Source organism: Callospermophilus lateralis, chromosome 9, assembly GCF_048772815.1.
Source record: "Callospermophilus lateralis isolate mCalLat2 chromosome 9, mCalLat2.hap1, whole genome shotgun sequence".
NCBI lineage: Eukaryota > Metazoa > Chordata > Mammalia > Rodentia > Sciuridae > Callospermophilus > Callospermophilus lateralis.
The window spans coordinates 93,368,295-93,440,383 of NC_135313.1; positions in this window are offsets into that span (position 1 = coordinate 93,368,295).

The window sequence follows — 72,089 nt, forward strand, 5'->3', positions numbered from 1 at the left end:
GTCACTACTAACAGAATGTTCCCTATAGGTCCAGGACCATAGAAGCATACTTTCAATAAATTATCCTATCTAATTCAATCTTCACAACACAACAATCTATGCATATGGGATTGTTATTCCATTTTTATGATTGATGGAGGAGAATGGGAGGGACTGAGACTCACAGGGGGCAGGTTATAAGTTTATTAGTTGAAACAGACTTGAACCTCAAACCTGGTCTCACTTGGGCTGGGATTGTGGCTCAGCGGTAGAGTACTTGCCTAGCACGGGCGGGACCCAGGTTCGATCCTCAGCACCACATAAAAATAAAAGGGCTTTGTGTTGTGTCCATCGACACCTAAAAAATAAATAAATATTTTTTTTTTAAAAAGTCAGAATATGGTATAAAAAAAATTGGTCTCACCAATTGAACTCAGTCTTCTCTGTTTTTGCTGCAGAATTTTCTCAATTACATTATACTTCCTGGTGGGGATCTGACAGGCATCTATGTGTTCATAATTCAGCCTTCACGTAATTAAGAATTCTTTACCTTAATTAGGTTAAATGAATCTTCTTTACATCACAGCCAGCCTCCAGACTACATTATCTGTTCCTTGAATACCTCCTGTAACCTCAGCAAGGAGGTTGGTGTGGGAAATGGAAGGTCACGATCATTGGTCTGGAAGGGAAGAATCACTGGGGCCTCTTGTAACCCACTCAGCCACTCAGAGGCTGATGATGATAGTGGTCTTCCCATTTCACAGGGTTCTGGGAGGATTTTAGACCAAGGACTCTTCAGAGGAAGAGGCAACTATATAGTACATGATCAATTAATACCCATTAAGTATGGTGCAGTAGTGCACACCTGAAATCCCAGTGACTTGGGAGTTGATGCAGGAGGATTGCAAGTTCAAGGCCAGCCTCAGCATCTTAGTGAGATCTGCAGCAACTTAGTCTGAAACTTAGTCCCTGTCTCAAAATAAAATATAAAAAGGTCTGGAGATGTATCTCCATGGTAAAGGGCCCCTGGGTTTAATCCTCAGTACCAAAATTTAAATAAAATAAGGTTATTTTAAAACAATGTGCAGTAAAGTAGATTTCATGGGTGTGTCGTTTAAATTTGACATGTGTACTTATTCATATAAACACCATGATCAGAATATGGAACAGATCCGCCCCATCTCCTTGACATCACATTCTCTTTCCTAAATACTTGTCCTAAACACTGATATATGCTCTTTCACTGTCGCCTTATCTTTCTGAAAATGTCACGTAAATGGAATAATACAACATGCCACTTTCTGAGACAGGTTGATTTCCCCCAGTATGATGTCTCTGAAAGCAACTCCAGATATTTTGCTCATCAGTGATTTATTTCTTAGTATTGCTGTGTAGTATTCCATTGTATGAATGTGCTGCCATTCACCCAGTCACCGGTTGGAGAGCAGGTGAATTGTTTTCAACGACTAAAGTTATGAGTAGAGTTGTCGTAACATTCCTATGTTGTTTTCTGTATGAACATCAGTTAGTTCGCTTGAGTAAATACCTTAGAGTGTGATTGTTTGTGCCATATGACAAGTAGAGTTGTTCTTCAGTATCCATGTGGAATTAGTTCCAGGACCCCTAAGGATACCAAATGCATCCATGTTCAAGACCCTTATGTAAAATTACATAGTATTTGCATATAACTTGCACATCCTCCTATATACTTTAAACTATCTCTGGATTACTTATAATAATGAATACAATGTAAATTCGATGCAAATAGATGTTATACTGTATGGTTTAGGGAATCGTGACAAGGAAAAAAGTCTGTGTGTGTCCAGAAAAGATTAAAATTTTGTAAATATTTTCAACCCACATTTGGTTAAATCCATGAATGTGGAAGCCATGTGGGATATAGAGGGCCACCTCTTTATATATTCTGAATATAACCCCTGGTCCACGTAATTCACAAGTATTTTTCCCAGTCTATAGTCTATCTTTTAATTCCACTGTTTCTTCCGCCAAAAAGCAGCTATTTTTTTTTGTTTTGATTAATTCCAATTTATTTATTTATTGTTTTAATAGATCCTACTTTTGGGATCATGTACAAAAATTCACTGCCAGTCAAGAAGTTTTATTACTATGTGTCTTCTAAAAGTTTATAATTTTGTTACATATTTAAATTATAATCTATTTTGAGTGACATTTGTATAATATTAAGATTCAGATCAAAGTTCCTTTTTGATTCAATCTTTTTTTTTCTTTTTGGCATATCAGTGTTCAATTGCTCAAAAAACATTTGTTGAGAAAATTGTCCTTTTCCTGTTCTCTTTGTGCATTTTTTGTTAAACAGCAATTGGATGGGTCTATGTAGATTCTGGGTTGTTCTTTTGATCCATCTGTTTATTCACTTGGAAATAACACTCTGACTCTAGTATAGTAAGCCTTAAAATTAGGAGGTGTGATTCTTCCAAATTTGTTTTTCTGTTTCAAAATTACCTTGATTATTCTTGTTTCTTTACTTCTCCTTTTATATTTTATAATTTGATGGCCTAGGACTATTTTTAAAAATCTTGTCATGGATTTTTAATCTATAAATTACATTTAATCTATAAACCAATTCAGGGAAAACTGGTATCTTTATAGTGTTGAGTCTTCTCATTCATGAATACAATATCTCTTGTTTAGAAATCAAAGATTTTTTTTTACCAACATTTGGCAGTTACCCACATTTATATTTCATTCATATTTGGTTAGATGTATATTTGCGTTTCTCATTTATCAGAGGCATTATAATGATATTATTGTTTAAATTTGAATTGCTGTGACTCATTTAAGTGTTTGATGGACATCTTTAGTAAAATTATATGAACCTGAAAATTACAGATATTGGAATGTTTTCAACTAACATCTTTCAAAGTTTAGCACCATTTGAGCTGCCTGTTTAGTCTCAGGTGACTTTTGGTAGTTTCTGTATTTTAAGTATTTTTCTCTTTCATCTAAGTTATAAAATTTATGTGCCTAATTGTTAATAGTATCTCTTTTTATCTTACTAATGTCTGTGGATTTTATAGTGATATTGTCTCATTCTTGATTGTTATAATTTATATTTTCTCCTTCTTTATCAGTTTTCAAGGTACATCTACTTTATAAGAAAGAACATTTGTATTTGTTAATTATTTTCAATTTTCAGTTTCGTTGACTTCTGCTCTCAAGTTTCTTACTTTCTCTCTTATGCTTGCTTTGAATTTGTTTCACTTGTTTTTTCTAGTTCATTAATCTATAACTTTAGATGCTTAGATTCTTGAATATTTTGTGTCATTTCAAATATAAACTCTAATTGTATAAATATTCATAAATATTCACCTAAGCACTGTTTCCTACCTCTTTCAAATATTGATGCTTTATTTACATTTTTGCCATTTCAAAATGTCCCTTGAGACTTCCTTCCTGATAAATGGATTATTTATAAGATCATTGTTTAATTTTCAAGTGGTAAAAGATGTTGCTCTTAATGTTATGTTATTGATCTTAAAGCCTAATTTCCCTTTGGTCAGTATGCCTTCAGATTTATTTTATTTTATTTTATTTTATGACCTAAGATGTGTTTTGTGTTGACAAATATCATGTATACTTTAAAAGAATGTGTACTCCACTATAGATTCTGGATTCTGTCAATGTAGTTTAATATGTTGATAATAATATGTTGTTGTAAAATCCATTATATACTTTTGATTTTCCTTTCTTTTCTTTTAAAACATTTTTATACTGGAATTTAACCCAGGAGATTTATTTATTTTCCCATCCCTTTACCTTTATAAAATTGTGGCAAATGGACGTACGGTAAAATATATCATCTTAACCATTTTTAACTGTACACTTCACTGATATAAAATATGTTTGCATTAGTGTTTAACTATCACAATCATCCATGTTCAGAATTTCTTTATTTTCTTTTACAGAAACATTATATACAATGGGTAAAATCTCTCCATTTCCTACTTTTCCAGTCTTTAGCAACTATAATTCTATTTTTTAAAAAGTCATATATTTTATTTTATTTTTTATCTTTTTAAAAACTGTATTTATTTATTTTAATTAGGTATATATGACAGCAGAATGCATTCTGATTCATTGTACACAATTGCAGCACAATTTTTCATTTCTCTGATTGTACACCATGTAGCATTGCACCATATGTGCAGTCATACATGTACCTGGAGTAATGATGTCTATCTCATTCCACCATCATTCCTGCCCCCATGCTCCCTTCTCTTCCAAGTATGCTGAGTTTAAGTCTTTTGGGTATACAATGAGGAGTGGGATAGTGATTCCATTCCAAGTTTTCCAAGGATTCTCCATACTGCTTTCCAGATTGGCTGCACCAATTTGCAGTCTCACCAGCAATGAATGAGTGTGCCTTTTCCCCCACATCCTTGCCAACACTTACTGTTGTTTGTATTCTTGATAGCTGCCATTCTGACTGACATGAGATGAAATCTTGGAGTAGTTTTGATTTGCATTTCTCTAATTACTAGAGATGTTGAATATATGAATTTTTTTCATATATTTGTTGATCGGTTATATATCTTCTTCTGAGAAGTGTCTGTTTAGCTCCTTAGCCCATTTATTGACTGGGTTGTTTGTTGTTTTGGTGTTAAGTTTTTTGAGTTCTTTATATATCCTGGAGATTAGTGCTCTGACATGCATGCAGCAAAACTTTGTTCTCAAAATGTAGTCTCTCTCTTCACTTCATTGATTATTTCTTTTGCTGAGAAGAAGATGTTTAGGTTGACTCCATCCCATTTATTAATTCCTGATTTTATTTCTTGTGCTTTGGAAGTCTTGTTAAGGAAATTGGAGCCTAATCCTACGTGATAAAGACTTGGGCCTACTTTTTCCTCTATTAGGCACAGGATCTATGGTCTAATTCCTAGGTCCTTGATCCACTTTGAGTTGAATTTTATGCATGGCGAGAGATAGGGGTTTAGTTTTATTTTGCTGCATGTGGATTTCCAGTTCTTCTAGCACCATTTGTTGTTGAAGATGCTATTTTTTTTTCCAATGTATGGTTTGGTGGGGTGATCCTAAGGCCTTGGCCTGGGCTCCAGTGTGGGTCTGCCAGTCGGTGAAGTGGTCCTGGGCCAGGGCCTGGGCTCTGGCATGGATCTGCTGGTCTGGGAGGTGATCCTGGGCCTGACCTTGTCCTTGGCTCCCACGTGGGTTGTCAAGGCTGTCCTAGCTCTACCTTTTGTCTCTATAATTTTGACTACTCTAGGAATAGGACTGTAATCACATTATTTCTGCTTTTGTGTCTCTCTCATTTCACTTTGTATAATTTCTTCAAGAATCATACATGTTATAGTGTGTCTAAAATTTCTTAATGCTGCATTGACTATATATGTCATATTTTGTTTACACATCCCTAATCCGTGGGCATTTGGATTGTCTCCATCTTTTGGCTATTGTAAATAGTGATGCTATGAACATTGTTATGCACATGACTATTCAAGTCTCAGCTTTTAGTTCTTTTGGATACAAGTAAAATTGCTATATCATATGGTAATTTTACATTTAGTTTGTTAGGGAACCCCAAAACCGTTTTCTACAGTGACTTTACCATTTTACATTTCTACCAGCAAAGCACAAGAATTCTATTTTTTTCCTATCATTGCCAACAACTGTTAATTTTCTTTTTGTAATAAAATAGGGTATGGAGTTATATCTCATTGTGGTTTTGTTTTGCATTTCCTTAATGATTAGTGATTTTAATGATTTTTCAAATGTTTGTTGTCAATCTGAACATCTTTGGAGGAAAATCTATTCCTTTTTGTTGTTGTTGTTGTTGCCCATTTATTAGAATTGTTGAATTGTAGGTTGATTTTGTTTGTTGTAATTTTACCTTTCAATTCTAAAACTTCACTTGCTTCCAGTTTTACATTTCTTGAGTTCAGGTGTGAATTAACACCCAGTAGCTTTTACCTCCTATTCTAAGAGGAAGTCTGGGCTTGTTTTCCACAACTTGATGAAAACCAGCTCATTCTTAGTTACAACAAAGGTTTGTTGAGCATTCCCATCCACATTTAACTAATTATGGAATAGACAGGCACACCATTCTTACAAAGATTGTGGTGCCTTGCCTTTCTGTCTTCTCAACTTAGTTTCCTGCAAAAACAGGAATAACCATTTAATCAAGTGTTTCTGATGCACCAAAGGCTATGTGTGTATATGTAGAGAGAGAGGTTATACTCCCATTTACTGACACTAAAACTGATTCAGAGTTTGATGGCTGAAAGTCTTAATGCTCCTAAGCAGTAGACCTGGGAACCCAACTTGTCTGACAGGTATCAACCATTTTGCAATACAGACTGCAGGATCTATACACAAAGTACTGTTTCCAACATACTCAAGATGAAATCCACCACCTTCAATGCCCAAGACTCCTGAGACTTCTGTGCCCTTGATCCCACAGAGCCTGTTTTTATTCCCTTCCCTGAAAAATTATCTTAAACAACAAGATTATCCTGAACAGTGGGTTTTTCTTCCTGGAGTAAACAATGAATGAAGAAATGAAAGTAATAGCTGGCTGGATTGGAGGATTGATTAAATATATAAGTGGAAGATTAAATTACTTAGGATTATGCTACTTTGGAGCATAGAATTCCAGGGCCCACTTAATGTCCAGGCTGGCTCTTTAGCAAGTCTGATATCATCCTCTGATATTGGTAGAGGGAATTGTACAAGATGGCTCAGGATGCATGTGTCAGGACTACCTGTGATCATAACATGGGTGTGTTGGTGCTTTATAGCGTCATGTAGGATGTGTGATGAGGAGGAACAACACAGAATAGCACAAAGGTCAGCCTGGATGTCATCACAGTCTCACACACTGACCAAATCTACCAACGCCTACCTTGGGTATGGCTTCATCTCCAGCTTCCCACAAGTAGGTTTCTTAAAGAATGGACTGTATTTCTGCCTGGTCCTATTGCTACCACTACATGCTCACTGCCAGCACTTGTTTGTATGCAGATAAAACTGAAATAGCAATTCTCAAAAAAATTGTCATACTACACATCAATTTTGAAGAGGTGGTGTGGAAGAGGGCCAGGAACCTGGCCTACTTTATGCTTTCATAAATCTCTCATTCAGTTAGGTAAAAAACTGGGTTATGCCTATTAAGAATCCTGGAGCTGTAAGAAACCCTTAAGATTTATTGTTACCCATATCTGCAAACCTGCCTTGACAGAGGAATAAAACTTAATTGAGTCAGGCCAGCCTCTTTTGTTCTGATGTGTTTGAGGGTTACACACATGCATGCATTTTTTTTTTAAAAGCTAGGAAACTGCATTGACTCAAACCCACTAAGGCCCCACTTTGAGCTTTTGCTTCCTTGTCTGCCAGTTCTAAATATTTTCTGCAGAAATGTTTCTTCTCTCACCTCCCATATCCTCATATAAAGTGCAGGGTGAGCTGACCCAGGGAGGAGCCATTCTCCCAGCTTCCCAGGACCTCAACAAGGCAAACCATTAAGAGAATAGCACCTCAGGCATTTGAATTGCACTATAAATACTTTTAGAACTATCCACCACTCGCCTTTCTTTCAGCACACGCAGAGTTTAGAAGAAAAGAATATAGGGCTTAGAAGTTCTTGTTCTGTCTCTGTATTAGTGACCATGATTCTACCTAAAATAATAAAACGACTATCATTCCTTGAATCCGGCATGAATAGGAAGCCCTGTCTTTCCAGTCAGGCTGATTTCTGTTTGGTTCTTGCAGCGGAGACAACCCCTGAACTCAAAGTTAGGCCCCTCCCTAGCTACTCTGCAGCCTAAACCAGAGGCTGTATCCCCTAGGACTGTGTGTCTTCATCTGTGAAATCAGAAGAATACTGCCTGCCTCCAGAGGTTGCTGAGGATGTGATGGTGGGGGTGTGCTGACTGGCACAGATGGGGCTTAGTGAGCAGTAAATCCCCAAGGATGCAGGTACTGCATATATTCCCAGAACAGTATAACAGTCTAGGTAACCTGAAAACCAGAATAGAAATTCTTGAGTTTATGGCCAGTCCATTCTAGACTGGACTTGTCAGGGTATCTTCTCTGACCCATGAGGCCAGGAAAAGCAAGGGCAATTCATTTTTATTATGAGATTAAAAAAAAAAAAAAAAAAAAAAGGTGTCCAAATACAAATTCTAGCTTAGCAGGAAAACATGCTGTTTGATTAGTGATGTTTTTCACCAGACAAATGAGGGAAGGAATGGGAGCCTTATTATAGTTTACTTGTCCTCAAGTGGCATGGTGATCTCCTTAAAAGCTAGCACAGGCTTTAGCAATCCTGAAATCTCCAGTTCCCAACAGAAGGACTGGCATGGCAGACATATCAGACACATTGACAGGTGGATGGAACCATCTTCAGGTTGCAGAATCCGGTTATGAGATTCCAGCAGGTGTCTGGCTTGACAGTCCAGACCTGCCAGCATGGGGTATATGATCAGTACCAAGCTGGAAGTTATGAAGGGATTCCCTGGTGAGAGGTAAAAAATGATAGCAGGCATGGGGTAAAATCCCTTAGGAGCAACAGCTAACAACATCAAATTAAGGTGGGAAACAAAAAAAAATTAAATCAAGGTCCAGACTGAAGGCTAGATATCTGAGGACATCTACTCTATGGAAACAGATGCAGGTACAAACCTGAAAATGAGGACAGGGGTGTATAAGATCTACTTACCAAATCAGGCATTGCCAAGAATCCTTCAGTCCAGGACATGGATAGGGTCAGGTGCCCCTGTGATGCAATGATAGTCTTCTTGCATCCCTCTGCCTCAGAGCCCATGGGAGTGCTCTGGGACCTCTAGGTTATGCATCATCCTCCCCATCAGGACTGTAAGCTCCTGGGGGACAATGTCTCCTTTCTTTTCCTCTCTGTGTTCAAAGGACCAGCAGAGGGTACCAAGTGTGGGTGCTCAAGGAATGGTGGATGGATGGATGGATGGATGGATGGATGGATGGTTGGATGGATGGTTGGATGGATGGATGGATGGTTGGATGGATGGATGGTTGGATGGATGCTGTAGACATAGAAGAATTATAGTTTCCCCAGTTTTCTGGAAACAGAGAATGGCCTTTCTATGGACATTAGCAGTTCGGACAGACCGGCTAAAGTCTGCTCTACAGATAAGCAAACAATAAATAAGACATAAGAGATGGAAGGGTGAGGGGAACTTGTTTCAAAGAACTTGTCTTCACCTCTCACATTTAACCCTCCAACAACCCAGAGAGATGGGAATTATCATTCCTGATTTTCAGATGGGATAACTAAGACTTGGAGATAAGTTCATTTTCCTCAAATGATGCATGTGTTGAGATGCGAACCAAATTTCCTCACTCCAGCTCTCTGACCCTTGCCATCATATTGCAATGCTTCTGGTTCAAGTTAACACCAATCTCTCCTATTTCTTAGACCAAGCATTAGCTGATATGAGGGGGTTATATCTATTTTGTTATGAGTGAATCTGGTCTTGTGACTACTTTGGGAAGAAGGGAAAGGAGACGTTCTCTTTATGTCCAGGCTGAGCAGGTAATTATGGAATATTGGTACTCGGGATCTCTTCCTCTGGCTTCTGGATGGGCTCAATCAATGGGAGGTACCTTAAGGGGATCAGAAAGGGTTGATAGAGGTGGCATGGTCACCTGCCAGATATGATCTCTTGTCTTCCTTCCCTCAACCACAGTCCTCATTAGTGAAGCAGAATTAGACAGGCAGTCAGTGTAGATAGGTAAATCAAGTCAAGTCGGATCAAGGAGGCCAATTTTGAGTGAGTCTGGGAAGTTGGAGACTGTCTCCTGAGGGATTCAAATGTTAATTCCTTCAGAGCCCTTCCTCCACCCTTATCCAGAACCCCCCACTGCTCCCACCTGTTGCCAAGGTAACCTGTCCCAGGAATTACCCCTCCTTACAGGGAGCTATAAGGTTGTTAATGTGTCCTTGGCTGCAGCATCCTGCCCTTCTCCCGTCAGCCCACCTGTTTCCCACCTTTTGGCCAACCCACTGAGCATTCCTGGGCCTAGTCATGTAGGCTGGAAGGAGAAAGATAAGGGGAAGAGGGCAGGAGAACAAAGGAAGCCTAGGACACATAAAAAGGTAGAACATCTCGCTTCTTGAGATACCAGGATGCCAGCTATGGCCCCCTTCTCCCTCCCAGGAGAAGTCTATGTTACCCTTTTTTATATAACCCTGATTTATATGCTTCTCTAATGTTCAGACTTCAACATGTGAGGAAGCAGAACTCGTCACAGATAACCAGGGGTATCATTAGGACTGTCAATCTCATTCCAGTCCTCACCTGTTCTAGGGTTGGGGTTGGCTGTTGCTGGCTCCCAAATCTCCTTCAGCCCTGGTTGAGTTCCATAATCCTCCCTATAACCATGAAGAGCCCCTTTAATAGACTCTCAACCAAACCCTTTGAGGATGATGTTTTAGCCAGCTTTTTTTTCAGTACTGTGAAAAGAAGACCTGACAAGAACAATTTGAGAGGAGAAAAAGTTTATTTGGCACTCAGAGTTTCAGAGGTCTTAGGCCAAAGACAGCGGACACTATTGCTGTGGCACCAAGGTCAGTCAAAACTAGATGATGAAAGAGTATGGGGGATGAAAACAGCTTAGAATACTCAAGAAGCAGAGAGAGAGAGACAGAAAGCTCCACTCACCAGGAACAAAACATTAACCCTACCTGCCTATAGTTACTATCCAGTTAATTCATTAAAGTGGATCAATAAACTAGGGTAAGATTCTCATAACCCAGTCATTTCACCTTTAAACTTTTCTTGTATTGTTTCATGCATGAGCCTCTGGGGGGTACCTCATATCTACACCATAATAGGTGGCCTTTACTTCTTGCCAGAACTCTTTTTCTAGAATAAGTAGAATAATGGGGTGGGGGAGGAGAGGTGGCATTAGTGGTGTTGGTTATAAATGGAAAAAAAATTCACCACATCTTGACTTGTTGAAGTAAGATTATGAGAAGTCTTAAGATCCTCTTTGCTTTTGAATTCATATGAAAAATTTCATAATAAAATTCCACTATTTTTTTCCACAATAAAATTTTAAACCAAAGATTTTCCTCAGAATGAATGATGGCTCATGACTAGGCCCTTGTTACAGCTTCAATGTCCTCTGTTAAGCAGCCATAGGTGCCATACAGCAGAGAGAGCATCTTATATAATAATTTAAGGTTTTGTTAGAAGGCACTAGCAGGTAATTTAGCAACAGCAAACATACCACCAGCAACATATGCTGCTTATAAACAAAATACTTCACTCCTGGAAGGATCTAATATTTTCTTTGAAATCAAAACACAGTTTTTAGAAATCTGAAGGTTAATTTTTTAAAGAAGATTGTTGGGAATAATAATCAGGTTCTTTCCTTGTTGGGAAATGGTAAGGAGAAGAGCTGAGATCTTTATTTTTTTTTTTATCATGATCTCCAATGACTGCAAATTAATCTGATCAGCAGAGAAATCTACCTGACAACATACTTCTTTCTTATTTTGCTTTGAAGCAAATTTAATAACTGTGTGGGCCTAGTTCACACAAAGAAAGTAAATCGAGGCTCTGATTCTTGGTGATGGGCACCCAAGGCCACCAGGGAAGTTGTGACCAGGTGACAAGACTACAACATCTTGACATTGCCACTTGTGTGTTAATGTATCCTCTTACTCAGACCCTTTGGAGGAAACTCTAAAGGTTTAACGCGGTTGAATTGATTGGCAAATTATTTTTTTAAAAAGCGAACAGGAGGATTGAAGGTAGAAATTTTCCAAGGGCCATGGATTCTTTAGTTTTGAGATTGGGGCCTCAGCCATGCCTAGATTCCCCACCCCCACCCCCTACTGGTATGAAGTGTTGGATTGCTCTAGCTGTAAGTGGCTGTGACGCCAAAGCAGAGCTTGGGAAGACTAACATAAAATACCGTTAGGGAGAGGAGCTGATCAGTTGCCCATTCACTACAATGCTGGCGGATTCCACAGCCACACAGGAGCAGAGGGGGGTCCCTGCCCCCCCTGCCCTCCCACTGCTCCTGCAAGTACCTCCCAGGGCTCTCATGATTTCCTCTTTCATTCCTTTTTGTTTTCCCCTTTTTGTTTTATTTCCCTTATTCGTTTTTCTTCTTTCACTTTCTTTACCCCACTTATTGTTTTTTAAATGACAGATAGTGATTGTACATACTTGTGGGTTAAAATGGAGATTTTAGAACATTTATGCATTGTTTCTTGATTGACTCAGGATACTTCTGTTATCCATCATCTCAGTTTTTTGTTTTTTTTTTTTTTTTTTTTCATTTACTTGTGATGAGAACATTCAAAATTCTCTCTTCTGGCTATTTTAGATTATAGGATATAATACAGTTAACTATACTAAAATTCTGTATAATACAGTACCAGAACTTGATTGTTAAATTTAAAAATGATACACATGCTTATTTCTTCATTAAAAAAAAAAAAAAAAAAAAAGTCAAGGGTTGAGGGTTTAGCTTACTGCTATAGCACTTGCTAGCATTCATGTGGCTCTGAGTTGGAGCCCCAGCATGGAAAAAAAAAATAGCCAAGCAAAACAAACATAGCATACATAGGCAAGGGTAGCCTTTCACCCCCTCCCTGGTACCCTTTTCCAGGAGTGAGGAACCCCACTAGGTGCTGTTTTCCAGGAGTGAGGATCACCACAAGCAAGAATACATCCACTAGCATTCACGTACATACATCCTTCTGTGTCAATGATGCACAAGAAGAAATTTAACTTGATAAAAACAATTACTTTATTTGAGGAATAAAGTTTGCATGACTCATTTAAGTAATATATAACACTTTTCATAGATGATCAACAATTTCATGTGAACTTAGGTATATTAATTTCAGATAAGTTTTAGATTTTGTACGAGCAGTCCTAAGATTACATTTCCTGTGTTGATGAACCTCAGTAAAAAAATGGCTACCCACTGGTTTGAGCCAGGGTCCTTGGATGGACTATCTCTGTTCCACTTGAGAATTTGGTGGGTGGAGCATGAAGTTGGACATGACAGCAAAAAGCATCCATCTTCTTAGAGGACAGTGTCTCTTCTCTCAGTCAGCCCCATCAGAAAAAGAAATTTTGCAGCCAGGGTCAGAAATAGATTCTGAGGCTGAGCTCCACAGTCTAGGCACCTCTGACAGAGACAGAGCCCAGGGTCAAAGGTTGAGTCGTGAGTAGTGAATCCTGTCTGTCAACTTCATCTGGTAAACAAAGGCAACTTGCTAAAAAAAGTTTGTCAGTAGTTTGTATTTTTATTTTATGTAATCTTGATTTTAAGATAGACACTATGGTCATTCCCATCAATATCAATTGGATATTATAATCCATAGGTGAATTAGAATTTCAGAATGTTGGCATTTAGCTCCCTGTCTTTCCCCAAATCATCTTGTAAAATTAAGTAAATATAAATAGAAGGGCTTCAAAATGAAAAAACAAAAAAGCATCAGAGGAGCTAGAGTGGGTTCACTTTGAAGGCCCCCTTATAATCTTTTCAGTCCTCCAAACTCAGGGCTCCAGAATGAGTCAAGAAACCTCATTTTTAGGGAGATAGGTTTGACATCTAGAATATTTCCCAGCTGCATTAGGGCCACTTGTCCACATTCCATTTGGAAACTTGGTGAAAGGAAGACCCATTGCCTTCTCAAAATGGGAGTGTACCACAGAGGCGAGGTACCCAGGAGCCTGGTAGATTTGGTAAGCCCAACATTCACAGAGGCTGTCACCGTCAAAGACAGGGCCAGAGAGTCAGAGTGAGATGATAACAGGGTCAAGAGTCCCTGGAGCAAGTTGGAGGTGTGGCTCAGGGGATGGCCCCTGCACTGACTTTAGGAGTCATCTAGCAACTGGTCCAGAAGACAGGACACTGCTGGAGCACAGGAGAGGGGGGTGTTTCCATTCAATAGTGTTCAAGGAGGATAAGAGAAACCAGCATTAGACAGAAATGGTGGGCAGGAGTGCTCCACAGGGTTCAGTTTCCCTGGCCTCCTTTATCCATCAGAAAAGCACTGAACAGTGCCAAAATCAAGTGGCAGTGGGACTGAGGGCTACATAAGGTCACACACCTCACGGACCTCTGGTCTCCCTGCTGCTCTGGAAGAGAGCCTAGAAGGCTCAGGCTGTCTGCTGTCTGGCTCATTCTGGGCAGTCACCACAGTGGGGGTCACAAACATGAGCTGTTGCAAACAAGGAACTCAGAGATTCAGACTATGAACGTTTGTTTCTCACTTAAATAGAGCTGGTAAGGGTGGTGGGCAGGGACGGGAGGCTCCACTTTCCCCAGGGTCTTGGGTAGGCTGACAGGCTCTGCTCTCTTTTCTCTTAGCTGTGGCTTTCAAGGTCACCCTGTGTGTTACCTGTCTGGGTACAGGCTAAAGGGGAGAGAATGGAGGATGATACAAGAAGTTTCTACAGACCAATGCTTCAAGTAACATGACTTCTGCCTCCTATTCTAAGGCCTGTGGTCACACCCAATGGCTAAGGAACCTGGGAAGGGTGGTTAGCTGAATGTATGCCCAGGAGGCAGGATGGACATGGATTTGGAGGTTGTCACCTGTTCCTACCACATTCATTGTCTGCAGCCTTCAATTCTAACTCAAGCACAGAGCCACCTTCGAGCTTCGAGGGGTCATTAATCTAATCAATTTATTTCAGCTTTTCTCATCCACTGTCTACATCCATACCGGAGGGGACAAAGCCTGCTGTCCTGCAGGCCATATCTGATCTGCACAGTGATTTTCCTTAGCTATACAGAGCAAAACATATATTTGTACAACATGAAAGCAACTTTGCTTTTGTTATACAATTGAGAAGTCAGAGGTTTCAAAGGGATTGTGAATTTCGTACATGGTAAGTCCCTAAAGAATGTAGCCCATAGGTTGTACCTCCCATACTGCAGCATTCTACCACATAGTGGACAGGCTACCTCCTGCTAGCTCTCTGTTCCTTTGCCACAGTCCCTACAGCTCCCTATTGTCCCCAGAAAGAGCATACTCACACAGACCACCTGTGGCCACGTGATGATGCCCTTCAGCCCAGTGTACTGCACTCCAGGTACTTAGGGTAGGAGGGCTCCGCCCAGGGCTTTATAAGACATCCTGAGCTTACTGATATTGGTGTTGTGTTTTGAAGCCCATTGTGTATAGAATAGTGGTGGTCAGGGTGGGGGGGGGGTCTGTTAATAAATGCCAAAACACAGGGGAGATCCAAATTTCAGATCTGCACTGTAGAAATCTCATTGTTTTTAATGTTGACCGAGGGACGTTCAGGGTTCAAAATGGAAAAGTGTCATGGGAAATTCCTAATATAAAACAAGGAGCACTTTTTTCTCAGCCTTCTGAATGGAGTATGAAAGGAGATCCCATTTGATCAGGATCAGGAAGCCCAGGTCACCAGGTCTATGTCGTGCAGTGCTTATCTCTTCCAGGATCGAAAGAGCAAATGGCATCTTCTTGTTGTCTGGAAGTTTCTATCTGATCTGGAGCCCGGGGGACAGACTTAGAAGCCATCATCACCAAATGAGCTCCTGAGTGGAGTTTAATGTTTTCCAATGGATCGCACACACTGGAGCAGTAATTAATGATTTGATTCATTGTGCTTCGGGGAGCCACTGTCCAACAAAATAATCCAAGTAATTTAAATCTGCAATAAAGTAGGAGTGCGACAACATTTCATGGCTGCACACAGCAATGATTTGCTGGAGAGGGGAAAAAAAAGCAAGCGTTTTTATTAGAGCCACATCCAAATAATCCATAGGCAAGCAATATTGAGTTCACGAGTGATTTGATTACATTCTTCCACAATAGTCCTCGAAGGCAGAGTCAAGTCCAAATGCATTTCGGTGAACGTGCATAATACCAAAGGTTCAGTAAACCAACACATTTCATCAAAATTACTCTGTGCGTGTCTGAGATAGAAAATGTTTTCAGAATGTTAACCGCCTTTTTATTCAGAATAAATTTCCTACACTATTAGCATCTGGCATCTGCAACTGATACCAGCTCCAATGCATTCCCCTGTGGAGTTAGGCTCTTTCTCTATGAGCCCCTCTCTCTCAGGGTCCCCGTCTAATGACATTTGTGTACAAGCCTTCCTGTCCTTCATATGCCCAAGGAGGAACTGAGCACTCCTCCGCCAAGAACATCCCTGAGCTTCAGGAGCGTCCAGGCAACAGAAGAAGCAGATACACAGTGAAATGAGCAAATTCAGTGGAGAGAGGGAGGGCGCCACGGGGTGCAGTGCTACCAGGAGGAAGAAAGGCCTGAGAGATTAGCTAGGAACAGGGTAGGGAGGGAAGGAAAAATACTTCAGGTGGCACCCAGTGGGGCCATATTGATGCAAAGTACACACATTTCTTTAATAGATCACTGACCTCTGATGGACTGAAATGAAATCCCTAAATCAACAATGCATTAGAGATTCAATGAGCCTTCAAGGCAGGGGATACCTAGTGTGGACTGGAGGCCTGCCTGCTTTATTTACTCTACGAATTTCTGTTTATCGAATGGCTTCTTTGTTACAGGCCCTGTTCTAGGTGGTAGGATAGAGGTGAGAACAGTAGACAGGAGGAATGGGTGCTGGTGTTCTGTTGTACACAACGGCGAGGACAGTTAACGAGAAGGTATTGTGGATTCCAAAGTAGTTAGAAGAGAGAATCCCTATTGAATGCTTTCACTACAAAGAAATGATCAACATTGGAAGTGACAGACATGGTGATTATGTTGTGGGGCAGGTCGCTCAGAAAACACACCAAGTCCCAGTTTTGTTCAAAGTGAAGAGTCTTTATTTAGCTGGCCAGCCGGCGACTGTTCCCCACAGGATCCATAACTGTCTCTGCAAGAAACAGCCCTGAGCCAGGGCATTTTAGGCTATTTAAAGGCAAAACCCACAAAAACCACATCTGGGTTGACATAGCTACAAGCAAGTAGGTGCAGAAGCTGAATTGGGCAGTTAGTGAGATAATGCAATGGGGACATAGGTATTTCCTGTGGGACTTTCCGGGTTGACATAGCAGCAGGCAAGCAGAAGGGAAGGGGGTCAAAATGACCCTAGTTCAGCACAAGTTAGAGAATGGTTACTAGGGTCTAGACAACCAGTCTCTGACAAGGTATATTGTCCAAGAAAAATGGAAACCAAAGAGAACAATTTTACATCATATTGAGAATTGCTAATTTGTTGGGGCTGGGGTTGTGGCTCAGCAGCAGAGCACTTGCCTCACACATGTGAGGCCCTGGGTTGGATCCTCAGTACCACATAAAAATAAATAAATAAAGATATTGTGTCCATCTTTAAAGTTTTTTTTTTTTTTTAAAAAAAAAGAATTGCTAATTTGTGTTGCCAAGTATGTTCTGCTAGGTAACTATTAATGGGTACAGAGGCGGGGCTTTCCCATGGGAGAAGCATTTCTTACACCATATGGAGTCTCAGGGTAAAATGGAGTCTGTTTGGTCATTGCCTGTGTAGCCTGGCCCCTAACAACTACACCGACTTGATTATTACAAAGGTAATATACTGTATGAGCCAAACACTGTTCAAAGGGATTCACATGAATGATCTCACTCAACCCCCTGGAGATCGTAACTCCCACTTCTCGCTGGCCTGGAGGTGACTCCAGGTCCATGTCCTCGCTTACTGGGCTTCAGCTTCCTCACCGACTAACGAACCCTTTCATGGGGTATTAGTGAAGTGAGCAGAGTGTCCAGTTCAGTTGTTCAATAAACAGAAGTTATCCATATACTCTTATCCTATACCTAAAAACATAGGCAACCCAAATATTCAGTATCCCTCTCTTTCATTAAATTGAGCATCTAATATGTGACAGATGCTGCCCTCTGCATTTTTTTTGAATTCCACACCTCCACCCTCTGAGAAATGCTCTATGATCCAATTTTACAGATGTTTTAGGAGTCATTGGCTTCATTTGACACCAACCCTATCAAAGCTGCTAAGGATATTTCTGTTTAAAATGCAGTAGCTAACAATGGATGCTAAATAGTGAGCAAAACTGTAGAGTTGGCACCTAGAGGGAAACCCGAGGAAACCATGTAAAACTGCCCTATTTCAGCCCAGACTGGGGATGGGATAAAGTAGACTCAAGAGAAAAAGAAGAAGAAGATTTAAAAAAAAAAAAAACGTCAGCCACGTGACACACACATGCAGCACCACAGGCCTCAGAGAGGGAAAAGTAGCCAAGGGCTTGGTTCTACATGTCTGAAAATGCATTAGCTACTTCAGCGCATCTCAAACTCTGCAAAATCAAACTATGGGGAAACCACAGCAAAACTGCCTTAAGATGCAGCCTTGAAACTTTTGAGGTAAGTACCTTTTGACAAACTGGGAGACAAAGACTCAGAGATTAAACAGCTAATAAGGCAAGAATAATATTTTAAATTCCACTCAGTGCTGACGGCATAGTAAACCCCTGAGACATGCTTGTGTGTTTCATCCAACATTGTCGGGGAAAAAAAATACCTGAATTCAGAGGGAAAAAAATGTGCTCCTCTGCTGACACACAGCAACAGGAGCCTGGTCACCTTCTCAGACACAGTGAAAATGAGAGAGCCTACAAAGGGACATGGTGGGGCACACCAGACCCTTTGCTGCATCTCTGTTAGAATTCAAGGGAGACAAAGATTTGCATTGGGAGGGGGCCGTATTCCTCCAAAGCCATTTGACAGTGACTGTCATCAACTCTCTCAAGCCCCTGTCTGAATTCAGAGAGCAGATTGACAGGACACTCAGGCAGGGCAATGCACGGTTTGTCAGCTCCAAACAGTCGCCGGCCACATCTGAGCAGAGACAGATGTGATCCTGGAGGCCACACCCTGGGTAGAATTTTGGCTGAACCACCTCCAGGGAGTGTCTAATGCTGATAGATGTGAGCTCACAAACCATGGCCTTAGGGAAGTTCTTCCCAATCTCTGTAGTTCACTCCAAAAGCTTTGGAATCATTCTTGACCCTACTCTTCCCTTCATTCCCACTCTTCAGTCAAGACCATGGTCTTTACCTCCCCAACACAGATAGGTATGAGACCTAGAAGACAGCCTGTGGGTACCATGTGGGACCCCCGCATCCCAGACTGGGAATGAGAATTCCCATTCCCTGGCAAGGCAGGATCATAGAAGCACAAGGGTCAGCAGCCATGAGACACACGAGGACACAGCCCTGGTAGAGCAGAAGTGGATTTGCTTCTCCAAAGTGTAGCCTGGGCCACACCAGTTTCCACATCCCAAGCACCCACTGTTCCTCCAGGCCACACAGAGCTGAGCCTCCTGCTGCTATGCTGCTATGCTCTGCAGGGTACCCTTCCCCCAGAAGTCAGAGCTGGGTTTTTCAAAGTTAAACCACAGCTTCCCCCTGCTCAATACTTTGAGCAAGAACTTCACCCCCCACACTGAATACAATTTCAACTTTTTAACCACGTCCACCATGCTCAGGCCCCGCTGACGACTGTGGTTCAGTTTCTGTGGCTCCCTCCTTTCCTCACTGCCTGCAGGTTCCCAGGACTCCTCCAGGGTCCCCTGTTTCTCCCTACAGATGCCTAAGACCCTCAGGGATCTACTTAAATGCCCCTCCTCCTGGAGGAAGATTTTCTCTGACCTTCAGGTCCACACGGTCCCTCTCCATGTACCTGCATTTTATTTCCTTCTTGGAACTTATAGATGCTATTAGCTTATCACTGGAATTTCCCACATATCAGTTTCTAGATGACAGTTCTCATCAAGGTAGGGATTAGCACTTGCTGAATGGATGGGAAAATGTGGCGATTTAGGTATTATGTCCTCAGCAAGGGGAAACAGCACCATATTGGGAGAAGGGTACCAAGACCTGTGTGGTAGGCAGGTTAATCGGCAGTGTGTCACACACCTACAGGGTGTTCTGTGCCGCTGTGCCTTCTAGGACTGCCCCCAGCCATTGCATACATGGTGGGCCTGGTGAATGCCTGTTCTTCTTCCAAGATCAGCAATGATCCCATCTGTCCTGACTTCCACGTAAAGTACAGGACACCCACTCACTGCCCTGCACTCATAACACACAGCCTTGTCTTACACCGAACCTGTTCCAGGGCAAAGTCCTCAGCCCCCCTCATGGAGGCTCTCTGAGGAAGGAGAATGTGTGCTCAGCATTAGCACAGACAGGGTACAGAGCAGGCACTGGAGACTATGTGCTGCGATACCAAATCAAGCCAAAGACTTGTGAAATCAGCAACAAGCCAGTCCAGATCAGAGACTGTTTTGCTGTTCCTGGTTCTTTGGAACTCCCAGTCTCCCCAACCTGTAAATGGTGAGCGTGCCTGAGTTTGGTCCCCAGCCTCATCCTCTTCTCTCTTACAGTCATCTCTTAAGCAATCTCTTCTCTGCATGGATAATGCCCAAACTTCACCTGAGCTCCTGACTGAGCCCAAAGTCTGTCTGATGGCTATTTGAGTGACCGATTTCACCTGCCCAAACCTGAGATCCCAATACCCTGAACCTTCTTGGCCTCCTCTTTTTTTTTTTTTTGGACCATGGATTGAACCCAGTGCACTTAACCACTGAATCACATTCGCATCCTTTTAAATTTTTTTCTTATGAGACAGGCTCACTAAAGTTGCTTAGGGCCCTGCTAAGTTGGTGAGGTTTGCATTCCTCTTGTCCTCTCACACTGTGCTGCAAACCCTGCCAGCTGGCTTCTTTTGGGAGAACTTCTTCATGCCATCATGGCCATCACCTGGCTCAGACCTCGTCCCAGCCTGGCCGACCCACTTTCCTCATTCTTGTGGAGGTGGTCTACTTCTTGCACTGTTGGCTTTCCACAAAATTCTAGGAATAGAGTCAGTGGGGTCTTCTTCTGAAGTGAAGTCAGCTATTATTCTTCTACTCAAAACCTTCTCAAATCTTCCCAGAGAAATTCCAAATTAGTGACTTCAAAGGCTGTGTGGCCTTGGCTCAGGGCCTTCTTTCCCTCACTCTGGCTCTAGCCAGCCTCCCCGGCCCTTGCTGTGGCCTTGCTTGGACTCCCTTTCCATGGCTGCACCACCCGACTCATTCTCTCCAACCTCCCCTTATCATAGGGTCCTCCCTGTGAACCCCCTTTGACTACAGAAGGCCCTAGTGGTGCTTGGAGAAACAGTCTGACTTCTTCAGAGGGATAAACCTAGAAGTATCTCATGACCTACCGATTCCTCTCTTACTATAGCCATGAGAATGAAAACACAAAACTGTCCACAAGTGTTCTTGGCAGTACTATCCTTAAAAAATCCAGAAAGTGAAAACAAGCTGAGTTACCTTCAACTGATGAATTTATAAATAAAGTGCGGGACAGCCAAACAATAGAATATTATTTGACAATAAAATGAAATGAAGTACCGACACACATTAAACCATGAATGGACATTGAAAACATTACGCTAAGTGAAAGCACTCACTAATGTCTTAATATTATAGGATTCCATTCATTTTTAATTTCCCATTAGGAAAATCTATAGGGTCAGGAAATGGATTAGTGATTGCTTACATCAAAGAAGCAGGGCGGGCAGGAAGGGGCTGATAGCTAAGAAGTACAAGGGTTCTTTCTGAAGTGATGAAATGTTCTAAAATTCGTTATGTTATGATTTTCCAATTCTGAATATTTTGAAAACCATTGAATTGTACATTTCAAATGAATGAGTTATGTATTATGTTTCCATAAATCTTTGATCAAAAAAAAAAAAAAGCCCAGTTACTTCTCACCCTTTCCTTTTCTTTCTCTTGGTCAAGCTTAATGACACTGGCCTGTGACACAGGTATGTGCTTATTGTTTCTGCATAAGAATAGGGCTTGGTTTCACCTGGACATAGCCAGTGCTTCTGTTGTATCCAGAGCACAGGAAATGGACTTGACTGTGGAATGAATAGGTGTTCTAAGCTCCAAGCTATCCATTCTCAAGCTTCAGTTCTCTTGAGTTGAACCCCATAAATCCTTCACGTATTAGAACTCAAGTCAACACACATGACTCAGATCTTGTCCCAAGAGGAGCACGGTTGGCCTAATGTAGATAGAGCATATCCTATTTTCAAATGGATTTATCTCATCCCAGTGTCCCCAATGGCCTGAGTGGCTCCTCTTCCCTGAGCTAGACCTTCCCTTGAGGCAGAACAGTAGGCAAGTGCAGGAAGATGCTAACCTGGAGATGTCGAGGTAGGGAACTCTAGGATTTAACTCTCTACCCATTCGCAGAATAGTTTTATATAGTTTCCATTCACATTTTTCAAAATTTGTATTTGTATTGTGAACCCACAATAGACAACTTTGTATTGGATGCTGTAAATACGAAAATGAGCAAGAAGCAGTTATGTTTCCAAGGACTTCCTGATTCATGCAGAGTGTGGTAGAAAATCCTCAGGGAGCCATGTGAGAAAAAGCTGTTAGAGGTAGCAGAGGGTATGCTGGAGCAAGACCTCAAAGCCGGAGGTGGTATAATTAGGGTGGGAGCTAGTCACAGACCTCCCCTAGAGTAGGGCATCCTAAAGCTAAGCTCCAGCACAGGCATGTGAAGGAACTAGGTGGACCACCAGGAGGGCCAGGGCGTGGTGGGCTGAGGGGAATGGTAATGAATGATTCAACAGGGGGCTGTTGCTAGACACAGCACGAGTCTGGGATGCCTTTCATCTCAGGTGTAGTTCCTCATGGGAACATCCATAGGGGAAAAAATTAATTAAATCTTCATTAGGCTTTGGCTACAAAGTTTGATCCCTGTCTAACTTTGAAGCAATAACATGTTGAGGTGCTTTCTGATACTCGGTTCTCAAGTTACTTCTGTATAAGTCTACACAGTTCCCCACACCCTGGCCACTCATCTTCTGTCTCCCCCAATTCTAAGCTTCCCTCCTGTTTCTTCTTCTTTTCTCTTCTGTAGGAAAAAAAAAAATCACATTTCTCATCTCTTACATCACTTGAATCCTTCTGGAGTTGAACCTGCAATCTTGAGAACTCTGCCATGTACAAAGTGTGCAAGTTCCAAACCTGGTCAAGTCGGAAACTCCAGAAGATGATGTGTCCCTGAGAACTTGTCTTAGTGAAGTCAAATTTTTGTAAATCAGAGACTCTGCCCATGTTGCCATGAGCTCTTTACCTCTATAAATATGACCCCAGGAGCTATGTCCTACCACGTTTTCTTGTGGGGACTCAGATCCAGGAAACAGATTTAGGGTCCCAACAGGTGCGAGAAGATGCAAAACACAGGTAGGATAGTAGATAGGCTTTCTTCAGAGGTGGTAACAACCTCCCACCTCCAGCTTCAGCTTTAGCCCCAGTCCGTTCATTTTTAGTACCTAACACCCCCCATTTCTTTCCCAGAGGCCCTTTTTATATGCAGGCCGAACAAATAAGGCACCAGGTTACATAAGGGGGCACATGCTCACCAGTTAATGTTTATGACCTTTAATGTTGAATCAGTGCTTCTGGCCTTGACTAACCATAGCCAGTTCCCAGCCCTGGCTACACACTAAAAACCCTCACTGGAAGTTTTGGTGAAGGACCCTGATTATAGCCATTTTGGAATTGCCCCAACAGAGGTCCAATGTTTAACGTAAATGTGTTTAATCTGTGCTCAGGTAAGTCTGTCTTAATTGATGCTGAGGCAATCAAGAGGATAATTAAGCCACCCCAAGTCTTCAGTGGGGTTGGGTTGATTCTATAGATGATATTTCTTTTAAGTTAGCAATACACCAGCATTAACTATCAGAGAAATAAACAAAAGATGTGGGTGGGTAGGCTCTGGAGCTACCTCTCAGGGGATCGATCCATAAAGGTTTAGGTTTAACCATTTGGGTTGGGGGCAGGAGATTAGTAGTAATCTTTTGCTTCAATAAGAAGATACTAAACTCCAAAGAATTTCCTTACTTTCATTTAGTAAGAGTCTGCGCATGTTGATGGATCCTCTGTGTCTGTAGCATGTGGGTTGGTCTAACATTTTTAATATTTCCTTATAAGTGATTTCTATGAACAAAATTAACCCAAACCATTAACATTTTATTGATAAATAATATAAAATTCCTTTCTAATAATATGGTAACAATTTTGGATTCCCGTTGTCCATGGCCATTGTGTTAATATTGAAGTCCCCCGATCTATATCAAATATAATTACTTTTTTGGTAAGTAAAAAGTATTGCTCAGGTTATTGTTTTAATCCAGTTTTTCTTTTCTAATGTTCTACCACTGAGGTGTCATCCAAGTTCTGTTTCTTAATATTCTATGATTAAATTCTCATGTTTGCATGATATTACAATGTCCATTTTTTTCTTTTTTAGGTTTTTATTAGTTTTTTTATAATTAGACCTAAGAGTGGAGTTTAAAGAGACATATTCATACAGGCACATCACATTATTTGCTGCATTTTATTCCCTAGTACTTTCCTTTTGCCTGCCCTGTTTCTTCATCCTGTACTCTACTGATCTTTCATATGTATGTATATGTATGTATACATATATGTGTGTGTATATATATATATATATATATATATATATATATATATATGTAATGTAATATATATGTGCATTACAATTATACATAGAGGTGGGATTCATGGTAATATATTTGTATATGCATATAGCATAATTTGAACAATTTTATTTCCCAGTACTTCACCTTTTGTTCCCTTCTTCCCTCCCTCTTGTTCCCCTTTTCTATTCTGTTGATCTCGTCTCTAATTTCATGAGATAGAATAATCTATCATTTAAGGAGAGCTCTACTTACAGGGCTGGAATCCAGCACTTTTCTCTAGCCTTGTGAAAAAACAGTCCAGGAAGGTTCCCAGCCATTTATCCTAAACCACTGGAGACCATTTCTAAGATGAAGCATTTGATACTACCACTGTTTGACCATTTTGACCTATAAAACCAACAACTTTATATGGTTCAACCTAATATTTAAGACTGGAAATAAAACCAGAGTGGAATAGTAATCAGTATAGCCTGAATGTGAGCCTTTAATATTGCTTGTGATGTTCTTGGAATTAAACCACACATAAATTGGAAAAACATTAAGTCCTACTCTAAAAACTCTGTAGCATTCATTATCACATCAAGAACTATTAACCCATTAAGTCCCAAGATTTCAACTCTAAAAAATTCAACAAAATTGACATGGGTATTATATTTAAGATTTTTTAATTGATTTTAAAAAAATAAATGACAGCGGAATGCATTACACATTCTTACTACACATATACAGCACACTTTTTCATATCTCTGCTTGTATATAAAGTATGTTGACACCAATTCGTGTCTTCATACAAGCACTGTGGATAGTGATGTATATCACCTTCCACCATCCTTGCTAACCTTCTGCCCTCTCCCTTTCCCTCCCACCCCTCTTCTCTATCTAGAATTTATCTATTCCTCCCATACTCCCCCTCCCTACTCCACTATGAGTCAGCCTCCTTATATATCAGAGAAAACATTCAACATTTGTTTTTTGGGATTGGCTAACTTCACTTAGCATTATCTTCTCCAACAACATCCATTTACCTGCAAATGCCATGATTTTATTCTCTTTTATTGCTGAGTAAAATTCCATTTTGTATATATGCCACATTTTTTTAATCCATTCATCTATTGAAGGGCATTTAGGTTGGTTCCACAGTTTAGCTATTGTGAATTGTGCTGCTGTAAACATTGATGTGGATGTGTCCCTGTAGTATGCTGTTTTTAAGTCCTTTGGGTATAGATCAAGGAGAGGGATAGCTAGGTCAAATGGTGGTTCTATTCCCAGATTTCCAAGAAATCCCCATATTGCTTTCCATATTAACTGCACCAATTTGCAGTCCCACCAGCAATGTATGAGTGTACCTTTTTCTCCACATCCTCTCCAACACTTATTGTTGTTTGTCTTCATAATAGCTGCATCTGTTCCATATCTGGGACAGTAGAACAAAATGGGTTAATGTGCTACATCAACAACAAGGTATTTCCATCAAGGCCTACAGGTAGAGGATGTGTGCTAGGCTTATGCATCCACATATTGCTAGGGCCAAGCACTGCCAGGCACAGAGTTGGTGTTTAAACAATATTAGATGGTTAGTTAATGATTGATAGAATGAATGCTACAAATAAAGAATCAACAGTGGTTTGCATCTTAAAAGTTATATAATATGTATGATCTCAAGCATACCACCAACCAGGAGTTTGAAATTTAGGCAAATTTCCTGATCTTGCTAAATTTCATATTTCTCAGTTCTTAATGGAGAAATAAAAATGCAATTTTAGTCAGTTTCTTGCTATGGTTTGGATATGTTTTGACCATGTCCCCCAAAGAGTCATGTGTTGGTATCTTGATCCCAGTATGGCAGTGTTAAGTAGGGGAGCTTTTAACAGGTGGGGTACAGTGAAAAATAATTGTATCTTCAGGCCTTCACCCTCATGAATAGGCTCATGCTCTCCAAGAGTGGAGTGAGAGTTGGTTATTATAGAAGAGTGAGCATGGCCCTTTCCTGGTCTCTTGCTTCTTTGCTCATATGCGTGGGCTTATGCACATGTTCTACTTCTTCTTCTCCACCACATTGTGATGTCATGGGTATCAAACTCTTGCACCATGTTATTTGGACTTCCCAGCCACCAGAATTATGAGCCTAAAATAAACCTTTTTATTTATAAAGTATCAAGACTCTAGGATTTTTTGTTGCTGTTGTTGTTATAGCCACATGAAACAGACTAAGACATTCTTCAATCCTAAATTCTTCCAAGTAGTATTTCTAACAGAAGAGAACCAACAAAACCAGGTCACTGCTTTCTACTCAAGGGTGATACTCAACCCCAAGGGGATGCCAGATGAACAGTGGACAAATGAGATACTTGTCTACCCCTCAGGATGTTCCTGTATGGCTCTATATTTTGAACCCACTGTGGACCCTCCAGGCTGGAAGACGAGGATGAAGTCCCATGTCACTGGAGTCATCATAAAGGTCCCATCATGGAGACCATAGGTAGGATCCTCAAAAAACTGCTTGCTGGGACTTTCCAACAGTAGTTCCTTTGCACTTGCTTTCTCTGATGTCCTTTTGAGATCTTGGTCCACAGTACATCCCTGAATGCTTCTTTCCTGGTAGCATCCTGAATGGGGTATTTCAAGATCTCTGAAGTCTGGCTTCCTTTTGCAGAATCTACTCAACCATTGGAAACACATTCTTGTTTCCCAACCAGATGGCATGCAAATATCCCAGCAGCACCTGGGATATCCCTGAGCCCTGGTCCACTGTCACTGGATGCTCAGTCAACCCCCCCCCCCACCTTCACACTTCTCCTAACAAGAAACACACACATGTGCCGTCCCTCCAGGACACATAGATCAGGTGCTACCACCCTGTGATCTACATTCCAGTCTGTTCTTATAAACCTGAAAAATCTATGTAAAACCTAGCTTTGCTTGAGCTCCATGGGAAGCCGCTGCTTTGGTAATCATGGGGTGCAACAGTGCCGGGAGTAGTGAGTCAGGGACTTCTGTGGAAGGAAAGCTGTATGTGTGTTCCTCATCCATTCACCCAGTCTGAGTCTCAGTTTTCCTCTCTGTGAAATGGATGTGAGACTATCACCCTATTGATGTGTGGGATGATGTGGAATAAGTGTATGAAACCTGGGTATTCAGGTCCTCAATAAATGGTCATTGCTGACTCAGTTGTTCAGTGAAAAAGAATTCACAATCTATTCATATAGTAGACTCTGGAAATTAGATGCCTGTTTTGTGTAGATGAGAGCTTGCGAGGGCTGGAATTTTATTTTTGTTACTCCCGGTATGTCTCACAATGTCTACCCCCAGGGAAAATGTTGGACCAATGATGGTGATGTGAGGGAGGGAGGCTTACAGATCCTTGACTACTCCATAGGTTCTTTCAGAGTCCCACCTGTGTGGCTCTTTATGCCAGGAAGCCACTTTATTTGGTGAGGAAAGAGGAAAAGAGTAGGGATATGTTAATCAGAATTGCATTGCTGTGATCACACTACCTAACAAAAACAGTGTAAAGGAGGGAAGTTTATTTGGGCTCATGGTTCAGGAGTTTCATTCATGGTGTGCCGACTCCACTGCTCTAGGCTCAAGATGGAGCAGAAGATCATGGCAGAGGAAAACTGTTCCATTTGTGGCAGACGGGAAGCAGGGAGAGGAGGAAGGGGACAAGAGGATGAACTCTTCCAGGGCATGCCTTCAGTGACTCACCTTCTCCAGCCATGCCCCACCTGCCTACAGTTACCATCCAGTCAGCCTATTCAAGTTAGGATGCACTGATTAGATTACACATCTCCCTATTCTATCATTTCACCTCTGAACATCTCTGAATTAATACAGGAGCTACTAGGGGATCCTTCATATCCAACTATAACAAAGAGTGCAGAGTGAAATGTGGAACCCAAAGCATTTTAACAAAAAGGACTTCAACCTTCAAAGTTGTTTCTGAGCACAGCCCAGGCATTGCAAATACCTGACTTTGAGCAAAGCACAGCAGGAAGATTTTGCATTACCTGATTCAGGCTCTCCAGGATTGGGAGGGAACTTGTAACCAGCACCAAGATACAAGTGCTTTAGAGCTGCCTTTCTGGAGGTGTTATATAAGGAAAGATAAGTTGGTACAATTTTTCTGGGTATTAATTCAAAAAAATGCACCTTAAAAATATTCCTAATAAATCATGACTTTGAAACATTAATTCCACTTCTAGGAATCCACATTAAAGAAAAAAAATCAACAATGCAGGCAGAGGTTGATGTACACAGGTGTCCCTGCAGATCATTTATAATAGTATCATGCCTTAGGTAACCTAAACATCCAACAAGGAGAATTGTTCAATAAAAAATGGTACAAAATCATAACTAAAAACATTTTATTATCTGGAAGGCTGATATACTGTTAGTTAAAAAATAAAAATAAAAGGGCATAAAATTGTTCTTATAGATGACTCCAGATGTGAAATACGTAATGTTCATACTTGAGAAAGATTGGAGGAAAAAATGTAATGTGAGCACTGGTTAACCATGGGGGGGCGTGGATAATGGATGTCTTATTGGTTTCTTTTTACTTTGGGGATTTTAGATATTTGCTACATTCTTTACTTGTATAATAAAATATAAATTTTCATAAAGAAGAAAACATGAACTTTGTGTGTTGAAATATTAGAAATAGAAAGGGTGTTCCATAAAATTACATTTTAATATTTTATATTTTATGGGCTTTGAATTGTTAATGCCTGACCTAAGAGAGCTAAGATTGAATTCCAAAATGGGCAAAAATAGCTTTTCTGTGTGTCTTGGAAAAGGCTCAGAATGATTAGAACAATTTTCACTTACAGAAGGTCAGATTACTGTCACTGTCTTGGTCACTTGGAGCTGCTTTAGAAAAATGCCGCAAACTTGGTGGTTTATAAACAACGGACATTTATTTCTCACAGTCTTGGAAGCTGGAAGTTCACGATCAGGGTTGGGTTCCTGGGAGAGCCTCTTCTGATTGCACAAGGCTGACTTCTCCACTCTGGTCCCTTTCTCCTTCCCTCCCTCCCTCTCCTCACATGGCAGGAGGAGGGAGAGCTCTTTGGGGTCCATTTTACAAGAACAGTAATCCCACAAATGACCTGATCCCCTAACAAAGGCCCCACCATTTAACACCATCACATTGTGGAGTAGGACTTCAATATGTAAACTTTGGGGGAACATGTACAGTCCATTGTACTTATTTCAAGCAAATTTAAGAGCTAATTATTAAAAACATAACAGAAGCATTGGATATATATTGTTGAGATCCACAGCGGAAGGGGCCCCAGCAAACTTTCAGACTGCCAGCTGATGATTGGCTCACAGCGGCCCCAGCAACATCTAGCTGATTGGCTCCTCTGTGGTGATGCTCATTGGACTGTTTCCCTGCCCTTTCAGACCACGGAGCTGCTCATTGGGGGACTTTTTTGGCTCCGCCCACACGACCCAGCCAATCGGCCTCAAGAGCAGGAGGATGGTGGGAGGTGCTTGTGGGTGGGAGAGAGGCTTGTGGGAAGCCCGTGGTGGCAGTTGGGCTCTGAGGGTTTTTCCTGAGGAGCAGTTTTGTTTGGCCTGTGTGGTTCTAAAAATAAAGTTAGTTTCTTTTGACAAGTGGCTCCTGAATTATGCCCAGCCAGACTGCGGCAATATATTGCATCACGTTTGTTGTTACACTACATGTTGGTTTCCAGGACCTGTTATTTAGAATAATAGAATAATGTGGAAATAAACATAGCAGATGCCAATATTCATGTATTGGTTACTTTCCTGGAATAACCCAAAGTTTGTATATTTGTGTGTAGGTTGACCCTCATGACTTTACCTACAAAAATGGAGAAACGCAGGAGCTGGGGTTGTGGCTCAGCGGTAGAGCACTCCTCTCGCACATGGGGAGACCCTGGGTTCGATCCTCAGCACCACAAAAAAATTAATAAATAAAATTAAGTTAAAAAAATGGAGAAACGCTTGCTCATGTTTCTATCTTGAGGAACATCGCAGGCATTCCGTTTTTCTATTTTCACCAGAGGAACCTGAAGATTGACACCCAGTAGCCCTTCTCTTGGACACATGCCCCAAATGACAGATGTAGAGAAAAGGGTGAGAGAAAAAGGGACACAAAGGAGAGTTCCATGGAAACGTTTCCTAAATTCTATATCCACAAGTGTTTTTTGAGGGGAAGTGACTCCCAAACATTCATGTCTTAAAGGCTTCTTCCCCTTCATCCCCAATGCAGTAAATGTTCAGAGTGGGGCTTTGGGGAGCAGCTGGATCATAAGGGCTCTGACCTCATCAAGGACTTAATAATTTGAAGGCGTTGTTAGAACTGTAGGAGGTGGGAACTGGTTGAAGGAAGGAATTCACTGGGGACGTGCCCTTGGGGACCATATCTTGTCCCTGGTCCCTTTTTCCTTCCCTCCTCCCCTCTCTCTCTTCCTGTCCCTCCCTCTGTCTCTCCACTCCCATCCCTCCCTCCCTCCGCCCCCTCCACTCTCTTCCTTTCCTTCCAGGCTGCCATTAGTTGGTTAGCTTCTTCTCCATTGCCCTTCCACTCTAGTGTTCTGCCTCGCCCAAAGCCCAAAGAAGCCATGGAGTCAGCTGACCACAGGCTGAAACCTCTCAAAACCTGAGCCAAAATAAATCTTTCCTCCTTTTAAGTTGTCTCCGTCAGGTATTTTGTCAACTGCTGTAGTGCCCATCACAAGATGGGAAAGGGGCAAGGAGGTGAGTGACACCAGTAAGAGAAGGTTATGACATTGGGGAAAGGGCATACTTGACCTACAGGGGAATGGACTGGACTTCCTACTGTTTTACACTCCCAGTTCTCGGGCAGGATTTGGAGGACACCTTGAGGTGTTCTGCTTCAGTGTGCTGTGAGAGGGTCAGTTCTTCTGAACACCTGGCCTTGCTCCTACATGCACCTGATCCCAGAAAATCCTGAGCTTGTTAGGGACAGCCTGTGTAGACTGAGTAGTTTCTTTCCCACTGCTGTTTTCAGAATTAACTTTCTTGGATTTGTGAAATCAATTTATACCCCTTTCTTAGAAATGAATTAAGAAAATAAGTAGAGAATGAGACATGACCCTCCCCACCACATCCCTTCCTCCCATGGAGATCCCCAGATTCTGGTAGCCAAGTCTCTATCATCCAGCTCACAAAATATAAAGGAATACCCAACCAGCCCCAAAAGACAGATCTTGAAGATACTGACATGGGGTGATCTCCCAGGAAGCAGTGCAGCCACATCATTTCTCAGTGAGATTCACTGATCACAGATTTCAGGCATTCTCAGTGGACTTCAAGTAGCTTCTCAATGCCTCACTTAAATTTAGTCAAAACCCAAATATTGCCATATGCTTGAGGAATGTCACTCACTTAGAAAAAAAGATTAAAACTAAGAAATATTTTTCAATGTCAACAAAAATAGAGACCATGACAGGAAACACTGTCACCACCAAACTGTCATTAATATCCTCACAGTATAAGAGAAGTTACCACATTTAGAGAGAAATGGTGGATGCCCTAAAAGTGGAATATGCAGAGAAGAAAAGTAGCTCTTAGAAACCAAAAAAAAAAAAAAAAAAAATGCAAGAGCAGAAACAAAAAGTCAGCAGAAGAGTCAGCAGATAAAGTTGAGAAAATCTCTGAAAAGGTAAGCAAAGATGTAATAGAAAAATTAGATATGAAACTTAGAAAACCAGCCCCCCCACACACATGTAGCATATAAAACAACTTCAAGCATAGAGAATGAAAAGAACAGAAATTGTAAAAGTAATAATTCAAGAAAATTTCCTCTGAAGGAGACAAATGTTCAGTTTGGAAAAAAAAAAACTCCATGGAGTAAACAACACAGTGATAAAATTCGACATTCACCAAGGCACATTATCATCATTATCATGAAACTTCAGAACGCTGAAAATGAAGAAAAGGTCCTGAAATATTTTAGACAGAAAACAAGATTAAATATAAAGACTTTTAGAGCAGAATGTCTTCTGAGTTTTTAACAGCCTCCCTAGAAGACAGAGACACTAAATGAATGTTTTTTAAATTATGAAGGAATTCTATGCCCGGTCAACTAAAACTCAAATATAAAGTGTAGGATAAATAAGTTGTCCTATGGATACAATATCAAATTTTTTCTCAGATTCATTCCCCAGTTATTTCCCTTCTCCACTTTTCTTCCCTCTCCATGGATCCTCTTCTTCTACTTTTGTGTTCTGTCTTTTATTTCTATGAGATTTTCCTTCCCCATTTTTATATTCCTGATTTCTCTCTAGCTTCACATATGAGAAAAAAAAATTTTTGACCCTTGCCTTTCTGAGTCTGGCTTATTTCCGTTAGTGTGATGTTCTTCAATTCTATTCATTTACCAGCAAAGACATCATTGCATGCTTTTTAATAGCTGAATAGGACTCCATTGTGTACATATACCAGATTTTCTTTAACCATTACCCTGTTGACAGACACTTAGGCTGGAAGGACCTCTTCAACTCTCTATAAAACAGATATGGGTGACTTAATAGCGGCAGGAGTGGGTGAAAGGAAAACAGATTAACAACCTAATGCCACACTGGTATAGCTGTGGAAGCAATTTCCAAAGGACAAGAGGTCTCAGCCATTATCATCCAATAAGGAGAAGAAAAAGGGAGACGGAAAGGTAGAATGGACTCCTACTCTAAAAGGAGACAAAGACAAGCCTCTCCCATTAGGAGACAGGAGGAAAGCAGAGCCCCTGGCTCCCCGGGAGGGGTTGTGGAGCCCTTCAGTGTAGGACAACCAGGGGACAGGTCAAAGTGCAGCGGTATGAGCCATGTCTCTGGACTAGAGGGCGTATATGGAAATGGAAATGGCAATACATTGGCTTCAAAATATTCAGAGAATGCCATCATGGGTGGACACAAGAGCTGAATGTACATTGATACGTGGAAATCTGGGTAAATTCTCTAGAAGTTAACAGCTATTGATGGATATGGGGAAAAATAGTAAGAGTTTGAGCTGAAACTTTGTGGCTTGGACCATTACCACCCACCCTACTACCTGATGTTCATCACCCCACTCCTGATGTATAAACAGGTGTTGACATCTTGTGAGACAGAGGCCTCCCTACTACCTTAGGGGAGTTCTGTTTGTGTTGCTGGGAGCTTAAGCATGTGTGAGCTGTAAAGCCCATCTTCAGAATGCTTGATGACCCCTGTTGTTTTGCCTGCACCCTGCTGAGTCATTGCCATCAGACAATATCAGCTTTCAAGAGATAATGGAGACCACATATGAATTGGTTAAAGTCAGCATAATTTGCCCAGCCCACAGTCCATTTAACTCCCCTGTATGGCCAGTAAGAAAGAAGCATGAGACTTGGCACATGACAGTGGTTTGTAGAAAATTAAATGAATTGATCCCTCCACTTTATGCCACCGTTCCCAACATAGCCATTATTCTAGAAGAGCTAAGTACTCAGTTATGGACATACTACTCTGGGCCTTGCTAATGCCTTCTTTATCACAGACAAAGATCTGGAGAGTCAAGACCCAGGTACCTTCAAGTGGGGAAAGCTGACGGTGTATGTTTATAGTGTTCCCTCAAGGATATCTCCATCACCCCACTTTTTTGTCATGGTGTGACAAAATACCTGGTACTGACCTCCACTAGTAAAAGTATTTCTGTAATAATCACATCTGATTCTCTCCCAGTGCTCACCAAAGCTACCCCCACACTTTTGCAAGGAAGGAAGCAAAGCATAATCCCTGACAATCTTCAGGGCTCTCACTAATTGGTGAAATTTCTGGGTGTTGTCTGGTCAAGTGAGACCAAGTTTGTACCGCAGCTGTGAAAAAGTTCAGGTGTTTCCATTTCCCAACACAGCAAGTCAAATACAACAATTTGTGAAGCTACCGAGTTATTGGAGGGCTTTCATTCCTCATCTGGCTCAGTTGTTATGACCCCTTCATAATTAGTGTAGAAGGAGTACTCTATGGGACCCTATTACTGGCATACTGAGGCCTTTAATCAGGCCAAACAAATGTTAAAACAGCCTCTGGGACACTAAACTCACCAAAACCTGCTGAGCCTACTACAGATGGCATTGGATTGGAATTATGGCAGCAGATTGGGGGACATGAGTCCCCCATTGGATTTTGGTCACAGTCATGGAAGAAGGCAGAGGAATATTATAGCAAATTGGAAGAAAAGTATAAGCCACTTATACTGCCCTTCCTGCCAAGAAGCCCATCACCAGAGAAGCTCCAGTTAAGGTGACTACCTACCCCATCAGTGTATGGCCACAGAAAAAGGTCAAGGCTCCATGATTGGGGGTAGCCCAGATGGCAACTGCTATGAAATGGAGTGAATACCTTTGAAAGGAGGAATAGACAACACTTCTCCTCCCAGCTTAGAACTTCAACAGTTTCTGGGACAAGTCAATATGAAGCAGAAAAGGATGAAATGCTAGAAGACACACCTTCGTTCCCTTCACCTGTACAGAAAGGCCAACCTCCAATAGCAGAGACAGCCTGGTACAGTGACGGATCAGTAAAGAAAACCTTCCAGAGAGGAGAGCTATAGCCTATCATCCAGTGACTAAGACTCTGTGGATCAATGAGGGACAAGGACACAGCAGCCAGCAGGATGAATTGTGAGCAGTATGGATGCTTATTGTTCATGCAAGTGGGCCATTGACTATCTATACAGATAGCTGGGCCATATTCAGAGGACTTACAACATGGCGGTCTCAGTGGCAACACCAACAGTGAATGATGATTGACAGCAGGCCTCTGTGCAGAAAGCAGCTATGGGAGTATATCATCTGTGCACTGTATCCACACCAAAGTTGTCACAATGTACCAGGTGACTGCTCGTGGCCCTTTTCGATTTCCAGGAAATGATGAAGATTGGCAAGGAAAAGATGGCTAAAGGAACCCCCAGTAGAAGAAATTGCCCCTTTGCTACATCATAGATTAAAGAGTGTAGGGCTTAAGACCATGTGGGTTGCTGTGACACCCGGGGGCTGCCATGTGGATGTCTGATGTTGTTGCTACATACCAGAACTGTCTTGCCTGCCTTCACTACCCACGATGTCTGGATGCCACCAAGGGGCACATCAAGCAAGGTGACATCACTCTTGAGGGATAACAAATAGACTACACTGGCCCTCTCCCATTATCGGAAGGGGCCAAATATGCGTTGACTTGGGTGGACACAGTTACAGGTTTGATGAAAGCCTTCCCCAGCAAAAGGGCCAAGCCAAGGGCAACGTTAAGGGACTGATCTGGCGGAGTTCCACGTATGGCACACCACAGGTAATTGAAAGTAACCAAGGAACTCATTTCACAGACCATGACATACAAGAGTGGGCTCAAGACTAGCACAAATTATGGACTTCCCACCTGCCATCCGATCCAACAGGAGCTGGATTCATCCAAGGATAAACAGCCAGCTGAAATAAACCTTCAGGACTAAAAGTAACTTCATGCAGGGCTGCTTGTCTGCCTGAGGAACAGGGGACACTAAATGAGAAACCCAGACATTAACTGCCTGCAGTTGTTTCTATGTTATCTTGCCCGTGGCTACAAGCATCACAGCTATAGATAAAGGACAGTTCCACTGAGCATTTTCTTAAACTTACCTGGGGCTCAAGTCATAGTTTACAATTGCCATGTCCTCAGGACTTCCCATGAGAGACAAGGAGCACTTGTTGGTCATGGAATGTACAAGAAAGTGGTTTGGCTTACTGACCCCTTGTGGGGAGAGAGCATGTCTAAATTCACAAGCAAAGGCTACTGTGTTGGGAAGCTGGCCTTCAGAACAGCAGGTGATGTCACCCTGGAGTGTCATTATCTGAGGAACACCTTGTATCCGTTGAAGAGAGTTAAATATGCCAGAGGTGTCTTACCCTTTCTGTGCTCCTGAAGTGCAGATAGAATGGTATGGCACTCACCAGGCAAGTCTATCATAGTCTACTTTATTAACCCAAGTTCATACAGTAGCCTGTACGCTACCTCATGGAGCTGATTTTACGTTCTGGGTACCTATTAAACATTTGTCAAATTCTCCATAGGTTAGCAACAAGTAATCTATTCCTGGACTGGGCAACAGAAGTTGTATATGATGCCAACCAGACCAACTGTTATCTGCTCAGAACTCCCTGCGGATGTAAAAACACAAGGACTTCCCTGGGCAGTTCAACCCACCCATGAGATGGAATGGACTTGGATAGAACAGAACTGGACTAAACTGCAATCTCGCTCATGCTTTAACCCAAGTTAAATCTAAACAAATTGATGCTGTCTTAATTACCTTAGCATGCTTGCCGATGGGTTCTTGCTCTCTTTGCTGCTTTGTAAGACATGGATGTGATGTGCCTCCAGATCCCTGTTCTGAGGGCCTCACAGAAGACATAAGATGGTCTGAGATGGAGAGGGACACAAACGGGCTGGTGGGGCACCGAAGGGGTGAAGTGTCAGGTTAAAGACTAATCAGGGCCTAGGAAACTTTGCAATGAGATATGGTGTCTAAAGAATCTGATAATAAAGAAAAAGGAGAATGGAAACAGTTCATTTCCCTTATCTCCCACCTTCAGGTGAGAATCTAAACAGAGTGACCTTGGTTGTAAAGTAAAGGAGTGTACTCCTAAGACACCTGAGGAAATCCACCTGTGAGGTGGACATTCGACCTAGCCTGCATGTCCCCACCTGCTTGTAGGCATGGTGTAGCCCTCTGTTGTATCCTGGCCCCACCAAGTGAGTGATAAACTGTCCAAAACCTCCCGCTGAGTCCTCCAATGGAAGGGATCAGTAAACAGTATGCTTGGGGCATTTGCAGCCTGGGAATTGAACATTCAGCCATCAAAATCTGGGAGGAAAGACGATGAAACAGGAGACTACAAGATAAGAAGTGCGTGAGTTGTGGCACCATGTGATGGATCAGAAGCAGCCTCTGTAGAGGAGACCCCACCCAGCCTGAGCTGATTTGGCCTCTTCCCTTCCTCCCCTTCCTCCTTGTATACTCTCTTCCCTAAGCTTCGTTCACCATTCCTCCACACTTTTCCTCATTCCTCTTGAGCTCCTCTACCTCAGTCAGTCTTATAGAGTGCTCCTCTGGGGGCTCTGTCTCAGGTCCTCTCACACTTTAACTTATTAATTCTCTTTGCAATGCTTCAATTGTCATCTATAAACTGAAGAATTCCAGTCTACATCATATTGCCAGAGTTCTCCTTTATGCTTCAAGTACAAGGAGCCAACAGTACAAACCTTCTGAGAACCCTCAATAGCACCTTGTTTCACATGCAGCAGGTACACTATGCTCTGGTGCATGGCTTTAAAATCCAGCATGTTCCCATCTCTGGATGGTTCCACATCCAAAGTCCTCATCCCATGACTCAGGGGCACTGAATTTCAATACTCCAGGGAACACTGTAAATAGATTTCTGTGTCAAGGGTCTCTGCCTTGCAAGGCTGAGAAGATCCTGCTTTTGTCAGCATCTGCAAGGCCCTTCTTCATGAAGGTTGAGGTCAACCAGGTCTCTTTCTAATCCTCTTTGTGCTTTCTCCTCCATGTAACCATCATCCTTCATAATCAGATATTTGTGTATGAACACAAACCATATTTGTATTGCTCAGTGCTTACCAGTGTCCACAGTATAGTAGAAACTCAACAACAATATACTGCATGAATGAATAAATTGAATTAATGGAAATCCTCCAATCATCCAACTTCTACTCTGTACCTGACATGCACCAAATACAGTACCATGGAGCAGAAGATGAAAATGAATGCAACATAGTTCCTGTCACCAAAAAACTCACCGTCTAGCATTATGTGAAAAATTCCAGTAATAGAAATATGCAAAGATACAGAAACAGCAAAGGAGAGGATGAGCAGCACAGGGTACTGAGGATAGAGAATAAGGAGAAAAGAATCTGAGTAGCATAGACCAGCCTGACTCACTAGGATCCTTCAGGAGGCCTGGGTAGCCCTCACCTCTATTCAGCACATAAAATAACACTAAATAAAACAGAGTTTCTAAGATGCTGCAGTATTAATGATGACATAAAGGTTTTATGGGCAACGTGGGCTGTGACCAAAACTCCTCTACAAGAAAATCAATAGAAACAGAATTACCACGGTGAGAGCAAACATCTCATCACTTGCAGTGGGACAGAGCTGGCATTTATGGCTGACAAAGAGTTCACTTGGAAGTGTGAGAAATCCTTGTTTCCATTAGAATGTAATTTTGCCATTGAGGATGGCAGAACCCCAGGTGACATGCCATGAGAATCCTTTGGATGGCTGGATATAAAACCTTGGGAGCTTATTTATCATATCCCTCATTTCTGTCTATAGGGTGGGGGATTAAAGTCATTTGCTGAGGCAAAACCACCCACTGATTCAAATAAGAGTCAATACCTTAGACAAGTCCAGATGTAAAATGTTATCAGTTAGCTTTCATAAGTCATTCTTAAGTCACCCCAAAACTTAGTGACTTAAAACACCAGACATCCGTTATTGTGCATGATTCTGGAGTCATCTGGCTGGCCCTCCTTCTCTGGGCTGACTGGGCAAATTGTCTAGGAAGTCTTCACTCCTATGTCTATGACAATTGCGGCAAAGGAATGTATCTCTCCTCAGGCTGACCCAGTTCACAGGGAGTGAGCACAGTTTCCCAAGAGTAGCCAGAAAGAGTAAGACCCAATGTGCAAATGCTTTCCAAATCTTTGCTTGTGACCCACTTGTTATTGGCCTTTCTGCAAAATGAGTTTTGTGATGTAGACCCGAGTCACTATAAGAAAGGATTACCTGGGCTGGGTGTTTAGCTCCATGGTAGACAATGTGCCTAGCATGTGTGAGGCCCTGGATTCCATTCCCAGCCGTAGAAAACAAACAACGACCAAGCATGACCCAAGGGTGAATAAAAGGAGAGAAGCCCACCATTTTTGCAAATAATCTACCACAAAGATAAATGCAGAACTTGCGCAGTGAGACCATTACTGCAAGGAACAGTTGGAGTTCATGCTTGATCCTGGAAAAATTCTTGTTAATGTCCCTACGATGCTTGTAGTCCTCCATACTGAGCCAGCTGTCATCACCAGCCTAATGACCAACCCAGAGTGGGTGCCATTTTGTTGATTAATGGCAGCTAGATTTTCCAAAGCTCAACACACAACACTCCATTTTATTCTTCCTAGGTTCAGAACCAACCAAAAGATAGTCACAGGAAGAAGAGAAAGTGATAGCCTGAGGGGACTTTTCTGGTAGAATCTATGCCATGGGGGACCAGAGAGTAAGATTCTTACAAGGAGACCTCAGAGGTTGAAAAGAAGGGTCAATTCATTTAGTTGCTTCTTTCACACTTGCAATCACAGAACCCAAGCTTTCTCTTCCCAATAGGTTCTCCATCATTCTTGCTCTTCTCCCCCTGTTACCATGAGTTTTCTATCTCTTAATATAATGGATATAACCATCCTCCTAATCCAACCACCAGTCAGGCATGTGGCTTTCAAGGAAGTTCTGCTTATTATCCATGAGATTACTCTCCTTGTGAACTCTTCCTAGGGTTGTTGGTGGGTAGTGTGGATTTTGTCCTCTGAAGGTTCCAAAGTGGGAGTGAACACAAAGGCCACTCTGTACCCAAGGTTGAAAATGAAAATGCTCCTCTATTTCCCATTTTGAAATATACCCAGCCACACTGTTCAATAGAGTTTATCAAAATTTTAAAAGGATATGAAAAACCCCAAGATATTTCAATGATAAAATGTCGACAAAATATTGATAGGTGTTCCATATTTGAATACTAAAGTCCTTCCTATTATAAAGTTCCCAGGAGAAGTTAAAATTGAAACAAATTTAAATAAATCAATCTTCAAAATCCAATTTTGTTGTGAAATTAACATGCTCAGAATTTTTGTTGAAATTTTTCAAGAATAATTGCATATTCACGTAGTGTTAATCAATAAGATTCAATGTATCTTTATAGTTTCCCCTACTGATACCATCTTGCAAAATTATATACTATAATATCACAACCAAGATATTGACATTGATACAGTCAAGATACAGATCATTTTCATAATTGCACAAGATCCCTCAATGTGCTCTTTTATGCCCACACCCACCATCCTCCTATCCTCATCCCCACTTTAACCCCTGGAACCCACTAATTTGTCCCTATGTTCTGCTTTGCCATTTCAGGAATGCAATATTAATGGAATTAAGCGGTACACAACATTTTAGAAAAGAGATATTTTAATCAGCATAATTGTCTAAAGATTTCTCCCAGTGTGTCACCACAGTACATTTTATCCCTGATTAGTATTTCCTGGTATGGATGTACCATGGTTTGCTTCCTTCACCCTTTGAAGGAAAATAAGTCTGTTTCTAGTTTTGACTATTACAAGTAAATCAGCATAAATAAGAATTCATATACAGATTTTACATCAACATCAGTCTTCATTTCTCTAGGATAAATGCCCAGGAGTTCAATTTTACGGTATTAGCATGTTTAGTATTTTAAGAAACTACCAACCTGTTCTCAAGAGTGCTTGTGTCAACAATATTTCCGGAAACAATGTAAAAGTAACCCTGGGCAGCACTTGCTGTTATTTTTATTTGTTCAACATTCAGATAGGTATGTAGGAAGCCTCAATGTGGTTTTAGTTTCCATTTCCCTAATGGACAATGATATTGAACTTTTATACGTACTTCCTTTGGTTAAATGTCTAATCATGTTTTCACTCATTTTTTAAATGGACTGTTTTCTTGTTGTATTTTCCACTGTGAGTTTTGAGCGTTTTCCTTGTATTCTAGATACGAGTTCTTCAGTAGACATATACTTTGCAAATATTTTCTGTCACTTTTGGGTTGTCTTTTCATTCTCTTCATCAGGCTTCCCCCCCACCCCCATAGCACAAGAATGTTTCATCTTGATGAAGTAAAATATATTGCTGATTCCAGAAGTGTACATTTTGGGTCAAATCCAGTACTCTTTGTCTAGTCCTAACTTCCAAAGATTTTACTCCTTTGTACTTCTAAAGTCTTATAGTTTTACATTTCATGAATACTCCCTAGATTCTTTTTGAGTTAATTTTTGTATAAGATGAGAGATTTTGGTTGATTTTTGAGATCAAAAATGAGAGATTTTTAGCCTTATGAGTGGCTAATCCTTCCACCAACTCTTGCATCTTTATGAAAAATCCGTTGTGCATATTTGTGTGGGCCTATTACAGTTTCTCTATTGTTCTCCATTGATCTCTGTGTCTATGTCTTCTCCAGGAATACACAGTCTTGAAATTGAGTAGGTTCATTGTTTCAGTTTATTCTCTTTATCACAATTATTTTAGCCATTTTGGTTCCATTGCCTTCTCTTATACATGTTAGAATAACCATGCTTACATTCACAAAATTCTTACTGGGATTTTGATAAGAATTGTGTTAAACCTGTGGATCAACTTAAGGAGAATTGTCACCTTTGCTATGTTGAGGCTTCTAATCCATAAATATCTTCCTTCATCTTATTTAAATATTTAATTTCTTTCACCCACAATCTGTTGTCCTTAGCTATTTTGTCTTTCTTTCTGTCTGTGAGTGTGTTTAGTTAGTTAGATTTGCAGCCGTGTGTTTCATTTATTTGTTAGAGTTACAGGGTTAATGGTTGTATCTGTAACTTTGGTGCCCAGGTGTTCTTTGCTAGAATGTACACATATAATTGATTTTGATATTTACCTTGACAATTGTGAATTTACTGAACTTGCTGTTAGTTTTAAGTGTGATCTGTGAAATCCTTGGCATTTTCTACATATATAATGATGTCATCTTTATATGGAGACCCTTTTTTCTTTCTTCCCAATATGTGTGGCTTTTAATTGCTTCTCTTTCTTGCTGGTATTGAAGCATACAGTGTAATCTTACCTTATTTCACTTTTTGGAGGAAAAACAGTCAATCTTTCACTATTAAGAAAAACATTAACTGTAAGAACTTTGTGGCTGCTCTCCATCAGTTTAAAGAATGATTTCTAGTTTGAGAGCTTTTTTTGTTTGTTTTTAATCATGAATAGTGAGTGTTGTTATATGCATTTGTTTCAGCATCGATTGGCAGGATCACGTGATTTTTCTTCTTTAAATTGTTGATATGGTGGATTGCATTCATTGATTTCTAAATATTGACCCACTTCAATCTCTATGGTAAATGCTACATTGGCATGGCATATAATTCTTTTTGTATTTTGCTGAATTCTGTTTGTTAATATTTTGTAAGGATATTTGATCTAGATTCACATGGGATATTGTTCTAACAGTTTTTTTAAAAAAAACTTTTGTATGTTTTGTTTATCTTTATTGATTTTGGGTTTAGGATCAGGGTAATGAAAGCCTCACAAAATGAATTGGGAAGTGATTTTACCTCTTATAATCGGTTAGAAAATGTGTAGTATTAGAATTAATTTTGGTAGAATTCTCTTGTGAAATAATTTGAGCCCGAAGATTAGCAGGATGGGCAGTTTTTAAATTACAAATTCAATTTTCTTAATAGTTACAAGGCTATTCACACTATCCATCGCATCATGGGTGGTTTTAGGGAACCAGTCCACTCTGTCTAAGTTGTACGTGTGTGTCTTTAGAGATGTTTGTTGTGTTTTGTTATTATTCCTTTGGTGTCTGCAGGAACTATAGTAATACCCCATTTTATTTTTTATATTGGTAATTCACATCATCTATTTTTTTTCCGAGTCAGTTTTGCTACCTATTTGTCAATATCTTCTATCTTTCCTGAGATCTACCTGTTATATTGTTTTTTGTATTATGTTTCTGTTTCCATTTTATTGACTTCCATTCTCATCCTTCTTATTTCCTTCCTTGTGATTGCTTTTGATTCATTTTATTTTTATTTTTCTAGATTCTTAACATCCGATCATTGATTAGGCATTTTTTCCTTTTTCTCTGATGTGTGCTTGTAGTACTAGACGTTTCCCAGTCGTTATTGCTTTAGCTGTGTTCCACAATTTTTGATATTGTATTTGTGTTTTTTCAGTTCAGTGTTCTTTAATTTTTTTAGACTTCCTCTTTGGCCATGAATTACTCTGCTTTGCCAATTTCTTCTTTTAATTTGTATATATAGACCACTGATATTTGATGCAGTTGTTCAAACATTAGTGTATAAGTCAATCATTTTATTTTTTGTCTAGTATGATTTCCATATATCTGAGATGAAAATAAAACCCATGAAGCTTTCTGATCAGGTGCTAAGGTACCTACTCAGTGCACCTTCTCTTATTTTTCATAATCCTATTAAATGCTTTCTATATAATATCCAGAATATTTAGTTTTATTTAGCCAAAGAAATAGGAGAAAGTCTTTTACAACTTCCCAAAAGCAGAACATCCAAACAATTTTATGTCTTCCCCCTACTTCCAATTCAGCTCAGAATTATGACTCATATTTTTTTCTCACCCTGAGAGTTCCTTAATGTCCAGAGACATTACATTAGCATTCAATCTGTAGCAGAACGTGAACTGTCCTCATCTAGGAAATGGAATACTTCCTTCAGCAAACCCAAAGTCCAATTGATCCAGCCCATAATGTCTGGCCATGCTTTCATTATAAGTCTGAGCATTTCCAGGACATATGCAAGTATCATCATACTGGCCTCACACTCTCAAACAGTCTGAGAAGACGATATTCCCCAGCTCTTTAAAATTTTGTCCCAGGTGATAGATGTTCTTAGGGCAAAATGCCATTCCTCAAATTCCAAAGAACACATGCCCTAAAACGCAACAGAAATTGAGTGAAGCGGGTGCAGAGGGTAGAATCCCCCTCCATGATAGCGTCTCTCTGGCTGCCTGTCACCTAGACACACAATCTGGCATGGATGAGTGTGGAGTTCAATGAACAGTGTTTGATGGAAAAAAATTGATTGAAAGGACAGGGACAGATGTGGGAGAGATGGGATAAGGCTAATTCCAATCTCATGGAAAGCAGCATCAACAAATAAAATGTGAGACTGATAAGCACAGCATGACATCTTAGAACAGGACAGAAAACACAAGAAGAAAAACAGAAATGTGGAAACAGGAGGACAGGAAGGAATGTTGTATTATCAAAATCTATGGTGATGTCATAGGATGTGTAGGTGTGTACATTACAGTCCTAAATGTAAAATTCATAAAATCTATTGCTGTAATCTCCCGGCTGCCCGTGACAGCCGAGCTGCTCCTGCCTCTGAGCATCCGCCTCTTCTTTTTAACATCCACCTCTTTTTCCTGCAAACCAACAGAGCTTTCCAACAGCAGCAATGGATGGGTCAGAAAACAGGTCATGCCTGGGCAGCATTTCCTGAGCTGCTTGGTTCTGATCTTGGTTTTGAAGCCAAGATTCACATCAAATCAAGTCAAATCAGTCAATGCTCATTGTGCATGCAGTGTGAGGGTGTGGGAGTATAAACCCATCCCTTATACACAAGGACAACCTGCAGTTGCAACCCACCAGTCTCACTTTAAAAGAAATAAACATCAGGATGTAAGGGTACTGGAGTCTCCACGAGGCCTTCAAAGTGCACACTGATCATAGGAATGGCCAGCTGTACAGCTCGACTGGCTTCAGAGAACAGTTGGTCCTTCCTCCTCACTTGACAAAGTAGGAAGCAGAAGCCCAGATGGAACTGTGCCTGCACAAGGCCTGCTCCAGCTTGGAGGCACTGGAGTGAGCTGCAGAGAAGGGAAGTCCAGAGCTCCGGCATATTTGGAGGTCAGAGGAGTGATGACTGCAGATGTCTCCTGGAGGGAAAGAGCCTGAGGTGGACTTTTTGCAAAATGGGCAGCAGAAGGAAAGGGCTTCGGAAGACCGGAACTTGACCTTTGCAAACAGCAGAGCTTTGCTCATGCGCACACCTCACTGCAGGCATACAGGGGGACTTAGTTGGTGTCATGGGTGCCAGAGCTGAGTGAGCAGAGACTGTCCCTGGATCAGAGTTACTCAAAACGTGACAAGAGCTTTGTTCTAGCCCCAGCCCGGGTTCTCCCTCCTGAGCATCTTGCACACTTGTCCTCTTTCCCTCATTACCACCACCACCTCTCCTGTCCAAGCTGGCCTCCTTGAATCCCCTCTGACCTCTTGAAACAGTCTTCAAACTGCAATCAAAATGATGTTTAAAATAAACACATGATGATGCTGCCAATTTACATAAAACTCTTCAATGGATAAAGATTCTTAAAAAAAAAAAAAAAAATCAATCAATTTCCCAAACATAGTACACCAGTTCTGTTTGTTCATGCCCCACCTCTTGAGTGCAGTTCTTTCCTCTGTTCCACCTAATGCGTAATCACCCAGCTTCTACCTGCCACAGGGCTTTTGCACATGTTTCTCCCTCTATCTGGAATGTTGTCTTTCTCTCTTCACTTACGTAAGCCAGATATCACCTGAAGGATTGTTTTTCAACAGAATTCCCCTTTACCTCCTTTACCTCCACAACTAAGTCGAGCACATAATAGGACTTGTTCTATTGTACCCTCAACTCTATCCTTTAATTATGGGATGTTTCTCACCCAGGCAGCGTTCAACGGGAACAAGAATTATGTTGTTTCTGCATGATGAGTTCAGTACAACTCTCATCTCACTCTCAATTACTTAGCAGATAGTGAGCAGTGTTTTATCAGTGAATGCATAAATCTGAGACAAGCCTGTTTTTTAATTCACGAGCAAGACATTATTAAGAATGCCCATTCTTTCTACAACCATGTGTAAAATAACATGCATGCAGACACAGATGGAGGGAGACAAGGTTTTGTTTTATAATTCAGTGTCAGATCAAGAATGAGAAAACTGCATGTTTCATTGCATAAGCCCCAGCCTGTGATCCTCAAAATAAAACCACCCATCACCCGTACATCTCCCAGCCTGGGAAAGCATTCCATTGGAAAGGCAAATTCTCTCTGGATTGACCCTAGTACTTGGATTCTTCCCTTGTGCCTAGAAGATGAATGGTCTGCGTTCCTCAAGCTCTAGTGCTGTCTCTTAATTAAAGAAAGGTCAATGGAGGCCATCGAGTTTCTGAGAGAAACTTCCTCTCCCAGCCTCCTGCTTGCTCTTTCTGAAGTCCAGGCAGAAAACCAAGAGAAACTCACAGGAAACAGGCTTGCTGCTCATACAGGAACCCCCTGCAGAGAGCATGTGGGAACTTGAGAGCTCCAGGTTAGCCTGGGGACCTCTTCACCTGGCAGCAGGATTCCCACGTGGTGACTCAAGGTTAAAGGTTCAGACACAAGGGCACACACCTTTGCTAGTTATGTGACCAGCGATGCATTCTTTTACCTGTCAGTGCCTGAGCTTCTTTGCATACAGAATCCATGTGAAAATTGGGCTGCCCTGGCCGTGAGATGAGATTACCCATAGAAAGTGCTCAGTAAGGCACCGGGCACAGAGCATCCCTTGGTCAGGGCTAAAATCCACAGACACAGAGGTAAGTGTAGGCTCCACCACAGACTGTGAGGTACCCTGCCTGTGCTCCAGTCGGTTGGTGTAGAAAGGCTGTTAGGATGAATGCATCTTAGCAGTGGAGGTGCAGAGGCGTGGCTGAGGACAGACAATAAAGCTAATGTTTATGCAACCCTCCACTCCATGTGGATCACCGTAGGCACTTTGCACGTGGTCTTTCTGTTTTCTCTCAAGTCAGGGGAACTCCCTCAGTGTGAGGCCCTCCGAGGGACAGCTGCATCCATTTTTCAGTCTGTTTTGTTTTCCACAAAAGGAGCTCTGGGAAGGACCACCAACCCTCACAGTCAAGGTCACTAACAGGAGAAAAATCCTCCTCCAGCAGGCAGACGGGGAGGGAGGGTTTAATACTACTCCACATTACCTCCCAGAGTGGGGCCCCACCGTTCCTGTTACCATTCATGCCTTCTTTTTCTCCATTTCATTCCCCCATGCTCTACTAATCTTGTTTTCTGCGAACCTTGGGAGAGAAGTAAGTGATGTGGAATTGCCTGTTCTCTTCCTGCTGCCTGGGTTTATCTCTCCTCGTAGGACCTATTCTAAGTGCCAAATGCACACAACTAATTCCCCACCTGGCAGGAGCTGCTAGAAAGCATAAAAAGTGGGTCAGCTCATCAGAGTCATTTGTCCTGAGGGAATACATGACCATGCAGGAGAAAAATATGTTAATTTGACCAGGAAAAAATAAAAATAAAAAGTACCTTTCAATGAATCACAGTTGCAGAAGGAGTTTGAATTAAACCACTCAGCTATTCATGCATGTGTTAATTCATTCACTTGCTCATTCGCTCATTCAACCCATGGGCAGAAAAGAACAGAGTCCACGTAGGACACTAGAAACACCAAAGTAAAGAGGAGGTCCATGTCTACCACAAAAGAGAGTAGAAAGTTCACGGGGAGTGGACATTCATTCATTCATTCGTTCACTCATTTTTATGGTTTGGGATATGAGGTGTTCCCCAAAAGCTCCTGTGTAATTGAAGGAATATTCAGATGTGTAATGACTGGATTGTGATCTTGTCATCTAATCAGCCCATCCTAGTTTGAAAGGACTACCTGGGTGGCAACATAGGCAGGTAGGAAGTGGCTGGAGGAGGTGGGTCACTGGAGGTATCATATCTGGGACCCTTCCCACTACCTCCCCTCCACTTCCTGACTACCTGGAGGTGGGAAGCTTTGCTCTGCCATGATCTTCTGCTTCACATTGAGCCCAGAGCTATGGAATCATTCAACCATAGACTGCACCGCTGAAACTGAGCCAAAATAAATGTTTCCTCCTCTAAGTTGCTCTTGTCAGGTATTTGATGATAAGCTAACTCATTCACTTATTCAACTCAGAAAGGACCAGACACTGTATAGAACATTGGAAATACCCAACCAAAGAGAAGGTCTGTGAACAGGCAATTCCACATAAATGACATAAGGTGATAGAAAGTTCATGGGAGACTGGGGTTGTGGCTCAGTGGCAGAGCACTTGCCTAGCATCTGTGAGGCACTGGGTTCAATTCTCAGTACCACATAGAAATAAATGAATAAAATAAAAAAATAAAAAATCTAGGAAAAAAAATAAAAAATATAACTTAAAAAAAAAAACAGTTTATTGGGCTGTGGTGCAAAACTGACTGTTGGATTAAATGCTAATTAGTGCCTAGGAAAGCTCGCAGTATGAAAAGGACTCTAAAGCGTGTGATAAAGAAGGAAATGGAGAGAGGAGCTGGACACTCCCCTTACCTCCAACCTTTAGGTAAGCATCAAAGCAGAATGACCCTGGCTGTAAAGTAAGAGAACGTACCCAGACAACATCTGAGGAAATACACCTGCTCAGTGGGCATGTGACCTGTCCTATATGTCCCTCCTGCCTGTCGGCACCATGAAGCCCTCCCTTGTATACCAGCCTGCCCCTGCCAAGGAATAGTGACTACTAAAATGTCCAAAATGTCTCCACTGAATCCCCCAGCTTCTTTCTTTGGGATTGGTACACAGGATCCTGGGGGCATCTGCAGCCCTGGAGTTGAACACTGATACAATTTTGAATTTGAATCCTGCCATGTGTTTGCTGGGTAACCTGGAGGAAGCTATTTAACATTGCTAAGACTTTGTTTCTTCATCTATAAAGGGGAAATCATAGCTACCATCCAGGGTATTGTACGGTATAAATGTATCAAATTTAACAACACCGTGTCTGGAGATCAATAAATAGAAACTGCCATCATTGTGATGATGATCAGTATTATCATCATTACCATCCATGGTGTTCCTATTATTCTACAGAAATAATGAATTGCCCTTAAGAAAGACGATAACAAACATGGCCAAGCTGGCGTTTGCTCTTACAGTCCATTAAGTCTCCCTTTTTCTAGAATGAGAGAAGACATGGCACAAGACAGAAACTCAGTAGTTTTCGTACGAGGCAGGCACCAAGTGATCCTTTCTCCTAGACTTTCCAAAATTTAAATTTGCAATATGAAGACTCTGAACACGGCCTAGAACTCAGGCTGGGTATAGAACGCCTGGTGTGTGTCTCACAGCATGTGCACGCTGGACTTACTGATACCCTCAATGCAAAGAAGTAACTATGAAACATCAGGCACTCCAGTTTATAGGTGAGGAACCCAGGCTCAAAGAGTCAGGGGGCCCTGTGAAGGTCGCAGGAAGGGGCTCTGACCCAGGACTCTCCCAGCCACACGTGCCAGAGCCCTCAACACTCAGCTATGACACTGGGACAAGGCAGCTTCATTAGTCCCCACTTCCCACCTGTGCCGCAACCATCGCCGTCAATATATTACCCGGCTTTACTCGGCTCTGTGGTCCTGAGCAAATAAAATTCAGTGGGCCTATAGGGAATACCCGATTCACATGGACAGATGGCTGAGAAAGCAGTTAGGGTCAGAACACACACAAGCTGAACACAAATCAGCAAAGTGAGAACATAAAGGCAGGTGTGCTCAGGGATGGGTAAATAGGGCTCTGATTCAGCACACAAGCACATTTTTAAAATAACGTCACTAAAATACCAGTAAAGTAAGATTACCTTTGAGTGCTCATTAGACACCAAGGATCATGTCAAATCTTTTAATCCTTTACGTTATTTAACACTACAGCTCTGTGAGCTCTGATCATCCTCATAAAGTCACAGAACAATCAGAGACATTGAGCAAGCTGTCCAAAGTCACACAGCTGCTACAGCCAGATTTTGATCATGGAGACTTCTGATTCTAAATCAGGTCCTTGCTTTAAACCAATTGCTTATATACTCTGTGGTCTCTCCCACAGGTGTCCATTCTGTCCCAATGGGGCAGTGGGTCAGGAGAGACAAAAAAGGCCTGGTTCTCCACTAATGCCAGTTGTTCCCTAAACACTATTCTTTTATGTTTTTTTTTTTTTTTTAACTTTGCTAAAAAAAAAAAAAAAAAAAATGAACACTGAATCCTACTTGAAAGTATTTAAAATTTTATCCAGCCATATGCTACTGCCCAAGGTAAGCGGGCCACCTTCCAAGTTCAACGTGTGGAACAGTGTTGGGAAGTCACAAGGAGCTCTCTCTCTCATGCCAGACCTGGTCCCCATGACCGAAAGTGCTGTGATACTAGGTGTGGCTCAGTGGCAGAGTGCTTGCCTAGCATTCCTGAGGCCTCCCGTGCAAGCTCCATATAAAACTGAGAGCAGATGCAATAGCCCCAAATCACAGATAAAATTTAGGTAAAAACTGAGGATTACGGAGGAAGACATGCAGAGAACTCCCAGGAAGAGCACTGCAAAATTGCAGACCCACTGAGGAAGCTTCCGAGTGCCCGGTCAGACAGGAAGTCAGGGAGAAATACTAAACCCTGGTGTCCTCAGCAGGCCATGGGCCATCAGAGTCCGAATCACACATCTCTGGAGAGGGCATCCATGATTAGCAGCCAGAACTGGGGCTCACTGTGCCCCAAGTACCGCACTGCCTGATCTATCCTCACAGTGACTCTCTGAGTCAGGAGACTTCATTAGCATTTTGAGAATAGGGAACTGAAATCAAGCCGTGCCGAGAAGGATTTCAAAGTCACTTAGACCATGCAGAAGTCAGCGACATTTGTCTTACTCTCAAGGCACAGGTTTCCACGAAGTACTCCCTGGTCCACCAAGTCCTGGTGAAAACAGGCACACGTTTACTGTGTTTGGGGAATACGGTTTACCATGTTGATTCCTTTAGGATTTTTTAAGGGGGACATGAACATAGAAAAGGCTCAACAGAGTCCTGAGTAAAAGAATATTTTACCTCAGGTTAACCCAGAACTGTTCAGTCTCATCTGATCAGGACCTTTTAACACATCAGACACACCTTGGAACATCCTGATGAAACCTTCTGCTGCTCCTCCACCTCCCCTGGAAGCCTGTCTCCTGCTCAATGCCCTTGAGGAAAACCACCCAAGAGTCCAGTGACCCACAGAGATGGGAGCCTAGGAGCAGACCAGCAGGTCCAGGCTCTCCCACAGCCAAGAGCAGCAGGCTCAGATGGCAGCCATCAGCTACAGAGCTTGTTTAAACTTAAATCCATTAAAATTGAATAAAATAAAGGATGACTTAACTGAGCCAGTCACCTTTCAAGTTTTCTTGTTGTTGTTTTGTTTTGGTGCCAGGGATTAAACTCAGGGGCACTCAGCCACTGAGCCTCATCCCCAGCCCTATTTTGTATTTTATTTAGAGACAGGGTCTCACTGAGTTGCTTAGGGCCTCACTTTTGCTGAGGCTGGCTTGCGATCCTCCTGCCTCAATCTCCCAAGCCTCTGGAATTACCACCCCCGGCACATTTCAAGTTTATAAATGCCATTGGCAGTTAGCGAATACTGACAAAGACACTGTCTTTGACCAAAGACCAAAGCCCTACCTGCTCTCCTTTTCATTCAGGGCATGTTCATTGCGTTGTCCGGTTTTAGCAAGAATCCTGCTCCATCAATTTAACCGGGTCCCTCACCCTCAATATCTGATCACCCTCTACATCTAGTGGAGTTCCTCACTCCCCACCCCCAGGGTGATATCTGTCTCCCTCACCATATTCAGCAAGAGTCCTGTTAATTCAGATGTGGAGAGAAGGCTGTGCCTGCCCTGGGTCGCTCCATTTAATAAAGCATCAGCTCACCCTGAACTACTCCATTTTGAGAACAAGGGCTAAATCAGAGTGACTTGGTAACTCGTCTGGTCAAGTGATAGCCACCATGGTAACAGGAAGGAAGATTCTACCTTGCTCCTAGCTCCTCTATAATTCGGAGACAGAGTGGTGAAGGAAAACAGGCGAATTCAAAGCTGATCTTGAGAAAGTTAGAGGAAACCTTTTCTATCTCAAATTTCCATCTGTGGGGTGGGGGTTCAGGAGTCAGGCAACTTTTATAAGAGGAAAAGGGGATACAGATGGGACACGAGGCAGGAAATATACATACGTAGATTCATTTAGGCTCTGCTGATCAGAACACTTTGTGATTCGTTTCCCTGGTGCCCACCCAAACCAGGGGATAGCGTCTCAGTTTCCATTCTCAGCAGGAGGAAACTCCAGAAGTAGAAAAGCAGTTGTGAGGAAGTTGCTTTTCATTTTAAAGGACTCTGTTTCAACCAGATGTTGGGCATACAGAACTTATGGGGAGGAATAAAACCCCAGCTGCAAAGCACAATCATAAGGCACTGATAAATAAATTTATTATGCTAATAAAAAATGACCACCTGAGAACTTATTGAATTAAATCAGAAGCATATAGATGCATAGGTGTATCAAACCCATATCGGGGAAACCAGGCCGGTGAGCTCATCAGACACACCAGACCAATAAATGATGAAACCTTCTCACCACAGAAACAAAAAGAGAGGCACCTGAGAGACCGGTACAGCAAAACACACCATCATCTGATCAGAACATCCAGCAAACACCACAGTGAATGAGAAAAACAGTGATGGGTTATAACAATGAAAAGAAAGACATCAAAATATAGCAGAAAATACAGAACACGCCCATGCAAAATGGCAAAAACTTAGGCACATTTCATGTACAAACCAATCACCGATGTTGACTGGCTAATACACCTGTGGATTGAAGGAGCTCAGAGCAAACCTCTGCTTGATAAAATTGAGTGCTTTATAATAAACTCAAGGCTAAGTGCTGTTGCTCTATAGAACATGGGGTGAGGCAGAGCAGAGAGGGCACTGCCGGCTCTCCATATCAGATTAACTGCAGCAACCCCTCACCCATTTGCCATCTATCAACCCACAACCTGAACCTCCGTGGAAAATGATGCTTTTTCCTTTCGGTTTTCTAAATAGAGTCTGATCCCCGACCCATGCAAAACCCCACTGTCTCTATACCTATCGATGTCTCCCCTTGAGTAGAGACTGCCTTATGGTGCTTTAACAAGCACCATGGAATACATTTTTCTTGAATAAAACCATATTGGATAACTGAGTGACAGAACATTGCTATGACAGCTTGAACGTTCTATGGGACAGAGCTGGGCCAGAAACTCAGACTTTGAGTCTCAGTAAGGAAAGTGGAGACCACCTGGCAGAATTAGCCCCACTGATCTCAGGCTCCACCCTCTATCACTGTCCAAACTATGAAAAGGAGCTTAAAAGGCTAGCTTATTCTCTCTACCTGAAAATGGGGTTTGTCACCTCTTAAGGGTAATGGAAATAAAATGTGATAATATATGCAGAAGCAATTTAGATCTATATAATATCTTTCTGACTAAAATTCAAAAGTATTATCATGTCCCTCGGGGCACTATGCTTCCTCCATATTTAGAAGCATAAATATTCAGATATCTATACAATCCCTTTTGAAGGAAGACCTACATTTATATGTAATGACTTTTTAAAATCCTACTGCTTTTTACTGGCTCCATTATCAAAATGATGCTCTTATAGCTATCTGGCCTACCACTGCCAGGCAAATTTTCCTAAAATATCAATTTTTCCATGCCCACCCCTACTCAAAAGCTGCCAGGAGCTCCCTACTATGTCTAATTCTAATTCCTTCCCTCTCCGGCTTTGTGGCCACCCATAACGAGGCCACTCCTGTGTCTCTGTGCATTCTCCATACCCACCCATGCCTAGGACTTTCATCAATCAGCCCCTGCAGAAATCAGCACAGCACAGAGCCTTGACAGCCTGCTCTCAAGGATGTTAATGATCAAGAACAAGGAGCTCATTTCAGGAAAACTGAAACCACACTGCCCTTCTGCTTCCTGGTCACATTTCACCTCTCTGATATTGTCCCATTGCTTCAGGCTGCATAGAGAGCCGGTCTGGGAACAGGACAGTCTGGATGCAGGAAGGCCATATGTTCTCTTGATTATTCTTCCCAAGTGTCTTATCAAAAACATAGGTTTGCCCAAGCACCAGCCTTCCCGAGAAGTGACATATGTGCTTCTTTAAGCCAAGCTCCCTGGCACCTTCAGATCAATATCCAAAATCTCCCTGATCATGTCCCTTTCTCGAATTTCACCTTTCAGCGACTTATCTTGCCTTCCAGATAAGAACCCCGGACCCCCAAGCTCCTCTGCCTCTCAGTCTCATGGCAGGAAACCACAGCTGCACTGACCTGTCTGTTCTTCTCCCAGCCAAGCGCATTATAACCTCAGAAACTTGGCACTTCTTGCAAGGACCTTCAGCCTCAGGCCCTCTCCTTCCTAGCATTCCACTATGACTACAGCAGATGTCACTGCTTGATATCACTAACGTATTGTCATATTCGGGCATTGAGGGTGTCTCAATCCCAAGCAAAATTCGCAAGAGATCTGGGACCAAACCCACCATAAGCTTTGTATGTCTACGTTGATTAGGGAGTGCCAGACACACAGTAGGTGCTCCATAAAGACCTATGCAACGCATGAATGGGGCAGTCATTTCTCTTTTTTTTTCTTTTCATTTATCCCTTATTACCATAGACTGGATTATTTATAAGGTACAGAAATTTTCTTGGCTCATGGTTTGGAAGGCTAGCTCGTCTGAGATCGAGGTTCTGGCATCTGGTAAGGACCTTTTTGCTATATTATAACATGGTGGAAGATGGGGGATCAGAGAGAGAGCTCATGAGCAAGCAAGTGGGCACCAAACTTTTGCTGATAAGGAACCCACTCTCACAGTAACATATTAACTCATCCTTGAGGGCAAAACCCTGATAACTTCATTGCTTCTCCTAATACTATTATAATGACAATTAAGATTTCCACACATGCTTTTCGGGGGAAATATTCACACCACAGCAGCGTTCAATTGCTCCAACACCACTTGCTTTTCGTCCTTGGCAAAAATTAGTTGAGCCACTTGTGTGGGGATATTCCCATGGCATCTACTCTGTTCTACCCATCCGCCACTTCTTTGAAAACAGTGCACTGGCCAGGTTACTGTAGCCGTAAATGAAGCCTGCATTTCAGAGGGAATGATTCCTTCCACTTCACTCTTCTTTGGAGAATTATTTTTGGTGTTCTCGTGCTCACACCTTTTCACACAAATTTTTTAAATAAGCCTGTCTGTTGTATACAACAATATTTCTTTCTTTCTGATGTTCCAGGAATTTTATGATTTCCTATTTGAAGAACTTCCTCTAACCCCAGTCTTTAAGGGTATGTCTGGTAGTGATCCCTATCTTTCTCTTCCTCCATTCCTGAAGTAGTTTTGCAGGTTATAGAATTTGCAATTGCCAGCTCTTTACTTTGAACTCTCAGAAATCATTTTAGCAGTTTTCCTCTACCCCCAGGTCTTCACATCAGATTTCCATTTTTACATAAATTTGTGTTGCTGCATAGGCAATATATCACTTACAGTTGGCTCTTTTCAATACTTTTCTTTGTCTTTAAATTTTTGAAGCTTAATTATCATGAGTCTTGGGTCTTGGCATAGATTGCATTGAGTTTACAAGAAAATCCTATTTTAAGTTCAAATTTCTTAACTGTGTAGATTTGTGTCTTTCATTAATTTGGGGAAAATTTCAGTCATTCTACATTTGAATGCACTTTTATCCTTATTTTCTTTCTCCCTTCCTTTTGGAACTTTATCATTATACAAAGAATGTATATTATTGTTTGACAGGTACCTTGTTAAAATTTAGATATGGTGCTCCCCAAAACCTCACGTGCAAGACAACACAAGAAGGTTTGGAAAATAAATGATTGGATTATAGTCTCGGCAAAATCAGGTCTTCACTATCTGATGGGATTAACTGGGTGGTAGCTGGAAGCAGGTGGGGTGTGGCTGGAGGGAGTAGTTCACTGGGGGCTTGGCTATGGGGTATATATTTTGTACCTGGAGAGTGGAGACCTCTCTCTCTCTCTCTAATTTCTTTTTTTTTTTTTTTTGTAAACATTGTTTTGAAAATAGTTGGAAAAAATACCTTTATTTTATTTATTTATTTTTATGTGGTACTGAGGATTGAACCCAGGGCCTTGCATGTGCTAGATGAGCGCTCTACCGCTGAGCCACAATCCCAGCCCCTCTCTCTCTCTGCTTTCTTAATAAACATGTTCCTTCTGCCACAATCTTCTGCCATGATGTTCAGTCTCACATTGACCCCCAAGAAATGGTGCCTGCTGTCTATGGATTGAGATAACTGAAACTGTGAGCCCCCAAATAAACTTTTCCTCCCCTAAAATTGTTCTGGTCAGATCCTTAAGTCACAGCAGCCAAAAAGCTGATTAAAAGAACCCTGATGCTCTCCTAATTTGTTTATTTTTAAAAAAAAAATTAGTTGTAATTGGACGTTTATTTATTTTTATATGGTGCTGAGAATCAAACCCACTGCCTTGCGTGTGCTAGATGAGCGCCCTACCACTGAGCCACAACCCCAGCCTCCCCATTTATTTTTACTGTGTTTCCTGTGTGGTGTTCAGATTGGGTAGACTCTATTGATGTGTGCTCAATTTCATCAGTTCTATACTTGTCACTTCAACTGTTCTATTAAGCCTTCTCAGCAAGTTTTATTCTACATTTCTTCTGTTTTTCTTTTAGTTCTATATAATTTCCATTTTTTTACCCATAGCTTTAATTTTTTTCATTGATATTTTCATTTGTTTGAAGATAAAGTTTTTGGAAGTCCCCTTTTTTCAAATTAAAACTGCTTTGAACTCTTGGTCAGATAATTCCAAAATTATATCTATCAGGCTTAGAATTATTGATTGTCAATAAAGTTTTGATTTTCTCAATTGTTATTAGAATGGATGATTTTTTATTATATCCTGAACATTTTGACTCTCAGGTGAGAGACTTGTTTTTAATATAAATCATTTATTTGGCAATTTATCACCCTGTTGTGATTTAGCACATAGGTTCTTAGCTAGTTTTATGTTCTGTGGCTCTAATGTCAATTATCAGAAGTATTATTGGTGTGTTATTTTATTCTGCGGGTGTCAGTGGGGCTCTGGAGTTCATACTGAGTAGTTTGTGGGGGAGCGGGGGGCAAAGGTTCTTCTAGGCCAGGCTACCTGATGGCTTCTGGTCAGAGTGTGGAGTCTGCAGGCAGGTGTGTGTGTCATGGGTTCTCCCTTATCTGGGGAGATGGAAAGCAATTTCTGGGTAGGTGCATAATGTGACAGGACACCCTCCTTCCCAGCATACACCACTCTGGTATCTCTCGGTGGTCAATTAATGTCAATTCTACAAAATAGAGTGAAGACAGTCCGTCTTAATTAAGGGTTAAACACAAGGCAGAGTTACAAAGGCACTGCTCCTTTGGCTGCTGCCTTTTTTCAAACATTGTTCAGAGACTGGAAACTTGAGGCCAAAAAGATAACGCCTGCCTTTCAGCACTGCTTAAGTGTGTCTTGTTGTTCCACTAACTGCACAGCCATGGTCAGAGTTAGTGACAAAAGCTGAATTTGAGAATAGCCTACCACTCTTTGATGTTCATTTTTCTCTGAGTAGTGATAGAATCTCCTCTTCAATTGAGGCTCTTTATACATTCTTTGAGCAACTGAAATGAAAGAAAATATCTCTTCATCCCTCTTATCCTGTAATATAAGTAATATCATCAGGCATTAACCATTTACTATGAGAAAAAGCTTGGCTTGGTGCTGTGCCTTGGAAACAGTCCCATACTCGTGAAATCTCTCAGAAAGCTTGTTGGACCCAGGCTCTCTATTCTAAGGTATATCTGCTTTGGAAATCAGAACATGAAGAAACAGCATCGGATCAGATGGATTCACCCTCATTCTAGCTCTGCCTCTCTCTTTCATGCCCACTTGTTTTGTTTTCCTGCTGTATTTGCACAGAAAATATGCACATATTGAAGAGTTCAATAAACTGTAAAATCAAATATGTCAATCAAGAATTCAGAAACAAGCTCTAGTTTGATTTTTGAAATATCTCTATACCAGATGCACGTGCACGCCTTCGTGAATGTGCACATGCACACACACACATACACACACCCACACAAACACACCCACCGTGTAGATATTGTGTGAGATGAGCATGCTTATTTTGTTAAACTCTATTCTACAGACTGTTCAATTACCATAATACTTTTACTAGTATCTCTGCCAAATTGATTCTCACAGAGAAATTTCTGTATAAAAGTCTTGGATTTGGAATCAGTGGACCCCAGCTGCAAAGTCTTGCCTGCTATTTAATAATTATGTGCTCTTGGGTAAATCATTCAATATCACTGTGCCTTAGTGTTCTTTTGAAAAGGGAACATTTTTACGTGGCTTGTCGACTTTGCAAAGTGTTTCTGAGGATCAAATTAACTAATGTAGGTGTGATATTTTAACAAATTATAAAATAACCCCCTTTTGAAATTTGCCATTGCTATCTTCACGCACTTGTTTTCAACCTCATTGTGTTGTTCTCTTGAATGCACTTGCCTGGCATTCAAAGAAAAGACGGAAAGCGCGGAAATTTGATTTCAAAATACCAAATTGCCATCTCATCTAACATTAATGGAAAAGCTTCTGTGCCTCTGTAAAAGTGGAATAGGGACAAGCGGGGAGGTCTTGGTGCACACACACGGCAATCCTAGGAGTCGTCTAACACACATGGAAAAGGAGAAAATGGAAGAGAGACATTTCCAAATATTTTTTCCCCAGGGAAGAAATCACAGGACCTGAGTGACAGCCACTGCCCTTCTTATCAGAGGCGGTAGATCTTCTCTGCTCACTGTCATTATCAATGTCATGAATCCAACCCAAATGGAGATGTTCCAGTGACGGCCCAGCATGAAAATGGTCTGTTCACTCTCCGTGACTGCTTTTGTCCCCGAGGTGCTGAGAAGTACTCTATCACCTGGAGATGGTTCCACACTGCATGGCAAGTATAAAGCCTCCCGTGATAGAGGGGACTGCATTGACTCTGGCAAGAGCCTGCAATCACTCCACCATGGCACCGGGTGCCTCGGCAGTCACTTGGTGAAGCAGCTTGTGTGGAGCCTCTGTGGACTACAGGGAAACCAGTAGCCGCTTCGGTGAGCTTGGACAATGAATCACAATTTTCCACAGCACCTGTTTTACTGTCCTTTAGAGCCCTGCTCTTGACTGAGAAACATCATTTTATAGGAGTCCTTTACAGTTCATTAGATAGCTCTAAGAGCAAATCGCCTTATAACCCAGGTGCCTTCCTTCTTGGGAATGCAAGAGAGAACAAAGATGAATAGAACAGAGGGGGCCCAGCATCTGGCATTCATGGAAACCAATGGGACTTGGGGGAGGGCTGGTAGGATTTTATTCTCATAGGGCAAGGCTTTGGGTAGAGGCTGTTTTACTCATTTTTTTTCACCTCCGTGACCAAAAGACCTGAAAAGAACACGGTAGAGGAGGAAAAATTTATTTGGGATTCACAGTTTCAGATGTCTCAATCCATAGATGGCCAACTCCATTGCTATGGTCCTGAGATGAGGGGCACCTTGGCAAAAGGGCACAGAGGAAGAAAGCAGCTCAAGACATCACAAGCAAGAAACGGAGAGTGCTCTGCTCATCGAGACAAAATATAAACCCCAAAGGCAACCCACAGTGACCTATCTTCTCCAGTCACATCCTTCCCTCTATAGTTACCACCTGGTTAATCCCTATCAGTGGATTAGTCCACTCATAATTTCTTAAAATTTGATTTTTTTAAAAAATAATTTTCACCTGTTGCACGGTTCTTTTGCTGGTGAGAAGCTTTGCTTCACACTTCATGTTTCCATTCTAGAACTCCATTAAAAATCAGGATATTGAAGTAGACTATGATCATGATTTTGTTAGAGCTCTCACAACCTGAACGTTTCACCTCGGAACATTCTTATGTTATTCACACAGGCATGGTTTGGGAGACACTACGTATCCAAACCATAACAGAACTGGAAGAAAAGAAAGAGATCTGCAGGTGTGTTCAGAAATAGACCCTCAAGAGTCCTGAGAACAGCCCTTCCCTTTACCTATAGATATTTTTCTCTTCCCTTTTAAGCATCTCACACTAGCATTCTATAGTTTATCATCAAATAAACCATGTATTCAGGTTAGAGTCAGGAAGTCAGGAAACTTTAAGGTTCTTTATTCCCAATTCATTATTTATCTATTCCCAATTATTCTTCGTGGTATATTTTCATAAGGTTGTCAGCAAGGAGATAAATATTATTGTGTGTGTTTTTCCATTCTCTACACCATAGATTACTGCAGGTGTCTCATTGCAAGTGTGATGGAAGGAGAAGGAGCCCTGGCTCTTTGGCTGCATCTACCTGAAGGGGAATGTGAGGGGGCAGAATTCCATAGGAGAGTTGGGAGGCCTGGAAGGGAGGGGCTAGTGGCTCAAATGCCACATATACTGGCTTCTCTTACCAAGGTATATTTGATATTGTTTTATTAATATTTCTTTACCTGCATACCCTTAGGACAATTTCCACACATTTGATTTTTTTTTAAAATAATTTTCACCTGTGTGAGGGTTCTTGTGCTGGCGGGAAGTTTTGTTTCACACTTCAATATTCTATTCTGGAACTACATTAAGAATCAGGATATTGGGGCTGGGGATGTGGTTCAAGTGGTGGCGCGCTTGCCTGGCATGCATGCGACCCGGGTTGGATCCTCAGCACCATATACAAACAAAGATGTTGTGTCCACCGAAAACTAAAAAATAGATATTAAAATTCTCTCTCTCTCTCTCTCTCTCTCTCTCTCTCTCTCTCTCTCTCTTTTAAAAAAAAAGAATCAGGATATTGAAGGGAGTTGTGTGCCTGTCAGAAAGCCTGTGATTTCCCAGAAATCTGCAGCCCAAAGCATTGACTTTCTGCAGAAATAGTACTAAAGTCAAGCCCCTCATTCTATCCCATGCTTTTGTACCCCAATCTCACAGTGGCTCTGACCATCTCAGCATAGCCTCTTTCCCCCAAGGCTGAGCCATCCAATTTCAACCCCTTAACCCTTTTCTGTCATCTGCCTGTGGGTAGATGAAGTGACTTGTCTGAGTTTCAGCATCCTTTATCTGTAAATGGCAGTGATAGCATTGGTGCCTGAGGATCTGGATGTCAAATAGCTCATGTCTACATACCACCACCTTTTCCTCCCTCATTTTCTGCAGCAAATTACACAAAGGGCATGTGGTTCTTTGCTCAGTTTATGTTGGCCTGTGTATGAGTGTGTGTGGTGCTGGGAACTGAACCCAGCCCTGTGTATAATAGGCACCCACGCAATCAACTAAATCCCAGTACAGCTCAGTGTCCTTCTTGAAAAGCAAAGGGCCTGGGTGTGGAGAGCAGCAACAGAGTATGGGAGAGCAGTATCTGAGACTGGGGTCTCTGATGACCTCATGGCTATGGCATGCCTAGTGCCTGGGAATGTTCCTGTGCAAGGGCACCGGATGCCTAGCTGCTATGGCAATGCCCTGCATGAGGAGGCTCAGTGCAAGAGTCTTATCAGCTTCAACCTTGATCTCAGGCACATGGCTCCTGGGAATAGAGGGATTCTCTTGTTAGATAACCAGCTCTCTTACTCCTGAGGCTGCCTGCTTAATACTAACTTTACACACTGGACTTTCTTGAGTGCTACACAAAGCTCTTAACATTGCACATTGCACTGTATCACAGCCTCTGGCATTTTGAAGCATACAGTGAAGAAGGCAGCCCTGTCTTTCCTTGGGTACAGACCACTACCTGCTGCTCTGCTGTGGCTAGGGAACCCCAAGTTGCAGTGGCTGCAGAGAGGGCGGAGGGGTAAGTATCTTGTGGGTATAAAGTTTGTTTGTGGCATTAAGGGATTACTAATGAGATATCTGTAAGTACTTTATGTAAACTGTAAGGTAGGGCTGGGTGAATGGGTTTATGTATGACACAGTGCTAGTTACCTAAGTCTACATTTGCCCAAGACTGGCAATGCTGGAGAAAGCTTGAGCTGCTGATATTTAGCCTAGTTAATGCTCGATCAAGACCATCCTAACAGGCAGTATTTCCCATACTGTCTTAATTTGTGAGGGCTTCCATAGCAAGCACCAGAGACTTCCATTTAAACAATGGCGACATATTGTCTCACAGATGCAGAGGCTGTAAATCTGAGATCAAGGTGCAAACAGTGTTGGTTTTTTCTTATGCTTCTACCCTTGGTGTGTAAATGGCCTTCTAATCTATGTCCTAATCTCCTCTTCCTTTTTTTTTTTTTTTTTTTGGTGTGGTGGTGCTAGGAATTGAACCCAGGGGCACATTACCACTGAGTTACATCTCCAGTATTTTTCTTTCTTTATTTTTATTTTTGAGATAGGGTCTTGATAAAAGGCCAAGGCTCTGATCTAAAATTTGCAATCCTTCTGCTTCAACTTCCTGAAGAGCTGGGATTACAGGCATGTGCCACCACACCTGGCCTAATCTCTTTTTATAAGGATATCAGTCATCTTGGATTGGGGGCCACCCTAATGACCTCATTTTTATCTTAATCACCTCTTGAAAGACTCTGTCTCCAAATACAATCACATTCTGAGGTCCTAGATGTTGTTACTTCAATATATAAATTAGGGGACAGGAACTCACAACTATTTAGTCAATCTAAATAATAAAGAGAGAGTGATTCTCCTATGATAATGACTATATTCAGGAAGGAACATTTCAATGGGACTATATGTGCCATAATATGCTATGTGTTTATTCAGTAGGCAAAGGGAGGGAAGCCTATTTAAAGGCAAAATGAGGAAGGTGACATAGTTGAAACAATTATCCTCAGCTACAAGGATCAATAACAAGGGTGGCATCCGTCCAAGGTTGGATGGGCAGTCGCTAGACAAATGTCCTTGCAGAAATATTTTTTGAGTAAGGTTGAAGCAGCCATGGTACATGGTTGAAGTAGAGTCTCTTGTGATCGTTCTTGTTACCAGAGAATTGTCCCCACGATCCCCTCCCTCACAGCCTCCCAGTTTTATTTACTTTTTGTTGTTTTGGGGGTTTGACATGAGTGACTCCATATTTATTTTGAAAACGTTCACATCTCAGAAACTGACACCAACGTTCCAGGTAATCTGAAGCCAAGAGAGGTGGTCATTCACCAGTGCTCAGACTGCTGTGAGCTATGGAGAGAGGCTGGCCAGATCTGCAAACCCCAAAGAGCTGCCAAGTCCTGTCTTATACAGGGGCTTCCCTCTCCTTCTCTCCCAGCTTCCTCACCTGTTTGCTCAGAGACATCTGTCACAGCTGGTCCACAGGGAACAGTTGTACCATGAGACTACTGCACCATTCAGACCACTCCCATATCCAATTAGACCCTGCCTGGTGTTCCTCTTAGTAACTTCAAGTGAGGGATGGAGCTTAAGGCCCTAGTGAAGAAAGGACAGCATGAATCCTATGGGGTATTTCACGTTGCCTCTAGCTTTTTTTTCCATCTTTCTCTCATTTTTCTCTCCCTCCCATTCAGTAACCATGAATGTCCATCAGGCCCCTTGCCCTCCCTGCAGAACAGCAATACATACCTTCCCACGTGGTCTTCAACAGGTTTCAATCCCTCATCACAGGATGGCATCCCAGCCAGACACGTCTGCTCTACTGGCCTTGTGGAAAGACCAGCACTCGGCAGTCTTTTGGACCGGTTGCAATTTTGTTTGCATTATAGCTGCCCCATAAAGTACAGATCTAATATGGGGCTTCATGAATATTTATAAAAGGCGTTCCAAATTTAAGCTAATCACATCCCAATCCAACGTGAGTGCATTTCAAGAATGCTAATTATTTTAAGACATATAGACGTACACCTGCTATTATCCCATCATTATCGTCAAGATGAGTATTCGACAGGGCTGCAGGGCATCATCCAGGTGCAGCCAGATGTCTTATGGTCCAGACAGATGTTATCCCATCCTTTGCCAGCTTTTGCTTTAAAATCAAGTATCAGAAAGTAAGAGCAGAAAAGGAATTATTCTATAACACATGCAACATTTTTTCAATTTGATGCTTCGGTGCCCTTTACTGAGAGTGGGCATCTTTCTCCTCCTTCTCTAGCTATTAAGATAACTTCCCCAAATGCCACTATTCCACCATGCAAAGTGAGGCTGGATGCGTGCCTGGGATTGCAACCTGAAATCCGATTCGCAGAGCCTGAGATAAAGAGAGAAGCCCATTTGAACAAGCTGCTCCACAGGGGATAAACTGTCCAGTTGGTATTGTTAAGACTTAATGAGTACATTCTAAGCAACTCTCTGGCAATTATTTCCCAGTGATGTATGACAAGTTGCTGTTTGTACAGGCTTATAAAATGTTACAGAGTTTCATTAATTTGCCCTTCATTAGCTATATAATTTTGCTAATGATCCCATCTACATGGAGCGCTCTGTCCTCAGAGATGCCAGCTCACTGATAAAGCCTTGCAAATAGCTGCACACTCAGCCTTTGCTCAAGTGACACCCAGGAATGGCCCTCATGCTCCCCCTCCCCGCAGGTTTTCCTTCTGCGTCCAAGTGGAGCGATCTCATATTGACAAATGACTAATAACTCTGCATATGATATCACACATTTATTGGAAGGGTAGGAATGTGAAATTAGTAAATCTGTTAATCGTGTACCATTGCCCTAGAATAATGAGGCTGTTCATCACGAACTGCATGAACTGTCGTTCCTCAGTGCTGGCTTAGACACAGTTCTGCCATTGGCATGTTTCCTGGGCTGGTTCAGTCCCTGACCACGATGACAGCAATGAGAGTGGGGTTCGCTGATGGGGAGTGGGGTGTGGGAATTGCTGGGGGGGTGGGCTGTTTAGTGTTACAGGACACTAGGCTCAGAATCACTCCATCCTGGAGAGAGTTCCTGACACTGCTGCTTGCCATGTGGATTCGCTTGGGTCATTTTGCTTCTCTGAACCACTGCTTGCTCACCTGTAAAATGGAGACACACTTCACAGGGTTACTCAGAAGATTAAATGATGTAATTATGGAAGGTGTTTGAGAAAGCGCAAAGACTCACAAGACCAAGTTGCCTCTCAATCGTCAAGCAGGGAAATAAAAATGAATCCAGTCCTGAAAGCAAGGAGCCAAGGGGGGGAGGAAGGACGATAAACTCTTTATAAGCCTCCAAAGCTGAAACGTAAGCAAAACTTTTATTGCTGTTGTTCTTTTTGTTGCTTTTTGTTTGTTTTTGTTTTTGTTATTTTGTTTTTTAAGTAAAGAGAGTCCCCAAAGAGAGAAGGAGAGGAAACCAGGTCAGCTCTTGTGTGTAGCACTTTCACTTGTTGGGCATGCGATTCTGACCCCCAGTTGGCCAGAGACAGGGTCTGGGGACAGAGATGGAGTTATTGCAAAGAATGAGAAGTGACTGACCAGCAGGTGGCTAGCAGCATGTCCGAGGTCAAGTCAACTGAGTTCAGGAAATATGTCCTGAGCCCCAGTGGGTTAGAGGCTGAATCATGGGTACAGATGGGATACCAGCCCAGCTTAGCACAGTCTCCATCTAACCAGAGGAACAGATGTGTGTTAACAATCACCCACTGTGATGATATAGCTGCAACAGCAGTTTATAAGTACAGGGTGAAGTGAGGACACCCAAGGTGGAGGGTCAGCTTCACCCAGGACAGATGCAAAAGGCCCGGTGAGAGCAAGAGAATGGGGAGTGAGGAGGAGACTGCAGGTGAGTCTGCAGGCTCTGGTGTGGTTTGACAGAGGATGGGGCAAAGAGGGGGTTGGGGAAGGCAGTGTAGCCCCAGGGAGTTGGAACACCCAGAAGCAGCTGGGCCTCACCCTGTATCAGCTGTATGACCACTTTCTTCTCTTTTTCTTAGGTTTATTAGGAAAGATTTCAAACCCTCTTAAGATGGAGGGAGTTACATGACAAAGAAGTACCGATATGTTTTCCACATGTGCTTTGTGTTTTGTTTCACAAAAAAAATATTTCTGATTTCATGATAATATCTTTTGTTTCTCTGTTAAACCCCAAGTGCCTCCTCCTCCCCTTTCCCTGGGATAATCCCAACTCTGAATTAAACATTTTTATAATTGTACCTCATATACATGAATTCATAGGCAGCATGCAATATTTTTCCAGGTGGCTTTTTTAAAAAAAAAATCCTCAATAATGACATATTCTTTCTGCATCAGGCTTCATTCAGCTTTATTTTATAGTTTTTTCCACATAGATCCAGATCAGACATTTTAATTCTATGTAACACTTAATCATATAAATTTACTACAACCCAAATTATTCATTTTCTGCTGAAGAGCAAGTAGGTATCAATATATATATATATATATTTTTAGTGTATTGCAAACATGCCTGCAATGAGCATCTTGTAGAACCTCCTTACATGCATGGCACAAGCACATGGAGACCATTTCCTACAAGCAAAAATGAATGGATTGAAGAGTGTGCAGCTTCAATTTTATAAGTGTTGGCAACTTGCCCTCTGACATACTAGTCTGCACTTTCACCTGTATAGCCCAAGACCCAGCTCCTTGCCAACACTTTGGATTATCAGACTTGTTTTCCTCCAGCTGAACGAGAATGAAATGACATCCTTTGTTGTTTCTGTTGTGTCTCCCTGATGCCTATGTGGTTTAGGAGAATACATCCCAGCATCCCATACGGAGGACACGTACAAAACAATCAAACTGAAGTTGCTTGATTTCAGCATATAAATGGGACATTGGGTCACAATGGCTTTTAAGCATCTGTTTTAGTCAGCTTTTTGTCAGTCACCCAAATACCTGACAAGAACAACTTAGAGGAAGAAAATTTTATTTGGGCTCACGGTTCCAAATGTCTCAGTCCATGTTTGGATGACTCCATTGCTCTGGGTCTGAGATGAGGCAGAACATCCTGGTGGAAGGGTATAGTGGAGGAAAGCTACTCCCTTCATGGGAGAGAGGGAGAGAAGGAGATAGAGAGACGGGAGAGAAAGAGAGAGAGAGAGGTGGCGGGGGAGAGAGAGAAGCCAGGGAGAAAATATAGTCCCAGGGCACGCCCCAGTGACCTGCTTCCTCAACCACACTCTGCCTGCCTACAGTTTTCACCAAGTCATACATTCCAATTATCAATCAATCAAAGGGATGTAGCCCACTGAACAGGTTACAGCTCCCATGATCTAATTATTTTACCTCCAGTCATTCCTGAATTAACATATGGAGGGTGGGCTCCTCATGTCCAAATCGTAACAACGTTTTATCATGTGTTGATGGGCTAGCCTGGCTTCACTTGTACACACCGTTTACCATGCACTGTGGCATGTTGTTCTTTTCATCGTGCTTTGTAGGAGTTCTGTATGTGATCTCGAATTGACAAACATTACCCGCCAATCAGTGGCTTTTTTTCCTAATTGTGTTTGTTCTGGATTTTTTTTTAAAAAAGCTTAGTTATTTTATCATTCTAATATGTCAACTTTGTTTTTTTATGTTCTTGAATTTTGTTTTCTTTATGAAATCTTTCACTGTACTGATGTAACAAAGTTGTATTTTCTTCTTAACTCTTTTTTAAAAATTTTTACATTTGGGTCTTCAGCATGCGGCAAATACATATTTTATGGGGTGCAAGCTAGAGATTTCATTTTATTTTACTTTTCCACACACTAACCACGTGTCCTAGTACACATATGGAGCACTCCATGTTTCTCCCAGCAATTCACAATGCCATGCCCTTAACACCTGGGAGTGTTCTTCAAACTGAGGCTTCTGCTCAGCTCTGGAGCCCAAGAGACCCTCCGATTCTCCTGGAACCTCCTACAGTTGGCGTGAGGAGCATGAAGAGACAAGGAGATTTGTGGCAGGTTGGGGATAAGCTCCTCACCATTCTTTAGTTAAAGCAACTACACTGTCTTTTGTGTCACAGGAAAAAAGTGACTAGCACATGGAACTCCAGCCCCTACTCCCTTCCCCTGGACAGGATGCAGTTCCTTTCCATCCCCAACCCTCCCAGGGGAATAGACCTTCTTCCTAAACTGGTTATTGTACCTTTTGTAAAGTAAAATTTAGAAGAAAAGGGAACATAAGAAGGACAAAAGAGGAACCTAATGTCGAAGAAAGTGAGACCTAATGAGGAATGTTTCAGAGTCTTAAAGAGAGTGCACAGTGTTAGAAAATCGAGGTGGAGAGAAAGGAGAGGCAAGGGGTGGTCCAGGAAAGGTGGGTGATGAGTGAATGACCTTTCCTTTAATGCGTTCCATGGGGTGCAAGCGAGGACAGAGTCCTCTTAGATGATCTCATTGTTTCTGCATCTCAAATGTAACAATGCTTTGAGACCTGACTGCCTAAGTATTGATTTCATGAAAGATTTCATTTCAAAGAAAACTCAATGGTTAAGATGACAGATTGGGGCTGGGGATGTGGCTCAAGTGGTAGCGTGCTCGCCTGGCCTGCGTGCGGCCCGGGTTCGATCCTCAGCACCACACACAAACAAAGATGTTGTGTCTGCCGAAAACTAAAAAATAAATGTCAAAATTCTCTCTCTCTCTCTTTCTCTCTCTCTCTCTCTTAAAAAATATTTAAAAAATTTTAAAAAAAGATGACAGATTGAAAGTACAGCACAGCATTGAGACTGACCAACAACAAATACAGATGGCCAGAGTTATAACACAATAAATCGCAAAATCTAGCCACTAAGAAATACACCATTCTAGCATAACTGCAAAGGCACAGAAAGGCTCAAATCCCAGTCTTTCTGCCCACATCCCCAAATCCATTCCTGAAAATTTGTATTAATAACCTCAAAATTGAAGCGAAGTAAGGTGAGTGGTTAACCTTCCCGTCATCTTTGTGTTATTAAGGCAGAGAGGTAGGGGAAAGGGGAGGAGAAATGAGTGAGAAAAAGAAAAAGAACATAAGAGTGCTGGTTTCACCTTGAAATGCAGGTTTCAGTGTTGCCACTGAGTTGGGGGAAATATCCAAGGTACTTCTCATGGAAATACTATTTATAGCTCAACTTGGGGAAGCAGAAGAATACAAGCATAGAGAAATCTTAAAGGAAGAACTGCTCTGAGGTCATCCATCTAAGGGAAACTACAATGGGAACCTGGATTCCTGTGGCTTCCCACATATCCTCACACCAGACCAGACAAAATACAAAGTCTGTAACATCTGCCTTCCTATGGTCACTATATATGTTACATTAAAAATTAAAGTGAAATCATGATAAATTAAAAAAAAAGGAAGAAGAAGAGAAAATAAGCTGGCTTGAGATAGTGTAGCAGGGTCAGGAGATGTGTCACTCACACTGGGCCATAGAAACAATGGAGCTCCCCAAGCTGGAGCAAGAGAAACTGAAACAACGTGGACACTGTGCAAGCTCATGCAAAAATGAAATGAAATAACATAAAACTGGATATAGGGCTGGGGATGTGGCTCAGTGGTAGCACGCTTGCCTAGCATGCGTGAGGCACTGGGTTTGATTCTCAGCACCATGTACAAATAAATAAAATAAATGTCCATCAACAACTAAAAAAATTTTTTAAAAAAACTGAATATAAATGCATAGAACATATCACATAAGGGCACATAAAAACAACTATGAAAAATCACTTAAGCAAATAAATACAAGGAAGCACATCGATATCCCTTTACTTGACAGTGTAGCTTAATAAAAACATAAATCCAAAATATCAAAGAAGAGGCAATAAAATCACAGAATGAAACCAAAAGACACTGAAGACCTAAGGTCACAAGTTGAGAACAAAAGCATCCTCTCAGACCCAGGGAAATAGTGTAAACAGCAAGAGCCAAGCAAATGAAGCAGTTAGAGAGAAGGGGAGAGAGACACAGGTGGTGTTATCTAAGGATAACTGGGCTCTGGGAAGTTAGCTCTAACAAATGGAATAGAACACATATACTAATACACAAGGAAAAATTTCCCCCAAAGAGTAGACAATTACTAATTCTGGGCATCCACAGACATGCATACTATAGCCCAGGAAAACTAATTAACTCCAAATAGGTCATTTATCAAGGGGCATTAATTGGGGTGGGGAAGATAGCATAAAATCCGTGTTTCCTGCCTCGAAGTGCCGTAAGGAGATGAAATTAGTTCTAAATATTCCAGGGGAAATAAAGAACAGTGCACTAATAAAGATGGCATTCAAGTAAAACAACTCTAGGCAGATCATCTCAAAGGTGATTCATCTCAAGAAATACAATATCTTTAGTTCTAAAAAAAGAAAACAATAAAACAAAAAGCTACCCACAGTGAAAGGCATCAGCTGAAAAATTCAGGAACAGGGGAGCCAGAAGAGAATATTGAGAGCCTTGGACCAGCTGACACATTGTATCAATGCTAAAGATTCATGGGGATTTTATTTATAGAACAGAATGTGAACCCTATAGACAGGGACAGACAGAAATAATACCTAACTCACATCAGGAGCTGTAGGAGTGGCATGAGAGAAGAATGCTTCCCTTCTCTTCCATGGCAGATGTTCAATTGAAACTGTACAAAGTCACAACGTGGAGTTAAAAATCATTACTCACAACCTCTTAACATTTTTCATAACCTCTCTTCTTACCCTTAGAGATCTATTATATAATAATCATATTTTTTGCAGTGAAGAAACATGTATTTGAAGACCTATTAATTTTACCTCCACTTCTTTTTGTTCTCTTAAATTCAAGTGAAATTAAATATATTACTTTTGTAAGAAAAAAGAGCACATTTAGAGTACAATTCTTTTTTTTTTTTTTTTTTTTTTAACCAGGGATTGAACCTAGGGGTGCTTTTTTTTCTTAATTTTTTTTTTTTTAGTTGTTGAGGGACCTTTATTTTATTTATTTATTCATATGTGGTGCTGAGAATGGAACCCAGTGCCTCACACATGCTAGGCAAGCACTTTACCACTGAGCCACAACCTCACCCCCCTAGGGGCGCTTAACCACTTAGCCACATCCTCAGTCCTTATTTTTCAGTTTTGAGACAGGGTCTTTTGAAGTTGCCTAGGGCCCTGGCTAAGTTCTTGATGCTGGCTTTGAACTTGCAATCGCACTACCTCAGTCTGCCCAACCACAGGGATTGCTGGCTTGTGCCACCACTCCCAGAGAGTACAATTTTCTATTTTTTAAAAAAACTCAATATATTTATCTATATAGGTATATCTCCTCATCTATCTTTATTTCTCATAAAAAGATGTCTGGTGTTATATTTACCTATATTAATAGTGGTCGTTTCTAAATGGTGGGATTTAAGAAAAAATTGTTTTACTAATATTCTGAGCATTGGTCATTTTCCTTATATGAAGCATAAGGTGGTCGGGGGCAGAAAAATGAGGGAAAGGGGTATCGTGTTAAAAGTGGTCAGTGAAAACATGCAGAAGGTATATAAATGTTTCCTGTATTTATTTGTTTTTACAAAATTGACTCCCATACAATTATTGGGAGACAGCCAAGGAGGGGTCAGGAGGAGGGTGTGCAGGAGGATGAGTTGTCCCTTTACTACAATAACCTCCTTTGAGGGTCTTGATGCTCCAGTGCCACACACAGTGCCCTTTGCAACCTCCACCCAAGCCCATTACAGCATCCACTGCCTGCCCTGGCCACCAAAAGTCTGGTGCAGCCAATGTAATTCGGGGCAGGGGGGAGGAGGCATGTGGCTCACCTGGGCAGATGCTCTTGTGCACCCAAACAAAAGGCACCCCAATGAAAAGAGCAAGGGCTCTTTGTTCAGGGCTTGCTATAACAAGGGAATCAGTCATTGTCACTATGTTTGGTGGAGACTCAAAGGCGACAGAGGAGTGGGAAAGCTTTCAAACAGGGAAAAAAAGTGATACTATGTAAC